This window comes from Crocodylus siamensis, chromosome 1, assembly GCF_052110815.1.
Source record: "Crocodylus siamensis isolate JL-2025a chromosome 1, ASM5211081v1, whole genome shotgun sequence".
Classification (NCBI taxonomy): domain Eukaryota; kingdom Metazoa; phylum Chordata; order Crocodylia; family Crocodylidae; genus Crocodylus; species Crocodylus siamensis.
The window spans coordinates 301,056,541-301,128,629 of record NC_143395.1 but is presented as its reverse complement, the minus strand read 5'-3'; the positions used below and the strand labels follow the sequence as shown (position 1 = coordinate 301,128,629).

The window sequence follows — 72,089 nt, the reverse complement described above, 5'->3', positions numbered from 1 at the left end:
TGAACTAAGCTAATAAATGGTTCAACAATCAATGGGTGGATGCTGCCATGGTAGTAAAATGGAATGTAGTACTGGCTGGAGCTGTTATGCCCTTGATGCCTCCAGCGAGCAACATGAATTCATGTAGACACAAGCCCAATACGTGCTGCTGGTCAAAAGACTAGATGCATGTGTAGGACCCATATGGGCAAATGTATTAAGAATATTCCCCCACTCCACTAATTTATTTAGAAAACTTAATTCTACATGTATTACCTGAACCTCCCACTGAAGTCAACAGGCAATTTCATCATGAGAATGAGTTATTGTACATGTTACATGTACTTTCTTCCTTTTTTTTAAGGAAAGTTGACTGGTCAAGTGGTTTGTTCTGTCACATGGAGATTGGGCTTCAGAGGTTGCCACCTGTAATAATACAAACTGAGAGTGCTTAGTGCTTCTCGTTCTGGCCCATCAACAGATATCTGCCTGGATGTTGTTGGGTGTTTTTCAGGGGGGGGTTTTAAGCCAGGTACTGGGCTCATGCACTCGAATTCCAGGCATGAAGTATTCCAGCTGGGAAGAGAAATGCAATTCCTTCTTGCAGACAATCTCAGTGTTTTGTTTTGTTCTAATCCAGAGTAAAATCACATACTGTGAAGTTACTCATGAAAAGGAATGAGCTACATGGCAGACTTCTCCGAAGCTGGGACCCCCAAACACCTGATCCTGAGGCAGTCCGCTGGACAGGATCTCTGGAACCAGGATTCTGGAAGCCATAGGATCCTCAACTCTGAGGTGGTCCACCTACAATGCTGCTCAGAAGCAGGGGATATACTGAGAGCCTGTTCTCTATAGCAGTTGCAAAGCTGGAAGTCTGGATTCCCCAGTGATGTATAAGGTAAAAGTCTAATGAACTCCACAACACATTTCAATGTGGATGTGCTGGCCAATTCTAGGGAAAAATGTTTAGTCAAAATGTTTCTGACTAGTTCGTGTACTAATGATACATTCCTTCTTAATTTAAATTGATCAAATAATTCCAAAGTGTTGGTACAAATGGGAAGAAGGAGTCAGGATTTGGGACTGATGTAATACAGTTGTGTTTCAGACTTACCACATGGAGTATTTTGTTTTTCAAAAATTTTTCTACTTTTTCCACCCCAATAGCTGAAGTAGTTCAGAGCTGTTGTGATCTGGCTGCTTTTTTGGCATCTCCCCTCTAAATCTATATCCAGGGTTGATGCCTCACTTGTCCAACCCTAGTTATGTTACTGATCTAGATAGATTCTAAATCTAGAGAGGTTAATGTAAGTTAATATGATTAAATTGATCCATTTTTGTTATGTCTATTTGAATTGAATGATCTTGATTTGTTCTTTCCCCTTCCCATATAACATTGAACTAAGAATCTTGGTTCAAGTCAATGGGCCTTTACACATCTGCCTGACATTAAACACGGGCTTGCATACTTTGCTGAACAAGGTTGATTTACTGAATGCCAAAGCATGGTTACCTGCCATTTACACAGGGACAGTGAGATAAGTTCAGAGTCACTTGACTGTAACAGCTGAAGTAAAGAATAGTTCTGGTCCAGGTTCACTGCTGAGCATGCAGGCTCTCCCCTTCTGCGCTTGTGTGGGATGCTCTATCCACCCCAGCATTGCAGCATTCACGAGCTATACCTGGTACCTCGAGGTATGTAGAAAAAGCATATAAAGCTGTGTCTATGGCTGTATCGCTGATTCTCTGAATCTGCATTGAATCTTCAGATTTGGATTCGGCCAAATTGAATCGGGGGCAGTAATTCAAACTGATAAACCGAATCACTGTCCCCAATTTTTTTTTTTTTTTTTGCCGAATCCGAATCAAATACAGCCCGTTTCACACACCCCTGCTAATCAGTGCCAGGTACAGCACTTCAAGGCATTTATATATTATATTTCTATTAATGCATCACAAGATGGCATTTGCCTTTTACTTCCATAACATCACATTTCATGGATTCTTGTTTAGCTGTGAACTCATGCAACTCCCATTCAGCAATACTGTTGCCCAAGCAACTCTCCCCTATTTTGGAATCATAAAAAACATAAGGTTGAAAGATACTTCTGGATGTCATGTAGTCTAACCCCCTGCTCAGCTGGGATCATGCGTGTCTAAACCACCCCAGACCAATATCTGCTTAAACTTCATTTATAACCTTCCAGTGATGGAGATGCCACAACCTCTCTAGGTAATCTGTTCCAGTGCTTAACCACTCTCATCATTAGGAAGTTCCTCTTAAAGTCCAACCTAAATTTCCCTCATTGCAATTTAAAGTTATCGTTTCTCTATCTGTCCCCTGGGGACACAAAGCAATTGATCACCACCTTTACAATAACTCTTTTTGCATTTGAAGACTGTTATCAAATGTCTCCTGAGTCTTGTCTTCTCCAAACTAAATAATGCCACATCTTCCAATCTTTCCTTGTATGTCATGTTTTTAGACCTATATTCTTTTTTTGTTGCTCCCTTCTGGACTCCTCCTAGTTTATCTACATGTGATACTCAAAACTACATGCCATACTCCAGATCAGGCCCTACCAGTGCTGAAGAAAGCAGAAAAATCACTTCTCATGACTTGCATATGATATTCCTGTTACTGCCCAATGTGCTGGTTTTATTTTTGTAAAAAGATTGTTATCCACTATAATATACTGGTCCTCTTCAAGTACTGCAGCCAAATCAGTCATTCCCCTTTCTATATCTGTGTATTTGATTGGTCTCTCTTATAGTACTTCACTTGTTCTTATTGAATTTCATTTGATTAATTTCAGATTTCTTCAGTGTAATTTAGAATCCTAATCCTGTCTCCCAAAGTGTCTGCTACCGCAACTCAAGGTGGTATCATCTGCACATTTGCTAAGTGTACACTGAATTCCATCCTCCAAGTCATAAACAAGGGACAGTCCTGGACCTGGGCGAGCTCCTTGGCAACTTCCTCCCAGTCTGACATTGAGTCATTGATTACTATTTTTGGGCACAATTTTCCAACTAGTTATGAATTTACCTTCGAGTAGTTTCATTTAGACAGCATTTCCTTAGCTTATGAGAGTAGGCATGTAGCAGACAGTGTCAAAAGTCTAACTGAAGTTGAGATGCATCAGACACCCAGGTTTTATGCATGTTTACCTCCATGCATAAAACCTGTCATCTTGTTATAGGAGGAGATCATTTTGGCTAGGCATCTTGCTTTTGATAAATACCCGTTGGCTATTCCTTATCACCTTATTAATCTTTAGATGCTTACAAATAGATTGCTCTGCTATCTTACTGGAAGATAAGTTTAACTGACCAGTTTAACTTCCTGGTTCTTCCTTTTGCGTCTCTGTGTTTTCACATTTTGTTCTTCTTTCATAGGTGAAGTACCTTACATCTTTTTTTGTTAAATAGTATTTATTGTTCATAGGCCAGCACTCCAATTTATTGAGATTACTCTGGATTTCAATTCTACCCAAATGTTTACTATCCCACCTTTTTCTGTCTGCTGCTGCTGCAACGATGACATTGAACAGTCCTGTTTAATGTCAGTCATCTAACTGCTACTCATGGTTAGCAGTCTTTCCACTAATTACATATCTACTGAATGGTAGTTCTTCCAGCTTACTTACGAAAGCATCTTGTGGCACTGTTGAAAGTTGTGCTGAGGTCAAGATGCACGTGTTGCATTCTCATTATCTAGAAATCTAGTTATCCTGTGAATGAAAGAAACCAGGTTGGCTGGTTATGATTTATTTTCAACAAATCAGTGTTGGATATTTGTAATGACCTCTTTGTCCTCTAGGTGCTTGTAAATTTTTTGTTTGTTTTGTTTGCCCCCCACCCCAAAGAATTTTTTAAAATACCTTTCCTGATACTGAAGTCAAGGTGATGTATCTATAATCTTTCAGGTCTTCCCTTACCATTTTTTTTTAAAGATAGGCCTTATATTTGCCTTTTTACACTCTTTTGGGATCTCACCAATCCTGCAAGACTTTCTCAAAGAATTATTAAATGGTTCTGCGACCTCATCTGCTAGTTCCTTCAAAAACCACCTAAGGCCTTTTTAACATGAACATATCCAAAACAGTCGATTATTCTTTGCACTTTCTTTCTAGATTTTGATTTGCACCCCTGTACCTTGTATCAGTGATTCTCAACCAGGGTGCTATGGCCCTGGGGATGTTGCCAGATCTTTTGAAAGGTGCCTTGAGGTGTAAAATGAGATGAGCCCAGGTTTAGGTTTGTCCCTACCTCACCAGTTCCACCCACATCCAATCTCCAGCCCATCCATGAGGAGGTAAGCACTATAATAGGTAAATTCACTTTTGAAATTAAGTGCCATTCAATTCACAGAAATTATAGAAGACTGTCTCAAGCCCAAAGAGGGATGACTTGAGTCTAAAAGGTTAAGACCTGCTGCTTTATGGGCTAACTTCTTATAAGTTACTTTTTGTGGAGATAAACTGCACAATGACTAGTTTGTTTCTGACTTTTTTTTCCTAACTCATCTTCACTGTTAAAACAATGCACCTGTTTTCCCTCATTGTACTTAAATGAACTGTTTTTTGTTGTTACCACTGACAACGGATGTTACAAACAGATGTTGTGCTTTTGCCTTCCTGAATTTTTCCCTACACGCTTATACTGTAGATTTATTATCTATTTTAGTGACAGTTCTAAACTACATTTCTTGCACTTCATAGTATTCATCTGCTCTTCGTGACATTAAAACATCATGTCCTGCTACAACAGTGCTTGCATCTAGATATGCACTTTAATGCACATTAAAGCATAACAAAAAATACTACGCACTTTCACCACTGCACATGAAAATAGACTAATGCACCTCTTTCTAGTACCTCACAATGGAGTTAATAAATTAATGCGCATTACCAAAAGCACACTAATGAATATGTAGACACACCCAGTCTCTTGTAATTTGTCTTGGCTTTCCTATGCATCAGAATGGATTGCAATTGTTTCTAATATTCTGTTCTTTAGGAACAGTCATTCCTCTTTTTCCATTATTTTATCCATCCATGGTATCCATCATACCATTCATCTTAATTTTGACATCTTTATTTTGCTGTTCACCTATCTTTTCTTAGGATCATGAGTGGAAGTGGTCATGAATGAAAGAATTCAAGTTGTCAATATTTTCAAACAATTCTTTTTGCCAAAACCAAATCTAAAAGAGTTACTCCATCTTCTTGACTCTGAAAGTCAGGGACTGCTGGATGTTATGCTTGGCTGTATTGTTCCCTTCTCAACCCCAGCACTTTTCCTGTGTTTTGGATGCTCTTGCTACCTTGCCTAAGGAATGCTTCGTTCATTTCCCTTTCCTGACTTGAGGGAAGGAAGGGGGCCACACCGCACCGCACCACACCACACCGGGACACTCTTTTTTTATTCTATTTATTTTTGCTTCACTACTCTTGACATAATTATAACACCACTCACGTTGGATCAACAAGAAAGTGTTTGTGTTCATGACCTCCAAGGAAATACCACCTTTTGTAAGAAGGCACTCAGGGGCTGAAACCCATTGATGGATGGTTAGCGGTTAATAGTCTGCCTGGCTGAAAGGCTGAGAGACAGCTGCAACTGATGATTAGTAAATAAATGTGGAGCTCCAAAAAAGCCCAGGAGCAGAAAAAGGAGGAGAGGACCCTGTGATGCTAAGGGAGAAGGACAAAGCCTGGGTCACACCCAGATTTGAAAAATGACAGCAGGTTTTGGGTTTGTCTCGTTTGCATTCTTGCTTGTTTTATTTGCTGTGGAGAGAAGGCTGCCCCATGTAAAATGAAAATGGCTGGAAACTGTGAATGCAGAGCTGACTGGCCTTATCAAGATAAGAAAGCTGGGTGAATGACCCACTTACACTTTCCTTCTGGAACAAGCTTTACTCTTCAATAAAGATGTTCTAGTTGTTGGAATTATCTCAGAGGGAATAACTCATTCTAATTTTCAGTTTGCCCTGCTTGCTCCCCTTACTCACTCTGACATGGACACTGATACAAACTAGTACACAGTCAATTCATTTTTTTTGCCATGTATCTTCAACCTGAGTTTCCTCCTCTTTCTCTGGAATTCGTTGCCTTTTTCTGGTTCCCCATTCCATATTCTTTTCCATTAGCCTGCACTCTTTGTTGCCATTCCCTTATGAGATTAATCTATTCCTGTCCAGCATCTTCCATTACGAATGTTTATTTGTTGTTGAATAGGCCAAAGTGGTTTCTTTGATAATATTTTTGTAGCCATGCATCTGAGATGCGAAAATGTTTTCCTTGGCCTTTGTTCACAACGGAGAGGATACCCTCATGACTCCTAACTTTTCTACCGTTGTGCCTTAAGCCTTGTAGTCTCCTCCTTTGGATCTGCACAGGATCATAAAGCTAGCAGTATTACTCATCCCACATGGATAAGCAAAGGGAAGTGATCAGATATTGTGATAAAAGACATAATGGAAAGGTTAAGACTTAATTCAAGCTCTATTAGACGACACACCTAAGACGGCTGGGTCAGGCTGCTTGATGGTTCCCTATTCTACCTCCAAGGGAGTCCCCAAGCACCACTGCTACTACTGTACCAGCCTTCTCTTCTGGGCTGCGGTAGTCAGCCTTCTGCTGCTAGGACTGTGCAACTCTTGTCTTCCAGCTGATGGGGTCTGTTTCTCTGCTGTTCTGCACACCTTGCAGTAGGTGTGCTGAGCACATAAAAATAACTGATCACCTTTATGGGTTGAAGAACTCATGATTCGCTTCTTTCTAATTATCACAATCTTCTTACGGTGTTCATTTTGTTTTTTTCTTTAACATCACTGGGTCCAACTTTGGTTTTTTGCCTTAACAAATTTGGTAAGGATCCATGACTCCTGTCCAGCAAGTCTTTGCTTTCTTGGATACTGTGAAGTGTTGTTCCTTCAGCCTATGGAGCTCTTCTCCACTACAGCTACTATCTTGCACTCGGTACACTGTAAGCCTTGTCTGTCTCCCTGAAGGTTAGAATCAATCCCTTATTGGCCATCCTGCTCTGCAGCACAATTTGAACATGTGATCTGCAATACCTTAAAACTCTGGTTTACCATTTCTGTTAAAAATAAGAGATTGGGGGTGGGGGGGGAGAGCCCTTTGTACCTGCCTCCTCAGACAAACTCCCAGACAACTTTTTCCTTTTGTTAAGCTGTCCTCCATTCAATCCTGTTTTCTAGTGACTGTCTTTTTATATTGATTTTATTCTTTATTGAACTGTAGTTGATTATGAACACAGAAGTGTAAGTTTATAACACCCTATGCTCAGTTAATCCTTAAATACTATTATATAATCTATCTAATTTTTACTCCAGGTCTTATTCTCTTTAAATTCTAATTTGGACAGAATATTTATTATATTTACAATAAAATCTAAATCTTGACTTTTTAGAAATGGAACAGAAACACAAATAAACCCGAGAAACATCTGTGGGTAATGAATGAAGTACAGTGACTCACTTCTGACCTTTTAATCTATATCACTTTCATAGGCTCTTGAAAATGTAGGCTCTAACCCACAGATGCTTCTTTCTCTGTAGTAATCTGATCTTAAGGCTATAGGGGAATAGCAGCTATTACAATGATTTTTAACAGGATGCCACAGCACCCTGAGGTGCCTTGAGATTCTTCCAAGGGTAGTATGGGGTGCCACACAATGTTAGGTGTGCCACAATCGGGTGCCACATCAGTGCTGCGTGATTCACCAGAGATTTTAAAATAAGAAGCTATAGTGTTAAAACCATTCTGCACTGTTGTGGTCTTTCAGAGTTCTTTGTAACAGAGAACGGTTCTATTTATTGCTTCTGTACTTGGAAAAAGGAGTGAAAAGTAAGGGCTGGCATTTTCTGAGTGGGAGGTCTCAAGTCTACGAGGTCTCAATCCTGCAACTGGCTCTAGGACAGATGTGGACTCCCACTGACTTCATATCTCAGTGGGTGTGTCTACACATGAATTTACTGTGCAGTACACAATTTTCAGGGTGGTGTTTTATACCTGCAGCCATTAACACCTTAGTGTGCTGTAACGCTGCTCACTGGGTGACCATGTCAGCCTGCTCTGGTGAACACCCTGGACAGTCCTGGGCCTAACTTCCTCCCCATTTTTTCCTGCCTCCCATCCAAGGAGAGGGGGTCAGAGCCCAGCGCATGTTGCTGTAGATGCTGGAGCTGCAGTTCTGGCAGCAGGGGAAGGGGGCGGCGCAGTGTGGGCAGGGCTGGGGATGCAGCACCCAGCACTGCTTTCCCTGTCCTATGGAGTGAGCTGCTCTGCTCAGCTCAGCCTGGACAGGGTTGGGGCTGTGACTACTCCCAGCTCCTGGTGCTGGTTTCCCTGCAATACCCACCTCTGTCCCAGGCATGCACTAGGCTTCCCTGCTACCAGGACACTGCCTGTGAGAGAAGCTGGGTGCAGCACAAGTCATGGGGCTGAGCTGTGCAGTCTCCCTAGCAGCACACAACGCTTTTCTCACAGGCAGTGTCTTGGTAGCAGGGAAGCTGGCACCTGCCTGGGATGAAGGTAGATGTTGTGGGGAAACCAGCGCTGGGAGCAGAGGCAGCCCAAACCCTGCCCAGATTGAACCAAGCAGAGCAGCTCACTCTGTGGGGCAGGGAAGGCAGTGCCGGGTGCTGCAGACTGATGCAGCCCCTGCCCTGCCTGAGCTGCACTACCCCCTTCCCCTGCATGGAGACACAGAAGGTGGAGGGGGAAGGCCTTTCAGTGTCTGCCACAGCACCTGGCGACAGTGCACCGCCCCATGGGTTCAGCTCCAGCCCACATAGTGCTAAGGTGACTAGCGTGACGTTAATTGTCTTATGCTGCCTTAAGGGTGTAAATATAGACACACCCAGTGTTACTGCACAGTAAGGCATTTACACATGCCTTATAGCACAGTAACTAATTCGGCATAAATTTGATATCTTCATCAAGCAGGTATCAAATTTACACCCAAATCTGCATAAGTCACCATAATTGCTGCGCAGTATGGGCATGCATATGTAGATGTTGCCTGTACTGCATAGTCATTTTTAGGTTACTGAGCAGTAACTGCACATGTAGACATGCCCAGTGGGTCTCAAACTTAAGTCCCTTAATATGAATGGCCTGATCTTTAAAATACCTAAGCATTGGGATCTTGTGGTACTCTGTGGGAACTCCCTGTGGTTTTAAAACTAGGCCCAGCCACAAGCCACTCTCTTGGGCCTGCTCCCCAGTAAAGACACACGTGCCCATGCCCATTCTGCCCCCAAGAGCTGAAGACCCAGACCTCCCAACAAGAGATGGTGGGTGAACACAGGCGCTTGTAGGGGCTGAGGGCGTAGGCATGTGGGGCTGTGGACAGGATGCGCCGGTTGAGTGGAGTTTGGGAGGGAACGCCTCCCCCGGGTCCCTGCTTAGCTAAGCCCCACAGGGAGCCCCATGAACACAGCACACAAACAGGCATGGCAGTGTGTGGGAGTTCATCCGGAGGGGTGCACAGAAGGCACCAAGAGGGCTGGTTTGAGCAAGCAGCCTAGCCCAGAGGCCTAAAGAGCAGGTGCTGTTGAGATCAGGTAAGTATGAGAAGGACCTCGCAGCCATGGCAGTGACTTGCTGTGCCCGTCAGCTTCAACTTCTCTGCACCGAGACCACCACCCAGACACAGCCTGCAACCCTGGAGTACAGGGGGTGCGCATAGCTTGGTGCAGCAGTAGCTGCTGACACCTGAGCACAGGTGGGACGTGCTCCTGGTTGGAGTCCCTGGAGCACCAAGTGTGGGAGCTTGAGGAGGAGGTACCATCAGGGCCCATGAAGACAACATAAACAACTACTGCCAGGCCGTACTCCAGGGAAATGGAGGAGAGAGGAAGCATGTGGAGGAGAAGGGGGAGAACCAGGCCACATAGGAGACTGGCTACAAAGAAACTCCTGGAGCTACCTGGGAAATGGTAGTCTCTGGATCCAGATCACACATAACTAGGGCCACTCCCCCCCCGGCATTGAACAAATTATACTCCCTTTACTACACAGGAGGAGTCTCCAACAGAGACACAGGAAGAGGAGGTAAGTATTCCCACCCCTAGGAGGAGACGTCTGGTGGTAGTGGGGGGGAGGGGAACTCTTTCCTGAGGGGCACAGAGGGACCTATCTGCCATCCAGACTCCTTAGCCCAAGAGGTCTGCTGCCTCCGTGAGGACCGCATCCGAGACATTGTGGAAAGGATCCCCAGGCTTCTCCATCCCTCCAGCTATTACCCCATGCTCCTCATCCATGTGGGCACAAACGACACAGCCAGCGGTAACCAACCCTGATGGAGTCATGAGTTACTACAGTGCTCTGGGGGCTGGGCTCAAGGGACTAGGAGCTCAAGTAGTTTTCCCTTCTGTGCTCCCTGTTGCAGGCCACGGACCCAGGAGGGAAGGCTGTGTGAAAGAGATTAGCAGATACCTCAGACGGTGGTGTTACCATGAGGGTTTGGTTACCTTGACCACAGCATGAACTTCAGAGAGAACTTCTAGGACAAGATGGCATTCACCTCATGTGGAGAGGTAAGGCCCTGTTCTTAGCCAGGATGGCTGATCTACTTGACAGGGCTTTAAACTAACTTTGCTGGGGGATGGGGAAACTCCAAGTGAAGCATGCCCAGGGACTGGCACATAGGAAAGCTCCCTTGTGGAGGACAGCACAACTATTTTTGAAAAATGCTACCCTAACAGTTCTCCCAGTGTCTCGGGGAAACAAGGGTGTCAGCTGAGGGCTTCAGCTGGCTGTACACCAATACCAGGAGTGTGGGGAAGAAGCAGGTGCTAGCTCTCCTGCTCTCTAGTGAGCAATATGACCTGGTAAGGATCACGGAGACCTGGTGGGACTCCTCACATAACTGAAGCACAGCCATAGAGGGCTACACACTACACAGAAGGGACAGAGTAGGGAGAAAAGGTGGAGGATTAGCTTTATACATGAGGGAGCAGTACATCTCTCTGGAGGCACATTGGCTCCAAAGATAAGCAACTTAAAACCCTCTGGGTCAAGCTACAGGGGGGAGGAAAAAGGTAAGAGACCTAAATGTGGGCACTTACTACAGGTCACTGAACCAAGGGGAGGAGCTGGATCTGGAGTTCTTTTGAGAATGGACAGAGGCCACGCGTGCAAGGGACTTGGTAGTCATGGGTGACTTCAATTACCTGTACATAGATGTGGAGGAACACTTGGCTAGGTCAGACAGTTCACGCAGTTTCCTGACTGATCAAGGAGCTATTTCTGACCCAGGAGGTGCAAGGGCCAACTAGAGGTAATGCTCTCCTGGACCTGGTCTTGGCCAAGGAAGATGATCTGCTGTGTGGCTTGAAGATTGAGGGTAACCTGTGTGACGATGACCATGAAATTATCAGGTTCACCGTCCACTGCAAAGTTGACAAATCAACCAGCAGGACTGAAGTCCTGGACTTCAAAAATGCTGACTTCGACTGGCTCAGAGCATTAGTAGGGGAAGCGATGAGGGACCAGGAAGGGAAGACAAATGGGGTACATGAAGAGTGGTCATTGCTCAAGGACACGATCCTCAAAGCACAAAAGAACACCATTCCTGCAAAGAGGAAAGGTAGCAGGAGGCCGGCAAACCCTCCTGGCTTAATAGGGACATTGCAATCCTCTTTTTTTTTTTTTTTTTAAAAGGTATACACATAGTGAAAGCAAGGGATGGTCCTAAAGGAAGACTATACTTTAGTGGCCAGCACTTGAGGGAAACGATCAGGAATGCCAAGGTGGCAGCTGAGTTTAGGTTAGTCATGGGAGTCGAGGACAATAAGTCCTTCCTTCGGTATGTATGCAGTAGAAGGGAAACAAATGGAAGTTTGGGACCCCTGCTTAATACCTTGGGACACCTGGTAACCGATGTACAGGGAGAAAACTGAACTCTTGAATGCCCACTTTGCTTCCCTATTTCACCAGACTATAGGGAATGTCAAGCGAGATGAGGATCATGGGCATGCTGGGACTGACAGCCTACCCCACTGTAGATGCTGAGTGGGTACAATACCAACTAGAAATGCTAGACATTTATAAGTCAGCAGGACCGGATGGAATTCATCTGAGAGTGCTGAAGGAGCTGGCTGAGGCCACTGCAGAACCTCTGGCAAAGCTCTTTCAGAATTTGTGGTGCACAACAGGGGAGATCCCTGAGGATTGGAAGAGGGCCAACATTGTGCCCATCTTTTAAGAAGGGGAAGAGGGAGGACCTGGGCAACTATAGACCAATCAGCCTAACCTCTATCCCAGGGAAAATCTCATTAAAGAATCTGTGTGTGATATGCTTGCAGAAAGTAAGATTCTAAATGACAGCCAGCACAGCTTTGTCATGGGTTGGTCTTGTCTTACCAATCTCATCTCCTTCATGGCCACGTCTCTTGCCACCTGGACAAGGGAGACAAGGTAGATGTTATATACCTAGACTTCCAAAAGGTTTTTGATCTAGTATGCCATGGTATCCTTGTGGGAAAACTGGAAGATTGTGGGCTCAGGTGCTCCACAGTTCAGTGGGTGGGAAGCTGGCTACAGGGTAGGACCCAGACAGTTCTTATGAACAGATATGTCATCTTGGCACGAAGTGGCCAGTGGTGTCCCTTAAGGATCTGTGCTTGGACCGGTGCATTTCAACATCTTTATCAATGATTTGGATAGGGGAGTGAAAAGTTTGCTGGCTAGGTTCACAAATGACACCAAGTTATGGTGTGGTTATTGATTGGTTGCTGATACAAGCGGACCTGGACAAGAAGTTTAACACTTCCAAGTGTAAGGTGCTCCATCTGGGGACAACATACATACAGGTTTGGAGGTGACAGCCTAATCTGCACCATGGCTGAAAGGGACCTAAGGGTAATGACTGAACACCGTCAGTGCGATGCACTGGCGAGACTGCAGTTGGAGTACTGCGTCCAGTTCTGGGTGCCGCACTTCAATAAGGACATGGGAAAACTTGAGAGGGTCCAGAGAAGAGCCATCCATATGATCAGGGACTTGCAAGGCAAGCCATACAAGGAAAGGCTGAGGGACCTGGGCCTCTTTAGCCTAAAGAAGAGAAGGCTGAGAGGGGACATGGTAGCAGCTTACTGCTATATCAGAGGAGTGCATCAGGAGCTCGGTGAACAACTGTTCACTAGGGCACCCCTGGGGAAGACCAGGACCAATGGCTATAAACTCCTGGAAGGCCGCTTCAGGCTTAATACCAGGAAAAACTCCTTCACCGTCGGGTTGTCCGGACTGTGGAATTAAACTCCCTCCAGAGATGGTACAGTCACCTACCCTGGAGGTTTTCAAGAGGAGACTGGACAGTCACCGCAATGGGGTCGCTTGACCCCAGTTGTCTTCCTGTCTAGAGCGGGGTGCGGCTGGACCCGATTATCTGCAATGTCCCTTCCAGCCCCTAACAATCTATGAATCCGGTGGCTCACACTGATGTCAACAAGGACTTATTAAAAGGAGCCTTGATTTTTATGCTGAAATTCCTATTTTAGACCCATATTATGATAAAACACTCAATTTTTAGTTTTTGAAATCTGTTAAGAAACTGGGTAATTTTTTTTAATAAAGAGGAAAAACATGAAATTTAACAATGAAAACAATTTTATTACCATGTATATTTACACAAGTGTAATTGTAAATGAATCACACTGATGGACTTGTTACCGACTGTACCACGTAACTCAGATCTGGTCTGATTTAGCGTTTTTTCCACGTAAACTTCCTTCGAGCTCCCTCTTGACCTGGCTTCTTTCGTTCCTTCAGACGGGGATCACTTGTGAGTAGTCCAGCTACAAAGCAAGATGAAGATGGTCGCTTTAATATATATTAACTTTCACTTAATCTGTGTGCATGTATACAGGAATATGTGCATATGTAGTACATTTCAAACAATAGGTGACTTTGCATACCACATGAAACTATGACATCTAGATCAGAAGAAAGTGCAGCTTGAATTGAACATGTAGTAACAATTTAATCAGACCCTGTAGCATCTTAATGGTGTGACAATACCTGTATTTGTATTTTGTACGTTTTACTTAACTATCATGATTCTTTTTATAAGGTTTGTTATTTTAATTACACCTTGTTTAAATGTATGTAATTTTAATCAATTCAAAATCATGTTCAGCAGAAGCCAAAACTTGAGGAATATTATGCAAAATTTACTTTAGGAAGTGTTTTTCAACACTTTTTCCTAGAGGTAAACAGATACATCGTTCCTATACTGGATTGGCACCTATATAAGGAAAACTGACAGTATTGGTAATCTGCTTTTTTGGGCTGATGTGGTTGATAATGTCACCGATAAATGTGGCATGTGTGCAGCCACAGGGCAGTATGCAGGCAGCAAGAAGCACAACCCGGCAGCATTGGGCTTGTAAGTCTCTTGTAAGGGAAGGGGTGGGGGAAAAAGAAGGGTGGGGGGAAGCAGACTGAGGTCCCTGTGATGATGGAGGGAGTGGGGCTGGGACAGGCACTGCCCAGCTGGGATGCGGCAGGGTGTGGGATGGAGCTGCAAAAGGCTCATCCATGGGGTGTGGGGAGGCGTGGCTCCTGCTGCTGCATGCACCCTGGGAGGGCACTGGGGGTGTACGCCCCAATCTGTGTGTGGGCAAGGAAAGGCTGCTGCTGCAGGCTGGGGCCAGGGCTCTGCTGGGCTCTTCCCAGCAGGGGGGCTGGTCCAGGCTGAACACAGAGCAGGAGCTATGGAGAATTTTGGGGTTGCTGCAGCCCTGGCCCAGCCACCTGCTGGGAAGAGCCCAAACTCAGCCCCAGCCTGCAGCGGCAACCCAACCCCTGCATGCACAGATCAGGGAGCCACCCCTCATGCCCCTCTGGACAAGCCACTTGTGGCTCCACCCCGTGCCGTGCCCCAGCCCCACTCCCTCCCTCACCATGGGGGCCTCAATCTGCGCCCCTCCCCCCAGACTTACCAGCTGGACACTGGCCAGGCTGCATATCGGCAACAGGAGTAGTATTGGCCTATATGGCTCCTTAATAATCAGCCATTGGTATTGGCCCAAAAAATCTCTATTGGTGCACCCCTACTTTTTTCTCACTCTTTCATTTGATACCAGCGAAATGTCAATAGATAGGATGCTTACAATCCATTGTAAGCAATGCTTGTCAATATAGAAAAAATATAATTAGGAATATTTTGAGGGAACATAACCCTACATAAATAGCTTTAACTCCACTGAAATACAGTGGTGTTCAACCTGTAGCCCACAGGTCAAGAACAGTTGCAGGGTCTACTCAAAAAACAAAATCTAGTTATGATATTTGAAATGATAAAAAAAAAAAAGAAAAATTTTAAAACTATATACAACTGAAGCCTGAGTCCTGCATATACCTGTGCATGTGATTTCATGAAAAGCCAGGTATTTCAAACAAGCGAGGCTTGTAATTCCTTTTAATCTTCAACAGTTGAAAACTTTATCAGTAACTATTACACACATACTACTGACAGCACAATGCCTTCCTTCTTACTTAATATCATACCTTGTCTCATACATTCCACTTCATTTTTAGTAGAAAAACTAGTTAAGGCTCTTGCAATAGCTAAACGTATTGCTCCAGCCTGTGAGGACCTCCCTCTACCAGAGACCGTACAGACCATATCAAGTTTTCCAAGTCTATCAAGGAACTGGACTGGGAACATTAATTGCTCTCTGGAACAAACAAACAAACAAACAAAAGTACTACAGTATGTACATTTCCTTTAAAAAATTATAAATTTTAAATATTACAAAATTTGCCTTCCGTGCCCTTTCCCCTAATACCCTAGGCATATATGCCCAGATCCATAAATCTTCCCAGTCATTTCAAAGCTAAATCAGACACAAAAATGGAATTAAGGGCTTAATTATCTTTTGTGTTCTGGACCTTAATGACCAGATATATGTAGCCCAAAGCAATGCAAACCTCCCCACATTCCACTGCCAATACATTAAACCCAATCTGAAATAACTATTAAGCAATTAGCTTCTTGGCCATACAAGGTATTTGTACTATAGAGCAAGCAAAAGAAATAAACTAAATGCATGTTCGCTTGATTTAAGAAACAGTTATCTTCAGAAATCCTGAGAATTATTTGAAATGGTATAATACAGTGTATAGCCTGAAATTTCAGATAAAGCATTTTGCATTGTTGATGCTATACTCAAGTATAGTGGAGTAAGAGTGCATAACCACTATCACTACACCTCATAAAGCAGGTGTATTTCACTGAGACCCTAGTAAATGCAAATGCTTCTCTGTGATGGGAAGATCCCCCAACTATGCTACCCTAACAGTCTGTCATTTTGTACTTCGCATCTCTCCTAGAAAGATAAAAACAAACGACAAACAAGGAGATAAGCTTTGCTGTCACAGTTCTTAATCTCTAGTTTTCATGGTTGTGTGGAAAAAAGCAAAAAAGGCAAGTCTTCAAAAACCAGATAACTATGGAAACAAAAGACATTAATAGCTAAGGATCCATGCCAACATGCAAGAAAGAAGTTAATTTAAAAAAGAATGTATTCTTTGTATACTGGAAATGTTCTACTGAAGACAGAGTCCCTTCCAATTTCTGTTTATGATGTTAACAATAAGCAGAGACCACATAGTGTCCTCACCTGTCCTGCAGAATAGGAAAGTAATGTATATAATGTACCCCATTCACTGTAATCTTTCCACTCCCATTGTCATAAACTATTACAGTTGCTCTTGCAGTCTTCCTTTTACCTTAGAACAAAGAAAAACACATTATAAAGGTTTCATTACTTTTGCATTTGACATACTGAAAAACAAAGGCAAGACCTTAGGTTTTCAGACAGCACACCCTACTTTCTTTGTGAAGGTAAAAAGGGGGGTAAACATGAATAAGGCCAGGATATTTATGGGTGATATATTTTACTGGACCATCTGTAAAATTGGTAGACAAGATTTTGGGGACCATATACCCTTCCTCAGGAAAATAAAAGCAATAGACCACATGCTACTTACTACATTGAACACAACATATGAACACAACGTTTCCACTGGCAACAAAATGGATATAAGGAAAGAAGATTAAATTACCAATATAACTGATCAGTTTTACTTTTGAAGATGAGTAACAACTTGGGGAATTAAAGAACAACCAAGACACCTTTAGTTTCTCATGTTATTTCATTAAATCTTCTGATGCATTTAAAGCCATCCCACAAACTGGATGGTAAGAAAAGCATTTTGTAACAAATTATGAAAACACATTGTTAAATATGTAAATAGTGAGACAGGTTAATAAAGAGTACTCGTATAGCTGGGTGACAATTTGAATTATACTTATAGGAACAATACAATGCCACTACAGTTTTTTTCTCTTCATTTGGCAAGGTTTCATCAGAAACTTATCTACAGTTTTATATCTCTGTAAAAGCACTGTTTGCAAGCTAAAATATGACATTCTTATCCCAAAAGAAAGTGCCATTTACGATTCTGAGCTCCTGTAATATGAAAAAAGTTTGTTTAATGACTGAACTTTGAAAACAAAATTCACGAAATGAGTTTGTGCTTTTATTTACTTAAAAGGCAGGGGGAAAGACGTAATTATTGAACTTATGACAACTAACTATATAACGCCTTTTCTCAAGTACTGCAGAATGACTATCTACTGATTCCAACAACTGATGATTTACTGATTTATTCTGAAGGCACTGTTGTAGCCCATTATGGATTAAATCTTGGCCTGTCGTGTTGACATCTCTTTGTGGCTGACTACTTGTCCCCACCAGCCAAACATGGCTAAGAAAGAGCTCTAAATCTTAACCCTCAGTTCTTCTATGCCACCCCCACTTTTTGACGATTAGGGACAGCCTTCCCATCACTCAAAGACTGTACCCTATGCACTCTGACTGGTACCTCTCTCTAGGTTCTTACCACCTGACTAATTCTGAGCCCTTCTACCTATCTAGACAACTACAGCTGTGTTCCAGGCTCTCAACATATTCCATCTTTAATACCGTAACACATTTTTCTCTGCCTCTGGGAAATAAAAATAACCAATAACAACCATCCAGAATTGCTGCAACAAAGACTGCTTTTCCTAGCCCATCAGTATGGAGAAACTGACTCCTACTTTCATGTGACCCATGATGTCAGATTACTCTTCCCACTTACATTTACAAACTAGCATCTTTGTGCTTTCCCCCACCCTGTTCTAAATATTCAAGAGGCTCTCATTATCCTCCTTATCCCTCCCTAGGACTCCTTTTGATGCCTGCCTGTTAGGCAGCAGTCTGAGCATACTAGTGCCTGATCTTGCAAATACATCTCCATGCTTCCTTGCGAACCCCAATCCGTATCCAGCAGTCTTATATTTCTCAGCTTGTATTTAGATTGTAAGCTCTCGAGGGACAAAGAAAGTTTTCTTGTTCTGTTTCTACAATACCTATCACAAGGGTGGGCAAAAAAATATGGCCCATGGGTCAGATTTGGCCTTCCAACTGATTGGATCTGGCCTGTGGGGGGGTGCCCACCAACTGACTTGGATCCAGCCCGTGGCTGCCCCCGCAGCACTCTGTATGGGGCCAAGCCCCACCTGTTCCTGCCCAGAAATGGGCAGCCAAATGGACAGAATGCAGCCAAGAGCTGGAGACAGCCCCATGTGCTTGGGCAGAAGCCACTTAGCTGAAGCTTCTTCCCTGCCTGGAGTGGCACAGCAGGAGCAGGAGGAGGAGCTGTTGCTGGAGGTAAGGGGAGCTGAGCAGCACCCAGGAGGTTGCAGCCACATCAGGTGCAGCCCTGCCGGTAAGTTGTGCATGCTGGCTGGAGCCAGACACAGGCTGAAGCACGGTGTGGGCTACCTTGGGTGTGAGGAGGCAGGGCTTGGCCCCATGAGGAACACCACAGGGGCAGCCTTGAATCGCACTGCCTGGGTGAGCTCTGCTGCATGTGCCTTCTACCGCTTGCCTCACCCCTAGGCCAGTTCCCAGGACCTAGCACCCAGGCAGCTCCCACACATACCGTTGTACACATGCTCCATCACCCCACAGTGCAGGGGCATGCAGGGAGCAGATCATGGCTGTGCCCCAGGCTCTGACCCCATGTTGCCACACACTGCAAAGCTGCCTTGTGATCCTGGCCTCGCTGGCCTGTCCTGCTCTCAAACACTGCTACCCGCCTGCCCTTGGCAACTCATCAAAACTTCCTATATAGTCCTGGACCCAAATAATTGCTCACCCATGACCTAACATAACAGGATCCTTCCTCCTTGATTGAAGCTCCTAGGTACTATGGCAATACAAATAAATAAATGCATTATATAATGTATGGATAGACATAAGTTTCCATTTCATTACCACATCAACCAAAAATGACCCCTGGCTGTTCAATATAAGTATATAAAAACAAACAAGGAATGCAGTGACATTGCTAAAAATTGGCATTACTAAAGAAAATAATTGCAACTTCTTAGGTGTTGATGGGAGGAATTCTCCACTCCAACCATCCAAACTATTACCTTCTCCAGTGCTGAAAGCCACTCCTTGTTCATCATACTGCAGGGGCTCATTCATGAATCTTTGTACCTGTATAACATAGCCTCTGCGAAACTTCGCCATATACTCTTCTTCAATGCCACTACATGGCGATGCCACTAATCTTTCTAATAGCCGAATACACAGTGAATACTGCAGACAATAAAAATTCATTAAGAGATGTGAGTGTAATTGCATTTGCTAAAACCTTCTATTTTTATATACTTGATCTTTCCTACTTTGCTTTTATTGATGATTTTTGACAAGATGACATTTTTGCATCTACATGCTGCTTTAAAAACAGCATGCAGATGCATCATTTTCTGTGTGACTAAAGATATCAAATCCTTTCTTCAGGCAACAATGATTCTTTAACCAACCTCTCTGTAACAAAGAATTAATGTATTAGAATGTTCATCTTAGTTTTAAAAGAAAACATTTAGGGGCAAATACTTAGGGGCCCTTAAATCCAGATACAATTGATTTATTAGAATGGGAAGGAAAGAATTCCACCTTGTTCCAAATAAGTCAATATGTATATTGAAATGGAAATAATTTTATTTTCCTAAACTGCACCTCTTAAATTATTACATTTCATAATACATACAGGAAATACATATATCTTTGGCTGTTCAAGCTGAGTTACTTTAATGTTTACGATTTCCTTTAAAACCGAACAATCAAGCTATTTAAAAATTCAAGAGATACTTGACTTAAAGGGCAACCTCTTGAAATAAATTATCCTTTGCTACTGTGTGCTTTTTTTCCTAGTTCTTGAACATGTGATTAGAAAGTAAACACCTCAGCATTAACCCCTTTGTGCTGAAAGCTGTGATGTCCTGCTACAAACTACTATTTGAAGGAGTTCTGGACTGGACTGCTGGTAAAAGAACAGAAAGGAACAGTTTATGTATAATGGATACTTCCTCCTTTCTCACCCTGCAATACCTTATTTTATTTCCTTATGAAGTCTTTATTAAAGTGCTTTTCAGAATTTTTTACCCACTTCACATTTCTTGCATAAGAATATATATATTTTTTTCTGCTATATATTCCTATGCAGTGGCCTGCTCCTGTACAAGAGAATTAGCAGTAGCTCTACATATTTTGATATCACTCAAACTTGGCATCGCAGTTCTCTCTCAGCCTAATATTTCTGTGGCAAAGCTTTTTGGAAGAGAAACTAAATTAACATGACATACATGACCAACTTCCTTTTAAGGGGGGAGGACAAAAAACCCTTCAAAATGGAGAAGGCTGTAAATAAGGAAAGTTCCAAGATGTGCTTCAGAAGGAAATGCTTCAATGCCTCCAGTTTGAGAGCTTCAGCCATTTCTAAGGCAATTCACCAGCAATGAGTCCGTACACTTGCTGCTCAGAATGTCTCAAATGTTACATTTGTCCAAGACCTTTTATAATGCAACTTTTATAATGCAACTTCTACCATCTGATCGTTTTTGTTCAGCTTTACCTGTAACCATGGGAGCCCTGAAGAGGAACCATTCAATGCCACTGGGAATTTAAGCGCTGTGTTGATTAGACCTGATCCATGCAGAGTTAGATAGCGTAGAAATGACTTCTACATTAGGGCTTTCCTCTTCACTACATGACTGTCATAGCTAGGATTGCAGTGCTCCCTGGTATAGACACAGCTTTGCCATGCCATCAGTTACACAAGCTCCCCCAAATGACAGCAATGCCCAAGAAGGTTTCTGACAGCCCAGCTGTGCCCACACTGTTTTGCTGGCATAGCTATATGGACTAAAAGCCAGGTATCTTCACACTCCCCTGCCAACACAGCTATGGAAAGAGAACTCTGCATTTTAAGCAAGCCTAGGTGTCTTCATCTTGCTACTGAACCACATTAATGATTATAGGAAACTTTTGTCATACTTGCTGTGTGTTTAAAAGGCTACATGAGACCACTTGGACCACTGTTAAGAACAGAGGTAACATATAGTGATGGATGCTTCCTTTGTGTGTGTATACCTGAACTGAGGGGAATGGAGGAATAAGGGGCCTTGAGAGAGGAAGAAAAGAAAAAAAAAACCGAAAAGAAAAATAATTTTAGAAGCACCTCTAAGGAGTTTTTTTCCAGGATCCTAAATACAGTCAGAGTCTGTATTCTTAAGATACAGGTCCCCTTAAATTAAAAAGATTAATTACTCACATCTTGATCTGACAGTTTGTCTAATAACATTTCTTCCAATTCCTCCTTAATCAGCCATCTGCTGCCAATCAGTTTTCTGTTTAAAATATCACATATATTCTCTTTTTAATTAACCATGCAATTAGAATTATATCACAAAGGACCACACATAACCATCAGGCTTGGTTCTAAAATATATTTTCCACTACCAAACAAAATACACTATATTCACATAGTAAATATCACAAGGTTTAACTCAGCTTTAAAGAAGATCTTTGTTCTGAATAGAACAGTAACTCCACCTCTTGAATTCATTCTATCAAAAGTTAATTACCAATTTTACTAAAGTGTCACTCATTACTTTAATGATTCTTAACTTTCTAAGAGTCAGTGCACTCCTCCTCAGCCTTTTGAGTTTGGCAGCACTCCCAGTTGAGAACCACCATTATGCAGCCTCAGTTTACGTCAGTGATTCTCAACTAGGTACTGCTGCCATGTAAAAGTGCTCCACATGCGTTGCGCCGCCAGGCAGGGCAGGCTCCAGCACATACATGGTCTCCTGCCTTGTTAGGGTTCTCTGATAAGACTACAGTAGGCTGGAGAGCTTCACAGTCCAACCCTGCCTGACACCTCCCAGAAAGAGAAGCGTGTGGGGCAGCTGGAACTTGCCCTACATATGTCTGCAAGGGAGCATGGGGAAACTGAACCAGGAAATCAGGACAGGTTGTGAACCAGGCACAAGCTGGCTCTCCTGACTGCTGTAGCCCTTCCCTGTCTGGCTGCGCACCAGATGTGCAGGGCACTTTTACCTGGCCATGGCAGCAGTAGCACCGGCACGGTACACCCCAGTTGAGAATCACTGCATTATTGTTATTAAAGATCACTCAGCAGTTCCAAGATGAGCTAATTTTCCACAGGTGTATAACCCAGTCATAAAAACTTCCTGTTGGCTGAAACTCGGCACATAGGATTTTAGCAAATCAAAACAAAATTGAAAGGGAAAAAGTGTATTTAAACAGTTCAAACACAAATATAGATTTGTTTTCACTAGATTTTTTCCTGTCTATGCCTGCTTTCACTCATGCAACTCTACCCGTGGTAGTTATGATTGGACAGGGAACACAGGAGTAGAGGTAGCTGTTGGCACTTTACACCTGCTCTGAGCAAAGTTAGACAACGTGCTGGGGCCAGACTCAACCAGCTCTCTCATGGTTGCTGCCAGTGGAGGAGATGCACCAGTGGCAGCAGTGAGCATTTTAAAGAAAACAGTCCAGTGTGGAAATGACCTCAGGGCCTAAATTTCTAGTATAAGGAAATTCAAAAGTGCTGTCCCAAAGAAATGCTACTGCATCAGAATAAAAATATTGACTGCTATATTACATACATAGCAATAAGATTACAAGTGAGCTAAGGAGACAACTCTATTCTCTTACTTATATAGGTTTGTTAGAAACAATTAAGGTTAATGAATATTTTTAGTGGCATAATTAAGGCCACAAATCAGAGAAGCATCCCTATACTTAAGACTACTTAAGCAAGTACCTTAAGTACTGTGGTTAAAGTGCTTTCATGAATTAGGGGTTAAATGACCTCTTCCTTGCAAGAATGCCATTTTCAGGAGAAGCTAAGGGCACGACCTTTTTCCTGACAGACGCATATCTATTTAAATTTACAACGGAGTCACTGGGATTTTTCATTTGTGAAAATCTTTGTATTTACTTAAATCATTGCAGGTTCAGAGCCTAACCCTGCAGTAACATTTGCCTAAATATTTGAATAATAGTTCTTATTTTCTACGCACTCATAGGACTTTTTCCTATAAATTTTTTCACAGTTCAACTATCCATGCTTATGCCAGTGGGGCAGGTATATGTGCTTTTGGAACATGTGAGAATAATTTCTTCAACCTTTTTGGAATTTTAAGTGCGTGAAAAAGATGCAGTATCTTCAATTCTGACCACCAGTTATTTGTTTTCACGAGTAAATCAATTGGCTGAGCTTGGGAAGGAGTCATGTCATATGAGATTATTTTTCAGCAGCATCCACTATGAACTCCAGCTCAATTCTCCCCTTGTCTGTTCAAACTAAAGGGTATCTCCTAGAAAACTATGATGAATAACTCCACACTCCATAGGGAACTAACTTGAATCATAAAGGACCATGAACATCAATCAACTAGGAGAAAACAAAAGAAAAACTGGGCACCACTGCTTAAGACAATATCTTGCTTTAGTATATGTCCCCACTACTAAGCAAGAAACAAGGCAATAGGCACTGGATAAGAAATAACACCCTCCCCCAAAGTATAGGAAGCTACACAAACCTTCACTGAAACTACCCCCACCCTCCAAAAGCTAATGGCTGTAATAGAAAAACAGCAGATCTTACTGGGAACGAGGAGTGAAAAATGATGAAGTTCAGCAGGATCCAAAGAAAAGAGCTGGACCTCTGAAAATGAAGACTTTTAACTGGAAGGACAGGAATTTGGGACAGAATATCTCCTTGAACCAATGTAAATGTCTCAATCCTTTGACTTTCTTTAACTACCCACTCTCTTCAGGAATTTCTATCTATAAGCCTGGACAAATGGCACATTTACACTGAAGTAACCAACATTACAGCAGAGTAAAAAAATTTAAAATGCAGCACCAGCAGCAGCAGCAGCAGCCAGACAGACAACACAAGCCACGAAACTGGGCTAAATCTGCTCATTGTGGTTCAAAATTAACTCAAAGAATTAGGAGTAAAATTCCACTGGTGTACATTACACTGCTTTAGATATCCTTAGTTCACTTTCCTCCCAGGTGCCTACAGTTTGCTAAAAGGCAAACTGGCTATTATCTGCTTCCCTGCCACCTAGTCGTATGTAGAATAGCATCCTACTGCTCTGTTCTGTCCTTCGCTCTCTGCCCTTGATTCTAGTGTAATGTACATGAGTACACAAAGATGGGAATTTCATTGGGTTAATGAGCATCCTGTGATAAAATTCCTAAAAAGAACTCTCAAAGCAACCAGTCTGCTATATACTAACTCCATTCCCCAAAGGAAGAAACTGTGTCCAGTCCTTATAATATGGATTTGTTTAAAAGGCTAACACAATCCTGCCTGCAACCATTGAAGGGGCTCTTTAAGACACATCACAACTGTTGTCTTCCAGGAATTCTCGTTTGACCTTCAACAGAAATGAGAGATCAATACTGCAGTTAGTAAAACCTTCAAGGAAAAAGGCATCCACTAGACAGCCCTGTATGCTGGAGTCTGTGAAAAGGAAGCTAATGTATTCACATCACAAGACTTAAGTTTCACTAACACTGCATCCTCTTCCAATCTCACTAATATTTAAATACTTAATAAAGGTAAGAAGCTGAAAAAGAAGAAGAGCAGGGCATTTATCTTTCCGAAGGAAGAAAAAGAAGGGTAATAAGGATTAAAACTATTTAAATAAGATGGCAGTCAGGAGGTGTGTGAAGGAACTATACAAATGGAATGGAAAATAAGGAACATTTAGATCTTACCAACACACTTACAGGGTGTGGGATGACCTTCTCAGCAGCAGAAAGGATCTTGGAGTCATAGTTGACTCCAAGATGAACATGAGTCGTCAATGTGACGAAGTGATCAACAAGGCTAACCGCACTTTATCATGCATTAGTAGATGAATAACAAACAGGTCCAGGGAGGTGATGCTTCCCCTCTATGTGACACTGGGCAGGCCATAGTTGGCCACTTCAAGAGGGATGCAGAGAATCTTGAGAGGGTTCAGAGGAGGGACACTCGTATGGTTAGAAGCCTGTAGGCAAGGCCCTACATGGAGAGACTGAGGGACCTAGATCTCTTCAGCCTTCTCAAGAAGACGCTGAGAGGTGATCTTGTGGCTGCCTATAAATTCATCAGGGGAGGGCAGCAGGAAATAGGAGATGCTCTATTTACTAAGGCATCCCTTGGAGCAACTAGGAACAATGGCCACAAATTGACAGAGAGCAGATTTAGGTTGGACATTAGAAAAAACTTCTTCACAGTAAGGGTTGCCAGAATCTGGAATGGCTTTCCAAGAGAGGTGGTGCTCTCCCCTACTCCAGGGGTCTTCAAGAGGAGACTGGACAAGCAGCTAGCTGGGGTCATCTGACCTCAGCACTCTTTTCTGCTCAGGGCAGGGGGTCAGACTCAATGAGGTCCCTTCCGACCCTAACATCTTTGAATCTCTGATAATTGTTACTTAGCCATAAATAGGAAATTTATCAGAAATTACAGGCAGATTAACTATTTACTCTAAGGTAAAAAGGGATGTGGAATTGTCCCACTTCAGCTGCTTCATGAGAACTACTTATATGGATATTCTCACCCTGTGGTAAACGAAAACTAAACTGAAGTAGCTGCTCTCTTTTACTTCAATTGATTTTTCTTTTATTTTTGTACCTGCACTATATGGAAGTTTATCTCTTGCTCTTTTTATAATGTTTGCTGTCTTTTTCCTTTGGTCTCTGTTGTCTTCTCTAGCGAAACCTAATGCTTCTCTGGTCTTCAGCACATGGCTCTTCAGTTATGTGATGCTCCACTCTTTTCCTTATGTTGGCAAGGCCTCTTTTTTGTATTTTTTCTCTACTTTTTGTATTTTGTTATTTTAAATACATACCTGTAGTGAAAATGTACTGTGCCATGCAGTGGTACATTCAAGCACACTGCACTGCAAGAGGCACATTCAAGCACACTGCACTGCAAGTGGCACCACCTCATGAGATGGAAGCTTTATCGGATACTGTACTAACTAGCCTATGGGTAGTGTTATGTGGCTATACTGATTCCAGCTTGTACAGTACTGCATGTCTAGAGCAGTCTGGCCTTTTTTAGTACAGGTTGAATAAATCTGTGGGGTGAGCAGGCTCTTATTTTTGATCATTGCTCTGGCTTCTTCCTGTTCTCCAGATTTCAGATAGAACCCATTTGGCAAAAGAGCCATGCTAGCTATAAGACACATTAAATACCTTCACTGTCTCAGGGAGTTCCATCAGGGATCTCAGGGAGATCCAGGAACAGATCCTTTAACCAGACTACTTCCCTATTAAGGTGACCATGTTCCTCATCTGGGTCTGAGAAGTCCTCTGGAGTACAGACCCATGGTTGGTTCCAGATGGAGACCCCTGTTTCAGAGATCTTCCTGCCATCTCCTTATTCCTCCCATTCATGGATCCTGATGAAACTTAACAACATCTTGGCATCAAAGTCCTGGTTCTGACTCCTGGATCCCCAGAGCCTGCTGCATTGATGCTTGGAAAGCATGAAGTCAAGTACTCAAGACACTCTGTAGTGGGCCCTATGATCCTCCAAATTTCTGCATCTCACAGGAGACAGTGCAGACTTCAACCAGCTTGCAGAACTCCATCACATCCAATGGTACTAGTGCTCCTGTGGTTCCAGACAACTTCAGAGCTGCAAACAACTTGATGGTTCAGTCACAATCCGAAATTTCTTCCGCTCTCTCTGGCTTTACCAGTACTCACTGCAAATCCATTGAGCCACACAGCATTATTCCTACTCCGGGACCTGCTCCCATCATCTCAGCTGACAGAGGTCTCTCACACTCTATTTCTGATTCTGATACCCATAGTTCCACATATACTTAACTTTTTTCAGGACCTACCAGTCATGAAACTCTTCTAACAGAGAATCACCAGACTGCATCCACAACTCCCCTAATCTTCAGCCTGACAGTATCAAGCCCCCTGGCCTTCCCAATGTGGCCATTTTTTGGCCCCAGGTTTCTCATCAAGGGGGATGCTCTAGGGACAGATCATACAGAACATATCTAGTCCTGCTCTTATGCTTCAACTTTCAGACCCTTAGCACAGGCCTAGCTTCCCTAGATGTACCGTCCAAGAAAAATGGAAAAAATGCCTGACACTAATTTGCTGAGCAGTAACGAGAGAGCAATGGCTCTGGGATAAGTTCAGGTGTGGGACTGCCTTGAAAAGGCTCTGCTGTGTGCTAGTGACTTGGGGTGGCCGACTGGTGCTAGAGTGCTTGCCTAGTATTTGATGTGTACGCCTGGGGTTTGCCTTTTTTATGTGACTGCTTTTTTTTCTTTCTTTCTTTCTCCTCCTCTCTTTTTGTTGTTCTTTTTTCTTCTTCCCCATTCTAGAACAACTGCGTGACAGGGCTTGCTCCGGGGTGGGGCTCGTTCAGGTAATTGAGAGGTGGAACTAGGATAGGCAGTCTTATAAAATGACAGCATCTAGCAAACTGTGGGAGCAGCAAACAGAGGGAGCTTGCCTAGGGAGTTCACTCTAGGAGGGATCCAGGGAGCAAAAAACGCTGTGCCTGTGCATGTGTTGGTGGGCAAGGGCCCTGGTGCAAGAGTTTGGTGTGCAGGGTCCTGTGGTGTCTCTTTTTCCCCCTTCTCCCCTACCTCCCTCTCCCCACCCTTACAGGATAGGTGTTCTTCAGGAAGCAAAGGAGGCAAAAACAGAGTCTGCATCAGCTGTTGTGATCTGTGTGGGATGGACCATGTCCATGGTCCTCTCAGAGGATCAGGAGCACTTCATCTGCACCAAGTGTAAGCTGATGTCTGCACTGAAGAAGATTCACAGATTAGAAGTACAGGTATCCATGTTGCGTTGTATCTGGGACCAAGAAGATTACTTGTGTAACTGTCTTATAGTTTTTAGCAAAGACTTTATATTATTTTCTCTGTTTTTTGTGTAACTGCCGCGCGGCACTCTCACATTTATGTAACCTTGAAGTAGACTGTTAATCAAAATGAACGCTTTGTACTTCTCTCCACTGACATTAAGCTACACATGCGCATTCTGTAAATTTCATTTCTTATCTAAAAGTGTCATTTTTGCAGAAATGAAACTTATGTAGAAAATCTGCCTAGCAATAATTATGTAAAAGAAAATTATCCTATCTGTATACTATAGTTAGTGTCATAGAGGCAGTCCAACAAACATTTATAAAAGAGGCAAAAAGCAGGAAGCAGCAGAGACGACAACTGGAAAACTCTGTGGGTCTGATCACCCCGCAGACCGGTTCTCAGCCTCCCCGCCTGGGCGTATCCCAGCGAAGATAAAGGCCTCAGAAATCCGACAACTGACAACGATTCACTGTGTTACAGTATTGCTTTGTGTTTCCCAATTATGAGCCGTTGACCAGTTCTGGGACTTAAGGAGTCGGCAGCCGCACCTAGCTTTGGACTTGTTCCACTGTTGGAACGCAAGGGCTGGCTCTGGAACCTCGTGAACCAACGGACACCCTATAGAATATCCCATTCATGAGCTGTTGACCAGTTCTGGGACTACGGAGCCGGCAGCTGCTGGCTCTGGAACCCCGTGAACCAACAGACCCCTTTAGTATCCAGCATACTGTAACTGAAGAAACATCGGAGACTCCGCTTCTCGACTGCCTCTCATCGTAGCTTAGACAGCATATCTACGCTCGCTATACTTGTATTTACTGCAACTTCGTTCCAACCGGCCTCCCCTCTTACTTGTAAGAGGGTGAGGCCAGGTGAGTGAATAAATCTTTTTATTTTACTCTATATCTGCTCCGTAATAACTTTTATGACTAACATTCCATATCAATGAGCCGTTGACCAGTTCTGGGACTTAAGGAGTCGGCAGCCGCACCTAGCTTTGGACTAGCTCCACTGTTGGAACGCAAGGGCTGGCTCTGGAACCTCGTGAACCAACGGACACCCTATAGATTAAGAGACACTAACTACTTACTCTAAGTCGTCTACTTGTGCCAACTCGGCGAACCTCGAGGGCGGCTAAGAGCTACCTCAATTCCGCCCCACAAGCCGCGCGCTCGCACAACTCCGCAAAGCCCGCGGCTCCCCTAAGCGGTGCCGGAGCCGCTAGCCCGGCATTTCGCCACAACTTGGACAAGAGTTACAAGAGGCTGGTACTGCAGAGGCCAAAGGGCAATGAGGAGAAGTGGCAGCATGTGACTACACAAAGGAGAGCCTCAAAATTGAAGAGAAGCAGATTAAAGTCAGCAACCACTTTCAAGCACTCTGTGGTAGAACTGCTAAGGAACAGGCAGAGGAGAAGACATCTGCAGGTATGAGGCAGAGAAGGCAGCGTAGAGAGCAGGAAGTGCAAGACCCCAAGGACAGGGCTCCAGGACCACTGCATCATGAAGGAAGAGAAGAATAATGGTGGTGTCAACATAAAGGCTTTGGCTTCTTTGCCAATGGGTGGATGCTCTTGGGGGGAGAACTGCTATCAAGAGATGGGATCCATCTGATGAGAATGGGGAAAAGCATCTTTGGGCATTGTATGGCCAACCTGGAAAGGAGGGCTTTAAACTGGGCTCCACAGGGGATGGTGATCAAAACCTCCCAGTGACCAAGCACAGAGTCTAGAATGGAAAGGACTCAAAGAAGCAACTCAACTCTGGGAAAGGGCCAGAGAACTACAGAACTGCAACAAGTAGTGCAAAAGGGAAGCAAGGAGATCAAAATGCAAAATACATCCATTACATGTATATAAATGTGAGCGGAATGGGGAATAAACAAGATGAGCTGGAAGCCTTCGATCTGACTGGCATCACCGAGACCTGGTAGGACAACTCTTATGACTGGAATGTCAACATGGATGGTTACACTTTGTTTTGGAAGAACAGAGTTGGGTGGTGATGCTCCCCTGTATGTCAGAAATGAAAACGTGTTCCCTGGTTCAAGAGGAAGACGGCAAATCAGAATGCATTTATTGGAGTGAAGATGAAAGATGAAAGACGCAGTACCTAATGGTGGGGATTTATTATAGGCCACCAAATCAGGAAGAGGGGGTGGATGAGACAGTACCTTCCCATAAACAAATTGGAGAAATGTGATCTAGATAAAACTATTATAAAGTGGATAGATAACTGGCTCAACAGCCACAAGCAATGGGTCCATGTCAGAATGGCAAGAGGTTTCAAGTGAAGTCCCACATGGGTCTGTCCTGGGCCCAGTGCTGTTCAATATGTTTATTAATGATTTGGATGCTGACATAGGAAGCTTCTTGGGGAGCGGGTGCTGTGCAAACGGGGACAGGAGGTGGGCTCTGCCACATGGCCCCAGAACCCCTACAACCGCTTTTACTGCCAGTGAGTACAGGGTGGGTTTTTTTGATTCCCTGACTGCTGACGCTGGGCACAGGAGCCATCAGGGGCGAGGCGATCGGGGAGAGGGGACTGCACAGGGGGCTCTGTCAGGAGGCCCCAGAGCCCCCACAGTAGCTGCTACAGTCAGTGAGTGTGGGGCTTTTTTAATTTAATTTTTTTTAAAGTGCCAAGAGGCTAGAGTCAGGTGGGGGATGGGGCCGAGCAGGGCAGCCATGGGGGCTTCTCCCACAGCTCATCTGCATTGCCAAATCAGCGCTGAATCAGCACTGAATCTCTGATTCTGGTTTGGCTAAATTGAATGGGGACAGTGATTCGAATCATGGAATCGAACCACTGTCCTCTGCATCGGCCAAATCTGAATCGAATAGTTCCCTATTCGCACAGGCCTAATGCCTATGTTCTATGCTATAGGTATTTCCCATGCTTCTGGGTTTTGCCAGTTAACATCCTCCTCCTCTCTTTTCTGCTGTGTCAGGGTGTTTTTAAGCCTTCCCAGAGGCACTGGGTGTTGGCTACAGCCAAGACTGGGAACTTCAACTATGGTGTGCTCACGTTGGGACTAAAGCTGGAGGTCTCTGGCTCGAGGGTCTTGCACCTCTACCCAGGGTCAGACTGATTGCCATATTTGGGATCAGGAAGGAATTTTACCTCAGGGTCAGACTGGTATGGACTATGGGGGTTTTGCCTTCCTCTGCAGAGGGGGTCGTAGCCCTCTATCTGGGACCTCTTGAGCGTATACTGACAACGTTTTATAGAAGCAGGAAATTGCTTGTCGTGGTTCCCCTGCTTTACCTGTGGCAGTTTAGGGTGTTAGGTCTGTGTGATCTCAGGGTTGACAGTAGCCCTCTGTAGAGTTTAAATGATGGTTTGTATTGGATAGTTTGGATAGGGCTGATGCTACCTTAGGCAGGGGGTTAGACAAGACCTCCTGAGGTTCCTGCCAACCTTAATTTTCTATGATTCTATGAACTCTGGAGGTCCCTTCCAGTCTTACTTCTCTATGACTTCCTCTATGAACAAGGTTCTTGTTTCCCCCCTTTAGCACCTCAGTTGGATGACTGCAAAAGTTTGAAACATCATGATGTGGCCCATATACTACAAACTTTTCTGGAGGAGGCTGAGAAGCCCATGCAGACATTTGGACATATGGCATGCCTGCTTCCAGTTAGGTGATCCTCTACATGAACAAGGCCATTACAGACCCAGCAAAGCTGGTTTGAGATATCTGCTACCTCTGCCCTAACCATAGAAAAGGTGGACAAACACTATCAGGTTCCTACTAGGGGCAATGGATTCTTATACCCCCACTTTACTTTTCCTTTGTGGTCACTGCACGTAAATGGGAAGGCAGAGTACCTCCACAGCACACCTACAGAGAGGAGCCAAAAAGATGGGATTTTGGGGGAAAGAAGTTATAATCCTCTACTAGCTTACAGTTTTGAGAAGCCAACTACAAACTGTAAGATCCTGAGCCACAGATCCTACTACCCAAGAGACTGGCCCAATGGTATCAGACTATGTTAACATCTGCTATGAGACTGCTAAATTGGACCTCCCAATGATTCCACTTCCACCAGAAATTAGGTGACTGCTGGCTTTCCTGAAGAATGTCTTCATATCTGAATTTTCAAGGAAGCCACATATACTCCTTTAAGCATTGAACCACTACAGAAACTTCAAGAGCAGATAACCTACTACTGCTGTTTGCTTAAGTATCTAAGACTTGTTTCCATGCGACTTGGGCACAGCTTTGAGTCATCTACAGCGGGAATGTGCATGTGGACTTAATGGGAAGATAAGTTACTCACCAGTAACTGCACGTTTTCAAGACGCTGCCCACAATGCACATTGCATAGCCCATACAGACTTCTTTGGCTGTCTGTAATCCAGTAGTTTAGAGGAGACTGAGAAACAGAAAATTGTGCTTTTCCTATATCCTTCATGTGAAGGAGACCAGGATGCATACATATGGTAATGTTGCTGCAAAGGCAAAAGTCTCAGACCTCACGTGTTTGAAATGTAACAGATATAGAATTTTGCATATATGAAACCTATATCAAAAGATCTCCAATCACTGGCTCATAACTTCTCTTTTCTTGCTTTCTATCCCACGCCCCTTCAGCTGATGTGGGCTTTATTCTCTACCCAGACCCATTGACTATTCTTTCCAGGGCAGTGGATGCAAAGCAGTTGGGTTCTAGGCAGCAAAATCCTGGGACAGAATGGTGGATAACTAAAATCATTACATGTGGCTACTGTGGACAATTATTTATGACTTTTTAAAGTAGGGTTTTTAAAGCTAATTTAATGTATTTGATCATATATAGTTGATCAAAATTATACTAAGCAAACAGAATGGTTTAAAATTGATGTTCTCTAACTGTAAGAAAATCTATCATTTATAAATACTAAAACATCAGAATTACTGCACTAGGTTAAAAAGGCATTGCCTGAATTGGGGTTTTTCCAGCAGTTAACAAGATGGTTAAAGATCTTTGAGGCTCTCATAAATCTTGATTAAAAATAATTGGAAACTTATTAAGTAGGGAAAGAACTTAATGTTTCTTGGGTGTTCATTTTCCAGCTCCACTTAATCCTTGATTAGGAGAATATGGGGTGAAGAAACGAGGAGGCAAGGGTAACAGAGGTGAAAGGGTAAGTGGCATGTATGTTTTGGAATGCATGAAAGACTGGCCTTTCAACATGAAATAGCATACACACACTGACAGAGATGAAGTAAAACAAACAGACCAGGATCTTATATATTTGCTTAAGATCACTATTTTGCAGCCAACATCTCAAGTGCAGCAATACCAGAATAATTTCTCCCCAAACCACCAAGCCAAGAATATTTGCTTCTAAAATTGTAAGAAGTGGTAAAACATTGAAGCATTTTATGAAAACAGGTACCGATATTAGTTTACAAACAAAACTTACAACTCATTTCCCGTCCCAGGAAATGAGCCTTGGGCTCTCATTTCATCCTCATATTTCTGAATCCTCAGTAGTTTCGCATATATTTCCTAAAAGATGTGGAAAAAATACTTAAATAAATTACTTTTTATATGTTTTTAAATAAGAAAATACTTACTTCTTATACAGATACAGAAAGATGTAGAAATTATACTAAAACTGGTCAAAGTATTTTAATAAATGTAAATACACTACGTTGCAGGGTCATGCTGCACTTGGGACCCTGATCCTACAATTATTTCAATGGAACTTCCTATAGCAATACAATTAAACAGTAAAATTAGTTTGTAGGACTACGGTCTAGAGTTATTTGCAACACTGAAAAGAATTTGGGCAAAACATAACACAGGCCAATGGCTTAATTTTGAAATACATGAGGGGTACAGGTTGTAGCCATGTTGGTTTAAGGACACAGTGGAGTTTACTGCCATTTGAACATGTGCCGGAGGAATACAGCACGTTAAGACGGGTTGGAGCATCCCCAGCTGGCAGCCCAGGGCTGCTCCCTGCAGCTCAATGTGCTGTGGAGGAGCTGGCTGGGGCACAAGGGTGTTTCAACATGGGACTGGCTGACAGGCAGTCCCCATGCTGAAGCACTCTTGTGCCCCAGCCAGCCAGGGCAGCATCTCCATGTGCACTGCTGCAGAGTTTAACTTGGCAGCAGGACAGTACTTGTCTTTACAAGTACTATCCTGCTGCAGAGTAATTAATTTATTCCAACTTAATAGGGGCACATGTGTAGATGTCATGCCATTTACCACGCAGGTAATTAGTCTACTGCACAGTAAACATCTCATGTAGACACGCCCAGTAAGTCATATATAGAGTAGAACAAGTAAACGCGTGTAACGGGTATGTTTGCAGATATACTATATACTTATTGTATATTACTCAGATTGCTTTTCAACATATACGATTTCTTATCAGGCATTAAAAGATGTCAACCTATTCTAATTTAATGTACATTAGGTACCTGGAACTTGTTCCTATATTCCTACATTGCCAGTCCTCCAATTGGCAAGGAGTGACAGAGCACAAATCTATTTTTTTAAACATTTTTCTTTATATTTTTGTAAAATAATAAATAATTTAACAGTAAAACAGGAAAGCCATTACATTTTTAATAGGAGCCGATGTACAAAGTGCTAGGCTCCTCACATGTATAATACTATAAGTTAAGTGGGCAAAGGTACTTATGCAACACTTTAAAACACATCTTAACACTTGAAAAATGTGTAAAAACACCCACTAGTCATGATTTAAAAATAGATATCTTCTCCCCAAATACACCCAAACACAGAGTATATTTGTATTAAAAGTAAATTTGTACTTAAAAGCATGAGAATAAGTCCACAGCAGATTTATTTCCAAAGTAGATGCATTCCAAGCGCTTAAATGGTCGTGGAGTCAATTTTACAGAAATCTTTGACGGAGGCTAGTGCTAAGGTTTATAATAGCATAGAGGAGCAACATAAATATTTTTTGAACAACTCAATTGTGTAAACCCCCTGGAGTCAAGAAACAAGTGAATAGCTTTATAAACAACATAAAAAAAGAAACTGCAGCACTAAGCCTTCCAGAAATCTTTTGGTTTTGAGTAGGGGCAACAGAAATCAGCTAAGAACTAAAATAGTTTTGCACAGATTATCAGTCTGCAGCCTCTTGCATGATCTAGTTGGGGATGATCCTGCTTTGAGCAGGGGCTTAGACTAGATGACCTCCTGAGGTCCCTTCCAACCCTCATTTTCTATGATTCATGATTCTATTATTCTATGTTATTTAAAATGTATTTATCTTTATTTTTATATTTTAATAACTTATCTCCTAAAACAAGGCAAATACCATTTAAAATATCTGTAAGATTGCAGTAAATTGCCACTACATCCCAGTTGGGTTTAGTTATCTGGGTAGGTTTCCCACTTTGTAGTCAAACACGGTATAGAAGTCCTAGTCAGGGAAGCAGCATCTCTCACAGCTTTCAAAACCTTCATATTCCAGTTTGGGAAAGGGCTAATATGGATACAAAAATTTCATTAGGCAAACCCCCACCCTTGCTTGTTAGAGCAAGTTGGCATAAGGCTTTCCTAACACAAGATGAAAAATTCTTTGCATCTGCAGGATGTCGGGCAGAATAGCAAACCCAGACTTCACCGGAGAGGGGCAAGTGTTTTTGAGTGTAGGCTGGGTGGGCTATCACTTGAAAGGCTTGCCTCATTGCTGAAAAAGAATAGAGGACCTAAGGAAGCAAGTCCCTATGAATATAATGAGACTTGAAGGACACAGAAAAAGTTAACCTGGTAAAAATAAGAGGGTTTTGCCTACTGAGAGGGCTTGGCAATTAGGTGTGGGACCAGACTGGCTGCCCTGGCTTTATCCTTATCTTTCCAGCTTCTCCTATTCTCTTGTGTAGGCCCATGTTTGAGGCCTCCCTATCTCGGAGAGAAAGTTGCAGCTGTAACACTTACCCGCCACTTCCCTACTGAGCCAAACGTAAACTGGAATATGAAGCTGTTAGATCCTGAAGTGAAATTAATAGACCACCAGCAGGATTTGGCATGCCTTACCCTCTGCACCCTAGTGTGCACCCTAATTTATTGAGCAGGTCAGCAGATTGCATGTGGCATAGGATCCTAGTACAAAGACCAAAATTGCTGTAAGGAAGGGAAGGGAAGGGAGAAGTTACAGCTGCATCTTTATGCAGATTGGCCATCATCTGAATTGTTTTTAAACTGTAATTAAAGTGCTTCAGTAACATGCAACAAGTACATAAGACACTTTCAGGGTTTAGTCATTGGGCTCAGAGACTCTGTTGATATGAATGGGGAAGTTCCACAACCCCTGCTTGCACAGTTGGAGTTTATCATTGCAACTAAATTTTTAAAGAACTTAATTATATTTAAAAATAAATGCTATTTATATAATTAAATTATGTCTCAGGGTAGGAAATGTTGTCTGTTAAATATAGGTGCCAATGTCTTTAGGTCCCAATTTTCATTGCTCTCATGGGATGAAATTCAGGTCCTAACATTTTAAAAGTTTATGCATGTGCTTAATTTTATGTGGGAATAGTTCATTGACTTAGTAGAACTACTCATGCAAATAAATTTATACAAGTCTTTGAAAGATCAGAGATCATATGTTATGACCAACAATTAATTTGACAAATCTTCAATTTCCAAGATTACAGCAAGCTACTGAAGACATTCTCTTATTCAAATCCGACAGGTGAAGATTTTACTCATCACTCCAGGATGCAATAGTCACACTCAAGAATGTACACAACTGTATCCCTTGTGAACTCAGTTTGTAAATTATGCAACCAAAATAAATGGTTTTATAAGACACAAATCAGCCATATATTTTTCCACTTCTACTTAATCTTCCAAATCTTTAATTAGTACAAAGATGCTCACTTTTAAATAAAAACATATTTTTTATTTTACATTACACAAATTGAAGGCAGGAAACAGGGAAATGAAAGAATATGTTAGAAGAACAGAACAATTTAGGAAAAATCTTTCCACATATTTCAGATACAAGGGTTTGTGGAGATTTTGTTTTGCTTTTCTGCAAAAAGCCTGTAGAACAACAATCTTTGGAGATTAAGTTCTGTATTTCACTTGGCTATATGGAAAGGAGCACCTTGGTAAAATATTTGTAGACTTCCAACACTGTATATAATTGAAATGCTTTAGGATGTAAATTATTTTCTTAGAAAACATTTCGATAAGGGTAACAAAAGGCCACAATGATGTATGAATTCAGTGAGATTTCTGGAATAATCAGTAGAATTGCTAAGTTACATTTTGCTGGACAAATTTTATATCAAACAGCTTACTTTGTCTTCTTTACCAGATTTTATAACGTGTGACCATATTCCTTGCTAACAATAACATTTTCCATGTAATATTTAAATGAATTCATAGTATACTATGCTCAGATTTTCTCAATGGGCAGCAGTTACCCACTATGTACCAAAATGAAAATATTTTGACTGTCCTAGGACCAACCTATATTCAACAAACAGAACAAAGAAAATGTACATATAAAAAATGTTTTTATAAAATTTTTCCTAAATATTCCAATAATAAATTTAGATATAAATTGGATCCTAGAGGACATATGGTCAATGCATATACTTACTTTTTTAATAGATAAGTAACATCTTAATTAGTTACCTAAACAAAGTGCACTGCTGTAACTCATTGTCTTAGTTGTCACTAATAAAATCTGAAATCCTCATCAGTAAAGGCAGTAGTGTTTAACATACACATTTGGGCCAAATTATATCCTTATCTTATTCCACTTTCTCTGTATATTTTGTTTGTATGTTTATAAAATATATTGATCGTTCATTAAAAACTACAGTAACATGCAATCCATTTTTCTATAGCAAAATGAATTACAGTTTGGGGAGTTTAAAAGAAATAAATCTGCAACTCTTAGATGCATGTTAGCTCAATACAAGATTAAAACAATGTTAAGTCTTTTATACTAATTTCACTTCTCTTATGACTACCCAACTACACGATTCTTAAATCCTGTTTACTGAATTCTTATTCCTCTAGTTCTCTTTAATGAAGACACTTAGAAATGTCTTAAGTACTAAACAATATCCTATAGCAATGAACTTGGTGTCTGTCAAACAGATTTAATGTGAAGAAGGTTTAGTCATGTAGTATAGCAACAGGATGTACAATATTTTTTTGAAAGACTGTTTCTTAGGCAAATCTTACATACCCTTTTTAAAGGCTAGGAAGAGCTAAAAATAAACTTGTGCTCCTTGTAAAATTTGTAATTTCTTCATTATGATGGAATGTAACAAAACATCTTGCCCTTGGGTTGCTCTGTTTCAGCCAAAACAAATGCAAATGGCTTGTCAGATGACAGCTGTTTGATAAGGCTCCTCTACAAGACCTGCATGCTTTACTTTTTTCCGTGAAACTTGGGATGAAAGGCAGAAGGCAGGAAGAGAATTAATGTAGCATACAGTCTAAAGGCAATGCTACAACCGTGATTAAGTAGAAAAGTTAAAAGGCACAGATTTTCCACAGCCTCGCTGCGTGCAACCCATCCGTGTAACAAGTTGACAGGCCTAGCGCGTCAGCTCCATCATCCTCTCCGACAGCTAAAACGCAGCATTGCATCCCTTTTCAGAGAAAATTTGCGTCTGCACCATGAAGCGTTGTACATTATTTCTTAGCACTGCAGGGGGCTCAAGTCCATATGGAACCTTCACAAATATTACCACAGATCAAACCAGCGGCGTTTCGAGGCAGATTTGACATACCTATTTAAATGAACAGCAGGGGTCCTCGGGCTGCCTCAGGCTGTGCAGGAGAAAACCTCTGTGGAAAGCCTATGCTGCAGCTCCATTACTCAGCAAAGACACACTCTACATTTATCATTCATTTCATTTCTGCCAGGGCAAGAAGCTCATTTGCCCAAGGTCAACAAAAAACGAAAAAAGGTTTTTCCAAGAAATAAATGTACCTGACAAGTGGGGATTTTGTCCTTTGGGTACAGAGAGCAAAAATAAACACCAGATAATTCTACAAAACACAGCAAAGCTGCACGTAGATTTCGAAAGCCTAAAATCTGTTTTTGGGGAGAAGTCCCGTAATGCTACTCTACTTTTGCAACAGGACATGAGGAAAATATAATCTGACCAGATCCTCCAATTGAAATGACCTGACGGCAAAAGCAAATACTTCATTCTCTTCTAAAATCGGGTATTAAAAGTACTGCACATCTCTTTACCAAGTCTTCTAGGGAACCAAGAAAGTACATTCTATCAATAGGCAGCTATTAGAAAGGCCTGAATCTACATTAAAGAAGTCAGCAACCACTCATGTTTTATCGGATGCAGATTTTATCAAAGAACAGAGACTCCCTAGTCTTGCAACCATGCTTAACAGAGTAGACATCACATATATACAAATAAGTTAATCTGAATAATAAAAAAAAAAGTTTAAAATCTATTTAGCCTATTTAAATACAGATGTGCCTCACATTAAATACCAGCATACATAATATTTCCTACAGCATTTCCTTTAGGAAAAGTATGTATTTTAAATTTGACAGTGAATAATCCTAAATCTCATCATCTTGGCTGGACATCCGTTCTCCCTTAATAACTATGAGTGATGCTAATTCGGACTAGAATATAAATTGAGGCATGTTCAGAGTATTCAAACCAAACTCTTAACCAAGAATTTAACATAAACCAAAAAGACTAAAGAAGCAAAAGTTTCACTTTTAAATCAGATAAAACATCGCCACATAAATGAAAGAATAAATATTATGACTTAGCAAAATACATTATGTTTTACCTCAGGTGGTGTTATTATGGACCATTATGAAATCGCTAGGTAAATTCAGAAACTTCTGAAATGCACCGCTGGTATAATGCAATACTTGGCTGAGAGCTAACATCTATCTTAGGTTATAACACACTTACGTGCAGCAATGAATAATATGACTGACTGCCGGTATAAAAGAGAAAGTGAAACGGACGGCCATCTTCTCCCCATTGGCATACTAATGAAAAGCAAGATCAGACAAAAAAGCAATAATATATGCTTATTAAGTATCTGTATTTAATTGCTGGTATAAGCCTCTTTTATATACTGATTACTTTTTAAAATATCACAGAGCAAAGAAATTCCATGGGTGTTCAACCTGTCTAGAAAGCCAATATTTTAAAATACTTTGTTAAAAACAATCTACATCTGCTGCTATAGAAAGACATTTTTAATGCAAGATTTCTAAATATCACATGACATGACGGAAATCCAGCCGTACAGCTTAAATAAACTGAGAGAATTTATGTAGTGATAATGCAGGTAAAGGTGCCAAGTTTAGACTAGAATGAAGGGCACACTCACAGTTGACTAAAATACAAGAATGACTGAGAAAGGTGCCAGAGGGACAGAAAACAAAGTCTTCTGAAAACAGAAAAAAAAGTTTTATGTGTATCAGCAGAATAATCTTTACAGTTGGTCTGAACTGTGTTATGGACGGACTATAAGGGTTTAGGATTCAGGTGTTTTGGGGAAATGTTTAAAACAATTTAATCTGTTTAGTCACAGGTGCCAAGATATGCTTTTGCAAAAGCCTCACCTATAACGAACAAGTTTAATATCTGTCCTATAAAATATTTAAGGATAATTTCACGTAGCAAAAATATCCCTCGTTTGGAAACTCAACTTATTTTACCTGTTACCTTGTTATTTTATAGTCAGATTTCTTACTTGGGTATTACTGTCCAACTCCTGCCAGCTTCAAATGGGAAGCAATATCAGACTCAATGTTACTTTCACAACAAGCTTTGACACCACTGATTCAGCAATGACTGTACTGTCTTAATTGCAGGTCTTTTTAAGCAAAGCACAATACACTGTGCTAACTTTAAAAGAAGATTACTGTACAAATGTCAGACACACAACTGTAAACAGCTTTTATTTTAAATTTCAGTTTAACAAACTACTTGTATTAAAGCATGCTTCTTCTGAATAATAGAAATTCAAATTTATGAGGCCTATAGGGCAAAATTCAAGCTCTACTGACATGAACAGCAAATCACTCATGGATTTCAGTGAAGCTGAGACTTTATTACATCAATTTCAAGCACTGACAACACTTAGCAGTAATTTTTTGTCAAATTTTAAAACCAGGAATAAACATCTCAAAGTGATGCATTTGAAGTTTTTAAAGCTGGAGACCTGTGTTAAAGCTTGATGTAGGTAACGTGTTAAATCAAATGCAGCTTTACCAAGTAGATTATTTTGGACTGTTGTATGTCTTACAAAACTTCTAAGTACCATGTCATATACAGCCTTACATTCAAAAGAGGCCAAGCTGAGAAGATGCAACTAAAATCTGAGGTGAGCAAAAGTTTGCTCAACAGTGGCCCACACCAATAAGTCCTATTCTATCCATGGAAAAACCTGTTTCCTTTGAACCAGAGGAAAATAAAATAAACTATGATTCAGTAAAAAAAAAAAAAAAGCAGCTTCAAAGTTAATACTTTGGAATACCTTGATTTATGTGAATTCGCTCTTATCCAATGACCCTTTTTATATCTGAAATTTGTTATATGCGAGGTAAATTCACTGTTATGCGATCAGCATAGGCGCACTCCCCCTTCCCCCAAGCAGATAAGTTTGTGAGTTTGTAATGGGAGGGGAAAGGGCCGTGAGTGGAGGGGAAAGGTATGGGAAGGGAAAAGGGATGTGGGGCTGGGGCCCCAGGCCCCACACACCACAGCCACTGCTGCAGCTGCTCTGGGAGTGGCCGATGCCAGCGGCTTGCAGCCACTAGGCTGCGCTGTCCCCCGAACCCATTGGGCTCTGCTTCCCCCGGGGCACTGTGCCCCAAACCCTCTGGCATGGTGTAGCCCAGTGGCTGCAAGCAGGTGGTGTCCGCCACTAACAGGGCTGCAGCAGGGGCAGGCAGCTGCCTGTAGTGGGACAAGAGCAGACTGGGGCCGGCAGCGGCACCAGGCTCTTCCTGGCACTCAGGGTAGGCTGGGGTGATGGGATGGGAGCTGCTGCCACCCCAAAATTCACCACATAGCCCCCTGCAACCTGCCCTCTCAGCAGGGGCCAGCAGTGGCACCGAGCACTGGGAAGAGCCTGGTGCCACTGCTGGCCCCTGCCTGCAGCAGCCACCGGCCCCAGCCTGCTCTCATCCTGCTGCAGGCTGCTGCCCGCCCCTGCTGCAGCCGTGGGAGTGGCGGACACTGTTTGCTTGCAGCCGCTGGGCTGTACCGCACTATGGGGTTCGGGGCACGGTGTAGCCCAGTGGCTGCTGGCAGCTGGCATTGGCTGCTCCTGGGGCTGCTGCAGCAGGGGCTGCAGTGAGTGGGAAGAAGCAGGGCAGTGGGGTGAGTGGGGAGAAATGGGGTCAGTGGGGCTGCCACCCACCCCGAGTGCCACAAAAAGCCCGGTGCCTCCCCGCTGCAGTCCTGGAAGAGGCACACACCACTTGCTTGCAGCCACTGGGCTGCGCTGCACCCCTCTCCCCACCTCTTCCCTAGCTCCAGCCTCACTCCCTCCCTCACTGGCTGTGGGAACACATTCCTATCTGTTTCATTGTAAACTGGGTTTGCTTTATACAAATTCGATTTATGCGCCGTTCACTGGGAACGCATCTACCGCATAGATCAAGGGAAACCTGTAAATCTAAATAGTCCAGTGGTGCTTAGCCCTTTAGACCCACAGGCCAGATGAGTGGGACAGTAATGGTCCACAGGCCAAATCGAGTCCCTAGGGCCCAGCACTGCCCCTTTCCTATCCTGATTGCTGGGGCCCAACACCACCCCTCACAACCTCTCATACCATGAGTGGTAGGTAGGGGACCTGGCTTCACCCCTTCCTACCCCAGTATACCAGGATTGGCTCCTGGGGGGGCAAAGCACTGCCCCCTCACTCCAAGGCTGGGTTCCCTGAGGCCTGGTGCTGCCCATTCCCTTTATGACTGGTTCCTAGGAACCTGAGGCCATGGCCTCTCAGACCCCCACACTGGAATTAAGCCCTGGTGGTCAGCGCTGCTTCCTCCCATACCCTATGTGTTGGGATTAGAACCAATGGCCCAGAGTTGTGCCTGTGTGCTGGGAGCAGGTGCCTGATACAGTGTGCAGGGCCTGGAGCTCCCTGTGACTCCAGAACATTTCTGGATACGGTGGGAACACTGCAGGTCAGGTGATATGAGGCTGTGGGCCAGATCTGGTCTGGGAGCTGGGGGCTTAGCACCTCTGAAAAAGTCTGCAGAAAGTACAGCTGAACACAATAGGCAGGGGTAAACAACTTCTGAGAGATCAGGTAAGTGCAATCTGTATTGCACAGAACATTAAGGTAGGAAAATGGGAAAAGGGGAAGGGGAAAAAGCAGACAGACACAAAAGAAACATGGGTGAAAACTGACTGGATCAATTTTTACTAAAAGATGAAGTTACTAACAGAATTTGACAAGTTATAAAAACTGAATATATATTTTTAAATATATGGAAAATATATATTTTTATTGCTACCTAATTGTATAGTTAAGTTGTTAACGGTAAACTTTTCAGCAATCACTGTTCAAGGACTGCTTGAAGTGCAGATTTATATTTTTGCACTTCAAAGTTCTTAAAGATGTAATTTGTAGAGAGCTGAATGAGATTTCCTTGACAAATGGTGATGCATTTTTTTGAAAAGGCTATTTTTAGTTTTATATAAAAGGATCGACTTCTCTCTCCTTACAATTGCTAGGACGAGCCTTATGCCTGAAAAGTCACTGTTTCTGAAAGCAAGCATGCTACTAAATCTTATGGTCACAAAATGAGCTATCCCTTTGACTTTAAAGGGATAATCACATAATTATGATTACCATCTTTCTCTCTCCCTTCTGCTTCTTCTTCAGTTCCAGCATGCTTTTAGTTGACACTTCACTGTACACTGAAGTTAGAACATAGTGTTTCATGCTATGTGAAAGCTGGTGTTCTCATAATTTCAGATGATATAAACAACTCAAATGGTCTGAAATATCAGTAGCAAATACTGGCTGAGAATTAAAAAAAAAAAAAAAGGAGTGAAGGATAAAGGAGATGGGTTTCAGGATCAAATATAGTGTCCCTTGTGGGACTTTGATGGCTCTGCAAATTCAGAGCTTCTCAGTCACATATTACTATTTCAATTCATGTAAAAAAGTCATAGTTACTGAAAGTTTTTACAATTAAGTTTGTTTAGCGTTTCGTGCAAAATGTGATAGTTTAAATAAGGGATGGCCAACCTGCAGCAAAAGTGCCACAAGTGGCACAGCAGATCAGGAAAGGGAACAGGCAGCACAGCAGCAGACAGGACAGGAAGCAGAAAGAGGGAGGGAGCACATGGCAGAAAGCAAAGCAAAGAGGTTAGGCAGGGAGCGTAGAATTGGGAGCAGAAGCTGAAGATTGGGCAGAGAAAGGGAATCAAAGTGGCACACAGAAAGGGTGCACAACTAATTTGTGGCATGGCGGCCAAAAAGGTTGGCCCCCCACTGGTTTAAATCATGGAGGTTTCCACTAAGTAAGTGGATAATATACCCATAAACCATTACTATAAAGCAGGGGTGGGCAATTATTAGGCTTGGGGGACTCTTTCAGGAATTTGGGTATGCTGTTGCGGACCAAGTGGGGACAAGGAGAGGGGGCAACACAAGCTATCTGGCTTGGGCCCATCTGCTCTGCTGCTGGGGCACTGAATGGAACAGAGTCTTTATGGAGACCAAATGCGACTCCTGCAGGCAGGGTGTGCTCTGCTAGGCAAATGGCATGGGGCTGTGGGTGGGCAGGGAGCGGCATATGGAAGTAGAATGGGCTGGTGGGGACTGGGGACAGGACCATGGGGTGGCAACACCACGGGGCTAGGGGCAGAGCCATGATCCACCCATAATCCCAGCCCTGGCCCGTGCCCACCTATCCCACTCCTGGAGACCACTCCCTCCCTGCCTGCGGCCCCATCCCACCTGCCAGGCTGAGCACACTCTGCTAAGGGGGTCCCAGCTGGTCTCCATGGAGACCCCACCCACCTGCTCCATCCGGCACCCCTTGCAGTGGGTGTGGGGAGGATGGGCTGTGGTGCCTGGACAGCGGGGCCAGGTCCAGAGGCAGTGGAGACACTACCAGAAGCACTCAGGAGCCACTGCCAGGGCTACAGGGATGCTGAGTTCGGCTGCTGCACTGCCCTGCACTCGGGGGTGGTGGGAGTGGCTGCACACACCATGGCCCAGGCTTTTCTCAACACCCGGGCCAGATGTGACCAAGGAACATGCCGCAGATCAGAGGAAAAACCCTTGGCAGGCCTCCAGCCTGTATTTTACTCACCCTTGCTATAAAGGATTGTCTAAGGGAATCCTCAAGAGAGAGATCAAGCTAAGGTGCACTGGGGATATAACAAGGGAAATTTTTACGGCCAGTCACATATTGTCCCTCACTCTTTTTACAGAATTTAATTTTCCAAAACTGCCAATCTGAGACCTTTTGTGAGCACTGAATTGTGTGCAGCAGTAATGCCCAACCTTGTTGCCCCGCAGGCTATATGAGTGGGGTGGGGTCAGTCCATGGGCCAGATCTGGTTTGTGGGCCTGAACCAGTGTGCGTGGGACCCTGGCCCCATACACATTACATCAGGTCTGCCGCCACTGTCCTGGCCCCACATGTGCAGGCTTAGTTCTGCTGTTCCAGCCCTGGCTCCGTGTGTTCTAGTGGGATCCTGCATCTAGTCCACATGGCTTGAAAATCTGGCAGTGGGGGAGCAGTGGCACTGTTAATTGTCACCAACCCCCTGCTGCCAAATTTCCAGACCCTTAGGGAGTCCTACAGCTGGATCGCATGACTTCTTGGGTTGGATATCTGGCCTGCATGCCAAGAGCCATCCTGGCTTCAAGAAATGTATGGTTTTATGTAAAAAATGAAAAGGAACACTTCCTGGGGCTGTAACAAAGCCACTGGATTCAATGAAGGATTTCCACTGACTTCAGTAGACACTGGATGAGACCCCACATATTAAAAAAAATTGCTATTGTAGAAAACATATTTCTCATCAAGATGGTTCAAAAGATATCTGATGTCAAAAAGATCACAGGTCTCCCACAGCTAGTATGTCCCGTCACTCAGATCACTAGAATTTCACAGTACATTTGAAAGCCTTTAGCTTTTCAACAAATGTCTTACTAGCAGCTATTAAAATAATTAATAAAGGAGATAAAAATAAGTGGCAGGAAGGAATTGTAAAAAAATATAGGTGCACAACAGAATCTTAGATATCGCTTAGAATTATTCACGCTTACCTGATTTGCTTGGAAAGAGTTCTTTGGGATCCTGTGAAAACCAAGAAAAAAAGTCAGGTAATGTACTCTGCCATAAGATGTTCATAAAAGCACATTAAACAATATTCTTACCTTCATTAAAGGTCTGGCCTTTTTCTCAAATAAGCCAGAGGGAAAGAGGTAGGCAATTGCTTTCTGCAGAGAAACACAAAGATCAGATGTATTTTTTTCTGTAAATAAAACATTCCTTATAGGTGCTCTCACTATGAGTATGGTATGAAAACTTAAAAGAGTAAAAAACAAAAACAAATCAACAATAAATATAGTATATACACATTATAATAGGTCCCTTCCAACCCTAGAAATATATGAAATCTATTATGCTGTGCTTAGACCAAAAGCAACTGTTATTTTCAGAAAAAAGTATTTCTTTCTGAAGTTTAAAACTTAGCATATCTAGAATGAGTGAACTGGAATGAGTCCTATTTACTTTAAAATTTAACCCTGGAAGTCCATACAATTTATTACAAGGCACAAGCACCACAAAGGAGAACGATTTCATTTTTTTCATATTTAAAAAAAAATATTCACTGCTTTCTTCTCCCCCTCAAAACGATTTTTACTCAACTTTAGATTTATCAAATTTCTTATATCTTTATTTAAGAATCAGTTCTTATTCATTCAAATACAAACTAAATAGAAATAAGTCATACTTGCTTTTCTATCCTGTAGTCTTCAAATAGGAAGACTAATGAATTTCCATTTCACCAGAACATTGGTTTCTTCAAGGCTATCAAGAGGGACGTCTGTTGTGATAGCAGTTTATTTGAAATGATTCAGATCACCCAAAACCATTTTACATAGTTTTCTAAACAACTTTCATCTGGGAGCAGGTGTTAGTCATTATTCATTACAACCTCAGCTACATTTGAACCAGCAACCTGGAGGTGAAAGTCTATGCAATTACTAAAGCTGTAATCATCAAGTCTCTCTTTAAAGATATTTAAGGGACTTTTAAGAAGATACAAGATGAAACAATAACAACATGCACTTCTGCAAACCATTTGTATTTTATTGTTAATATTATTGCTTGCTAAATGCAGTAAAAGATAGCTGGCAGTCAGCCACTCAATATTTTAATGTTGTTTGTGTGCCTGGTTAAAAAAGTAATTTCATTTACTTTAGCAAGTAGCACAGTCAAGATTCCAAACCATTTCTGGCACAATTATAAGACAAGGTATTTTGTCTTATAAAAAAATCACACCTGGTATATTTTTATTCAGCAGTACAACATTATGGAAACTTTTCTTTTCAAAACATTTACAAAAAAAAATCTATTGATTAATAAAGTGAAAAGAATACATTAGAGACTTATTTTTCCCAAATTAACAAAAACAATGTTTTGGCAAATGTGGCTCCAAATGTGGACAAATTTAGTCAAAATATAAAATTAATCACAGCATGAACCACAGAGCTAAAATCTTGTTTTAACTGCAATTACATATGGTATAACACTACCAAATTACTAACTGGATAAAATGCTGCAGTTGCTTCACTTGCATTTTTTAGTGAACAAGTCTGGAAAAATAAAATTATGACAAGTCTGCAGTTAAAATCTTCTCTCAAGAATTATGCCTCTTTGCTGGTTAGGTTACCTTAAGGCTATTACTCGCTGATAATTTTTTTCCATGGACATGGATTGGTTTGTCAGTGCTTCAACCTACTTAATATGCATGGAGTGTTAAAAAGATCTAACCTATTACTTTCATTAATCCCCTACTGGCATTCTGAACAGAAATTTTGAGAATTCTGATGCAAACAAAAGGCTTAACTTGATTTTATGAAATGGTAATTTTGTTTCTCTTAGTGACTGCTGAATTCCCATTTGTTAGTCGATGGCCATTTTGCACACATGCACACAGTAGGTGAACACCTATTTATGAACAAATGGGGATTAATTATGAGGACAACAGAGAAATCTGCTGTGAGCCAGCTGATATTAAACAAACACCTTATTTAACAACACGTTATAGAAATATATTATGAGATACTGAGACTGGCTTTATATGTACTTAAGAGGTATTCTTTATGCCAGTATTTAAAGGACCCAGTTCAAACACTTACAATAACTGACACCAAAAAGTCATCATCAGCACAGTATATCAACATGCTAGAGCCACAGTACAGAGAATGACTGATATACGAGATGGAAGTTTAAGCTTATAAAAATTACTGGGGGTTACATGCTCACAGTCACCTTTGGTGCTAAAAGTTCCTGACCCACAACCTCACATTAGGAAAGCTTAGGATTTGCTTCTCACTCTCAACACAGCTAGCTGTAAAACAACAATTTCATTTCATGGCTTTTGAATAGCTTTCTGTTCCAATATGGAACAAAAACAAAATCTGTGCAAAATCTTTGCAAAAATGATTTGCAAAGTCAGTGCTTAGGATGCTGCCTAGAACAGCTGTATCTCCAGCATCCTAGGCCTTTTCTCTTATCTCCCAATCTATTGAGCACCTAGGTTCCAAAGTTTCAGGAGAACCGGTATAGCTACACAGAATATTCCAGCTTTGATGCAAATTTTAATATTTCAGCTTTGATGCAGCACATTTCAATAAAACTGCTCTGAAAAGCTCTAGCTCCCTGCTTCTGGGTCTAATACAAACAGAAATAAAAAGAGAACCAGCCTCTAGTCTCCCATGAAGAACTAATCTCTGAGTAACTTGAACTGGAGCACACAGGTATTAGTCTAACCTTCTCCTGAATCACTCTCACGTAATAGGGATCGTCTTCACATCTGCAACACTGGTTTCCAATATAAGAATACCTTCATGAATCAGACCAAAATGTAGTAGTCAACTACAGTCTCAATATGTAATGTAGGAGCAAGCTAGTGTACTTTAAAATTATACATAACTAAGATTGAAGCAGCTGTGACAGGCCACAGACTCTGAGGGTTCCCCACAGACCTTTCCAGACCACACTATAGGCTTTTATTGTAGGACAGTGGCTCTCATCCTGAGGGTTATGAGTAGATGTCTGGGAGTCTGGATGAGAGGACACATACAGTTCAAGAATACATGACCACTGGATTCTTTCCATATAGCTTATTCAGGGGAGTGGGGGCAGCTCTGATTTTGGTAATGCCCCTCCAGATAAGGTTGAGAACAAATTACTTGGGATAGTATCAGAGAACAATGAGAAATGTTAAAATGCCTGATGCATACATACACTCCCCTTCCATATGTAGATAGCAGGTTATTATTTTACAACTCTAGTTAACGAAGCCGTATCATTCTTTTTGGGATTGGAACACAACGCTCTAATGTGGTAGACATAAGTTTCATCCCACTTTGCCACACTGCCTTCTAGAATAAGTTGCCTCAAGAACCCAGGCACTGAATACTGCAGTGCTTTTTTCACAAAGAGTTGTCATCTATCTTTTAGTACAGCGTTTTTCAAAACACCCTAAAGTCACAGAACCCTTTCATATCACTTCTTTTGCTGGGGAATCTCTAACCACATCCATGGAGCCAGGCAACCCAGGCTAGCAACAGTGACCTACCATGTCAGCCATCACACCCAATCTCCCTGCAGAACCCCTGATGACCCATCACAGAACCCCTACAGGGTTCCACGGAATAGCTCGAAAACGACTGTTCTAGTGGATCCTCCACCTGGGAGAAAATACCTTACTTCTGCTATGAATTATTCATTTAACTGAAGTTGCAGAGGTAATTCTTTTCAATCTGAAAGTCCTGGGAAATCATTATGCGTACATGCAAAAGAGCAAATTAAAACTATATATAATTCTGTCATTTTAAAACCAAGTGCTTGAGCCTGAGTTACTACCAGGTGGGCTACAGTTTCTTTCACCAGTAGGTTATCAGTCTGAATCCAAACCAGCTAAATGGGGATTAAAGTTTATTCCTTTCTATCCAAAAAATGACCTATGAATAAATGGCCTGCAAACATGCAATAGTTCATTGAATAATTTCCATCAAATGTCACATATACAGAAAAGTAGACAGTTATACTCAAACCTCATTTAGAGTATTTCCCCTCTTACATCAGCTTGAACCTACATGACATTTTCTTCCCTGGTTTACAAGCTGATGGATCTTGTTCCTTCATTCCTCCAAAGCCCAAAGCTAGCACCAAATTAACCTGGCTTAATTTGCCCATTTCATTATCTGTATCTGATATATATTTAACTTTATCTTTAGGTATTTAGAAGTGTGCGCCTTAATTCAAACTGGATTGATAAACAATATTCGGTCTGACTCATCATAAATCACACAAGAAAAAAGGAAAGATATACCATGCTTGCTACACTCAGGATCTTTGAGTCAGCATACCAAACAGGCTAGGGTCCTGTAAAGTTGTTCCATAGTGGCCCTGTAGCAAGAATGGTTGTGAGGGCACAGGTCCACCCTAGCCTCCGGACTGCATCCAGCCTATCTGTGGTACATCCCCACCATAACATGTAATGGTTTGGACAATTTATAGCGATTGTGTTGAATTAGCAAGGAACCTTCAGCAACAGGGGTATTCTGCAGGGAAGCCTGACATCTTTCCCAGCTTGTCTCAGCCTAATTGGTGAAAAGAAAGGGCCCAAGAGCATTGAAAAAAAATAAGACCTAATACTTTTTTTTTTAAATTGAGCCTTAAGTGCTGAAGTATTTAACCAGTTCAGCTCTGACATCATACTTAAGGGCACAACATTTGAAACATTTCAGATCCCTAGGTCGCTGATTTCTCTGCATCAGGTTGCCTCTGCTCTTCAGTTTCATCAGCCTAACTCCCATTCCACTTACCATCTTTGTCCTTGAGAAAACCTCCAGTTCTGAACAAGATTATCACCCCTCACAGCTCAAAAGGAATGCTCTCAACATGAACACAGCACTGAGAGTTTAACAGGGAAGTAATCCCACTGACCATGCCCATCACTAAGACTGCAAATAAATAGCCATGTTTCCAATATCTTTCTTAAAAGTCTTTGTAGGATTTTTAAAATGTGTATCAAGTCAAAAGTGTTTAATAAAAGCTATTTTAAAATTATTAACCTCTTAAAACCACACATACACACAAAACAAAAACCTCACAGTAGTTTTATCGGGTTATGTAACTTCCAAAAAACCCTGCTAAAAATCAATGATAATTACACATCTTTGAGGCCAAAAAATCCTGTTTTATTCAAAGCAAAAGGGTCTGTGAAAAAAAAAAATCAAACTTACAATAAAAGTATGATTATAACATCAACTCTGATACTATTATTGGGTTTTATGCAGATAAAACTGTTTCTTAAAACAAATAATTCTACTGATAGGTGGTTCAATCACCTTTAAAACACCAAAATCTTGTTCACAGAATTGTTACCATGAAAAGGTTACACATAGTATAGTACACGAAACAGCAATTATTTCCACTTTAACAAATGATCTTTCTATATAAAAAACAGAAAGAAAAAAAAACAAAACAAGAAAGGCATCAGTCCACATGGACTTTTCTTAAAAATAATAAGGATTTTTCTTAATTAAGGCATAAAGAAATTGACTTCTTTAAAAAAATAAATCAATCACAGGAAGAAATATTTTGGCTTCAAGCAACTTATTTCAAAATGAACTACAACAACTTGCCATTACAAACAAATGTTAGATACCATATTCTGCTTCTAGACAACAGAAAAAGTTGTAGTTTATGAACCACTGTTTTAATGTAGAATTATATTTCTGAAAGGTACTGGCATTTCATACAGATTAGGAATCACAAGTGTGTAAGGGTTTATTTTGCTAAAATCTGAATATCCTTTAGCAGTCAAATGTGCTAGGCTTTTTAATATAAAATTCTTAACATTTATCCATTAGAGAATGTACTTAATAAACAAACAACATTTTCTTGGGGGCTTCTTATATGCTTCAGGTCACAATATCCTTTGTGACAATCAAGTCTTGCAATATTCTTGCACAAAGACATTTGCAAGTGAAACTAGTTGCTTTAAAACATTTGCTTTACATTTAAACATTAATCTTTCTGCATGCCAAATATCAGTTAAGACTTATAACCTATTTTGCAAGAGATTTTCAGCAGGTACCTACTGATTAAATAAGCAGCTCTAATTTTTTAACTAACTTTTTTTTAAAAAAAAGATGCTTCATACGGAGTTCAGGTATCTGGAATGAATAATAAAAAAACCCAGCATATAAATAGGTCATGGGGCTTAACATGCTTTTCTTGTATTAATCTTACTTAAATTGTTTTGCTTTAAAGTGGAGTATCAGTGATCTGACAGTTTGAAATGAAGGGAGACTGTTTACTATGTCCATAAGTTAAAGTTAAATCACAAATAAAAGGATTACAGACTCAACCAGGGAAAAGCACTGGGTCAGGACTGCAATCTCTATTAATTAGGTATCCCAGCTGGGCAGTGGGTATGCAGCTGTTAACTTGATCAATGACTTACCTAAATGTCATCTCTACTGATTCGCTTATAAATTACCAGCAAGTGAGACTAATGTACAGGTGCTAATTTATTTAAACTGTTCTCTGCAGTTCTACATAGCTTTATAAACTGCATCTGGCACCTAATGTTAGCTGTCAGTTGTACTTAGACATGCCTGTCCTAACGACTCTGTTCATTAGAAATGAGCACAAATTATGAAATATTGTGAAAAATGATACATCAAATGGAATGGGCAAAGCAAATCAATTAGAGAAACTTCATACCACATATTCACACATAGGAGAATAAAATATCCTTGTTTCAGAGCAAGGTCTATAATACCAATTAAAAAGCAATTGGGAGACTTCTGCAGAGTTATATATCAATTTACTGGATCCCCCCCACAAGAAATTCAGTTGTAATGTACCGCTTAACTTTCTATTCCTAAATAAAAGCACCAGCAAAAGCCAATTCTTCATTTGAAACATCCAGTAGGAGTATTAATGCACAGTTAACTTATTTTCCTATAGCACCTGTTTTAAATTCACAAGGTTTAAACATTATTAAAACACAGATAAAATGCAAGTGAAGGACAGAATCCCATGATGTCTACTTTTGAAATGCACTGAACAGATTGATTAACAGTAGAAGAGAGAGAGGTACATAAGTACTCATCAGAAGGAATTATTACTCTCCGAAGTGTAAAGCTTGATAATTCTGCTGCAAGTGCTAAGCAGCTTTTATATTTTTATAACAGAAATTTAATTATGCATAGCAGGCACTATTATGCACTCTTAAGTTTTTTCAACACCTGATGGGATGTGAGCAAATTAAATGTGCACTGTAGATACTTGATATCTCTAAAATAAAATGCTACTCTTTTGTTTTTTCCATCTTTTCAAAAATAAAATTTGTGAAGTGGCTCTGTATTTGTCATCCATGCTGCATATGGAGAAGCTCACTTCCAGAATGGAGGGAGCTCAGTCTTTTCATCCAAATGATTGTAACATCCCATTGGTATCTGTGTGCAGAAGGATCTTCCTCCTTCCAAGTACATGTACATAAAGGGGCTCCAATCCCAGAACATGGTCATACTACCCATTTCATGACATCCTATACAAGCCGGTTCTCTGGGTCCTTGATCCATGCATAGGAAGCTGTATTCACCCTCCCAGTGTTGACCCTGCAGGCAATCAGCTCTATGCCCACAAAACCTCCAACTCTGGGAGTTACACTAACATTGTTTTTACTTGTTATGCAAACAAGACAAGTTCTGTTAAGACTAAGTAGAATTGGTCACCAAATGGAAAATCAAATGTTTAGTAAAAGGAAGTTGCATAGCTTAAAAGCACAAAATAATAAGGCCAATGCAAGCAAATAAATCAACTGTTTTCATGATGGACTTAATTGTACAAAGAGGTGCATCAGTGCCTTTAAAACAACAATCATACTGAAGTTAAACAGACCCCAGAGGTGAGAGCATCTGCAATTGTACTTCCACCTAGAGGAACAAGAATAATATCAGATTTGTTTCTATTGTTCTAAATGTAAATTGATTATCAAAATTATTTACAAAAGTTTAACCTTCTCTTTCCTTAATATAAACTTTAGTATACATATGACATACTTCAAAAATCAAAGGACTAAGAACCATGGTAAATATGGCTCCTCAGAGTTGAAGACTGTTCATGTTAATGGCAAGAAGTCAGTCCCATTTGTTTGTTCAAGCCTTTGCCTGAGATGAGTTGGATGGCAAGTGTGTGTTCTAAGTGATTAGCTGGGAAACATGGTTTTAGAGTTTGTGATCTCTATAACATAAGGGAGAAAACTATGTATTTCTGTTTGTTGACAGAGGCAACTGTTAGCAGCATGTTCATTTTTATACACGTGTTTTCTGATGCCGATTTATCCAAAGTATCAAATAATGGGTGTATAACTTGAGTATACAAAAGCATGCTGTTTTGTAAGTAGGTGATTATATCAGGATTTTATCACTGATCAGTGACCAGTATATGTGGCTGAACAAGTCTAGTTTAAACCACGTGGGAATAGAATTTGTATTGCTAGATGTCCTGATTTAACATCCTTTTGAAAATTATGTTTTGAAACTGCTGGATGAGGAAGTCTTGACTATACCCTGTTAGTTACAGCGATCTGCTTGCTACCTGTATGTCTGAACATATTTAAAAAAAATACAGCAATGACTTCCTGTTATAATTAAGACATGTATAACTTCATTTCCAATATTTACAGTACATTTACCCCTATAGCCAACTAAACCATTTATATTAGCAGAGTTGTGGTAGAAGAGTATCCCCAAAATATTCAAACCAGTGTTTATTAGTGTTGAAGAGGAGGATGGGAAAAGCTCTGCTTAACTCCAGCTCTGCTTAAATCACAGCTGCAATCTGCTACAGACAAAGCAGAATTATTTATTGCTTGTACTATTCTGGTGCTTTTAAAACTTAGTCATGGACCAGGAACCCAGTGTGCTAGTTGACAGTTTCTCAAAAGCCACCTTATCTCCCTGTTCTCACAGTAGCCCATGAAGCAACCAGCTCAGCCTTCTTTTTTCTGCTCCCAATGCATACCACTTCACCCTACAAAGTCACCAAAATGAAAGCTCTCCCTATCACCAGCCTTCTGGTATGTGGTAAAATAGGACGGATGAGCCACAAAAGGGAGGCACTTCAGAGGGAGCATAAAAAGAAAGTGAAATACAACAGGACAAAGGGCGGGGGGAGAGAGAGAGAGCAAGAGAAAGGCAGTGTGAATGCATGGGATAACAGGAATTTAGAAAAAAAGGAAAGCACCCATCTGCCAATAACCAGCTACCAGAAGGATACCAATAAAATAATATATGTTAGGAACTACTGGTATAAACTTAAATTTAGGTCTATATTAAAATCACTAAGTGAAATGAATCAAGTGTTGGTTGGAAAATAACCTGTAAAATTTAATTTGCATCACCAGCTGCTACGATATCATGCAAGAAAGCCTGACCTAAAGATACACAGCAGGTCAAATTATGAGTAAACATTTCCAAGTACTACAAAAACCTTCACAGTGGTTCTTATGACCTTAGATCAAGTGGATTGTCCATTAGCAGTCTTAAAAATAACCTACTGTGCTTTACCAAGATATAGTATACAGCCCTATACTGTAATGCTGACCTCTCAGTGTAGCAGGGGTAGAATCTCTATTCACAACCACAGTTGCAATGTTTGCAATATACAGTAGTATTCCTTCTTATTCTGACAGTTTGATTAAAATTCACAGAGAGCTGAGGGGCTCATGCTGAAGTAGAGTGCTTTCAATATCTGAAACTCTACAGTAAATTACTTCTCCAACAGAGCAACTGTACTTACATCAATATCCTCTTGGGTAAAAGTTTCTGGATCTTCTCCCATCATGTTGGCTAAATGTCTCTTTCCTAGGTTGAACTCTTCAGTCTGTTCTTTAATAAAATCCTGTGTGTACACTGGAGGTCCTGGAATATGACTTCTGTTCTGCACTGCTGTACTGGTACAGATTAGTCTTAATGTCTAAGGAAAAAACCAGAGGCTTAATTTTTGTTGTTCCCACAGTGAACTCTTAACAAAATGCATGACATAAAAAGAGAAACATGCCTAGAATAGGATTCTATACCACAGAAATTAAGGAATAGTAGGTATATCCCAGAAGTTGTTTTCTTTTAATTGCAGAAAACATGTCTACAGATGTGTTGTTCAAACAGTTTAGCACTTATACCTGACATATTAATTCCAAGCTGTGTTCTGATTGAACGACTACATTTTTGCTTAATAATGTTACGTAAATTTCAATAAGCTCCTGGTTTTGGGGGACAAAAGGTGAGATTTCACTAACAGAAGGACGCATAGTATTTCATATTGGGAGTGTCTAGAAAAAGCAAAACAGATATGCATGGTAAAAAAAAAAGAAAGAGGATCCTCTTTCTATCTGGAAATAAATTGACTGTATTTTTCTCTTATTGTGTGCATACCATGCACATGTGCTGGTTGCATGCGTTTACAGAGAGAACTTCACAATAAGTGCAAATTAAACAACAAATGCAAAGTGTGGTGAAAGTACGAAGATACGTTCTTAATGTTGCCCTACCAGAAAAAGGAAGGAGAAAGAAATTGTACACAATAAACCTTTGAGACAATGCCAGTTTTCTAGTATTTTTCTCCTGGAACAATGAAATAGCTTAGGAACCATTCTTGCACTGAAAATCATGCAGTGGTGCTACGCAGTCTGAACAGCGCTTTGGACCCTAGTGTTTCTCAGCACAGGTCAGGGTGGAAACAGACTTTCATTCAACTGCAGAGAACCTAGCAAAAATGGACCCCAGGCCTGAGAGGGGCTTTGGCACATTACAATAACACACATAATAATATTATTACAATACACATAATAATATTATTACAATATATCAAAACACAATTGATCTTCCTATTTTACAAATGAATCCAAATAGAAAAGGTAGATGAACCAGCTTCCAATACAAAAAGAACCATTTGGGGCGACCAGCTTTATACTGGAAAGCAAAAAGATACTAAAAATATCTTCTTTTTTTTTTTTTATAGATAAATAAACAATTTAAGAATGTCAAGAAAAAAATCATTAACTGATACCACTAGGTATAAATTTGCTACTTTGAAAACACTCAGTCTCTTGGTTACTTTCGTTCTACATTTTCTCTCAAATATATGAAATGATGGCATGACAAGACTGCTACCTCTGTCTCACTCTTCATATCTTTGAGCTCCTGGTCCACAGTTTAAAAAAGACTCTGCAAAGTGTCATGACACAATAGTGTAGGCAGGGAGCTAAATCAACACTCTGGCATACAGTATACAACCGCGCAAGACACAAACTCCACTGAAAACATTAAAACACATTTTGGCACAGTTTGTCAGCCATTGTTCTAGAGGTGGAAAGCTACTCAAAATTCATTCACTTAAAAGTTTTCTGAATTGCTATTTTGATTAAAATAAAATGATGAATATTCAGAGTCAGCAAAGGATACTGCTTCCTTAATTTGTAAGCTATTATTTTCACTAAGACATTTCATTAGGATTTCTTGAATATTTAGGTTACTGACAATTCTTTGGCTGAACAATTTATTCCCTTGACTCTTAAAACCCCTCCAGGGCAATTCCTATCAACAAATACTAGTGAACTTAGTTCCAGCTCACAAGTCATAACCCAAGGGACACTTATCTTTTGGCTTCTGTGAAAGACAGTAGGATATGGCTAGACAGATTTGTTTTTCTTTTACCAAGATAATCAGTGGGTAAGACAACTGTAATTTCAATCAAGCACTCTGCCAGAGAAACAGAAGCATCACTGACAGAGTTATAATGTCCCAATTTTGGCCTAATGCCAATTTTATGCACTATTTTATCCATCCAATGCTAGAATTAACAAAGCCCTTCTGCTGTCTAGTTATGCCATAAACTGGAGAGAGAACTGATGATTGGAATTGATGCTTCTTCCTTCCCACAGAGAAAAAAGGGAGCGGGGAGAGAAACTAAGGACAGAGAGGAACACTACAGAAGGGTGAAAATATCAGATCTATTCAACATTATTCATCGTGCCATGGTCAACAGTGCCATGATATTAAATTCAGTGGTGAATCTTATGGTCTTCTGCGTAAGCTTGTAGTCTCAGTTTACATCTTAGGGTACATGTTCCAGTGCCAACATAAAAAAACCCCACAAACAACAAAGCAAAACAAAACCAAGCTAGTTAGCAGACTTATTGCTAGCAACCTTATTGCAGCTGAAATGATTTCATAGAATCATAGAAGTAGGGTCAGAAAGGACCTTGTAGATCTTCAAGTCTGACCCCCGGCCTGAGCAGGAGAAAAACTGGGCTCAAATGACTCCAGTCAGGTAGGCATCAAGACTCTTCTTAAAGACCCCCAGGGTAGGAGCCAGCACCACTACTCTTGGAAGTTGGTTCCAGATCTTAGCTGCCCTGTAAAGTAGTTCTTACGGATGTCTAATCTAAACCTACTGTCTAACAACTTGTGGCCGTTATTCCTTGTTATGCCAGGGGGCGCTAGGGGAAACAAGGTCTCTCCCAAACCCTTCTGGTCCCCCCTAGTGAGTTTATAGATGGTCACCAGGCCCCCCCTCAGCCTTCTCTTGTGAAGCCTGAACAGGTTCAAGTCCCACAGTCTCTCCTCGTAGGGTCTGCCCTGTAGTCCCCAGATCATGCGGGTGGCCCTCCTGGACCCTCTCAATGTTGTCTACATCCCTCCTGAAGTGGGCTGCACAGAACTGGGCACAGTACTCCAGCTGTGGCCTGACCAATGTCGCACAGAGGGGGAGGATTACCTCCTTGGCCCCGCTTGAGATGCATCTGTGGATGCACAACAAGGTCCGGTTAGCCCTGCCAACCATGACCTCGCATTGACAGCACCCTGCACTTGTCAATATTGAAACGCATCCTGTTTTTGTTAGCCCACTCCTGTAACCTATCCAGGTCTTGCTGCAGTCTTCCCCTCCCTACTAGCATGCTCACCTCACCCCAAATGTTGGTATCATCAGCAAATTTAAACAGGGTGCTTTTCACCCCGTAGTCCAAATAGCTGATAAAGAAATTGAACAGCGTGGGCCCAAGGACCAGCGTGGGACTCTGCTGCCCACTTCCCCCCATGTCGAATATGACCCATCCACCTCCACCCTCTGTGTAGGACCCTTCAGCCAATCTGCAATCCATCTGGCTGTGTAGATGAATCAATGCCACAATCGCCTAGTTTTTTAATGAGGAAGGGGTGGGAGATGGTGTCAAAGGCCTCGCTGAAGTCCAGAAAGACTATGTCCATGGCATCACCTGCATCCAACGCTTTTGTGACCTGATCATGAAAGGCAATCAGGTTGGTTTGACATGACTTGCCCCTAATGAAACCATGCTGGTTGCCCTTGAGCATCATCCCTGAAGCCGGCCCATCGCAGATGTGCTCCTTGATGATCTTCTCAAAGAATTTCCCTAGGATTGAGGTAAGACTGATGGGCCTATAGTTGCCCGGGTCCTCCCTTTTTTAAAGATGGGGACCACATTGGCTATATTCCAATCATCTGGCACCTGGCCCAAGCACCACAAGCGCTCGTAAAGCCGTGCCAAGGGTCCTGCAATAACTCCTGCTAGCTCTCTCAACACCCTGGGGTAGAGAGCATCTGGACCTGCTGATTTGAACATGTCCAGCCCCTCCAGAAGCTCTCTAACCCAGTCCTCCCTCCCCAACCTGAGGTCTGGAGACATTCCCCTCGAGTCCCTCTTGCATCACGGTGGAGAAGTCCCGGTCCCTGCACAAGAAAACGGAGGTGAAGAATTGGTTAAAGGTCTGCTTTCTCCTCTGGCTCACTATCACCCAGGTGGTCAAGGACATGAAGGCCCCTTATCAGGTCGTGGCCTGTGGCCAGGACCAGGTCCAACAAGGCATTTCCTCTGGTGGGACTGTGCACCTCCTGAATTAAGTGGAGGTCCTGTATCTTGGCCAGGAACCTCCTGGAATGGTCCGACCTGGCTGACTGTTCCTCCCAGCAGATGTCTGGATAATTTAAATCACCCATGACAACTATATCCCTTGCCTTAAGTGCCTCTGCAAACTGGCCCAAAAATTCCTGGTCCAGCTCCTCCCCTTGGTTGGGGGGTCTGTAGTAGACTGCCACCATTAAATCCCTCTTCCCTTGGCCCCCTTGTATCTTGACCCAGGGCACTTCAGCTTGCCCCTCCTCTGACCCCATTCTGCTGGCAGAGGATGTGTATTGCTCCTTGACATAGGACATTAACTGTCCTCTTATGCCTAGCCATCTTTGTTTGTAAGTCAGGATCTAAACAAGTGTATGCCAATTAAAATTTTCAGCTAAACTAATACATGTTGTAGAACAGGGATGCCAAACTCATATCATTCCCTCGTCTGGATTGAGACCGTAGGGGTTCCTCACGGGCCAGATGTGAATGTGGTCATGGCAAGGTGACTGATGCCAGTGGCCACAGGGGTAAACACAATTGTCACTTGCCTACCACTGTTGATACATGACCCCAATTCTGTGCCCTAGATTTCAGTGATGGGCCCTGCTCTTGAATTCCTAACCCCTTTATGACCACAGCAGGCCATACTTTTGACATTGCTCTAATAAATGTACAATATACCTAAAGTGTTTTAAGCCATAACTGATGCAGCTACACAGTAGAACCCCAGTCTTACATACATATATACAAGTGAAATCCCACCAAAGTTATAGAGAAATTATATACCAGAGTAAGGAGCTCAGATTCTACCTCTTGGTTAAAGGCAATAAGAGGCTAAAATACAAAAGGTTGCTGTCATGCTATAAGAATACTGTAGCCATGTTCTCTTCCCATGGCCACATACATCTCTGGTGTGTTGGCTGTAGGAGGTATGACTGGCACAGAAGCATCTCTGTCACCTTTCATTAGGGTAATCCTCACACGATTATATGGTTTTGAAAGCAAGGGGCAAAAACATCTGTATTAAATGGATGAATTTAATACCTTCTGCTGTATTTTTGTACTGTTAACCCAAATCTTATCTGGGATAATTACGACGTCTACCCAAATTCTACTTGCAGTTCCAACTGAATACAGTATGCTTTATCTCTTGTCCTAAACTTCTGTATAGTTTTGGTGTATATTGCAAAACAAGTACTGCAATTCAGTCCAGTGCATGATCAATCTTTGTGTGCCAGCTGTAAAGCTGAATGAGGTGGAAAAGTAGAGGCATGTGAACATGGTTCTTACAGAAAATACAGGCAAGAGCAAATCAATTCCTCAAGCCTAATATAACAGCACTTGAAACAGGCACTGAACTTTGTTGCTGAGGTTCTTTTTATCTGGCTTTCATTTTAAGTTTCAGGTAATATCTCCAACATGTATTTATTATCATATCATATGAAAAAAACATTGATCCATAGTGTTACACCAGTTTCCTACAACAACTCATTTTCATACGGATTACAAAAAAATATCAATATATAAATACATGTAGCCTTCAAGAAGAAAACTCTTGTAAGTATTTGGGAGGGTAAAACACTGAGATAGTAAGCGACGTTTAGAGCTATCACCTACTTTCTTTCTTCAGGAAACAACTGAATTTATTTGGTGTCTTATTTTTCTTGTTAGTAGCTAATTATTTGTAATTCTTTTTAGTGAACAAGTGATTTCTTATAGTAAGCCTCACAGAATCTTGGCCCACAATTGCTTTTTCTCTGCCATATTTTAAACAAGATACTTTAAAAAGATTACATCTATCCTATTCTTGTAAATTTCTATTGTAATTTTACCATTTTTTCCTTCTTCCCTTAAGCTATTCATATGCTTCCCTTGTTTCAGTTTGTCACTAATCAAGAGTCCCTGGACACATAAACTGCTTATAATTAGAAAAAGAGCCTCTTATGCAAATTAACACCTATTGTATAAGGTATCTCTTTTGGGATAAGAGTACTATTTCATGGGTGGTGCGAATAAGAACTGAAAAGCAAAGCTGAATGTTTCTGGCATTTAAGTCAGACCATGTGATAGAACGATGCATTTAATTAGGAATAACACATTTATATTAATTTATCATACATTTCATACAGTGTTATTACAGATAGTATTTTTACTATTTCTAAAAAAAACATAATGGATATTAACAGCAGTCCTGAACTAATAGAACGTTAGTCCAGGAAAAAAACAACTTGCTTCTATCCTCTCAATTTCTTAACACATGGGGAAAGAATGTAAAGAGCATAAAAGCATCTCTGAATATCCTGGCAAGTCCTTTTCTAGAGAGCGCAATATCTGCAGAAAAATAAAGTCTGTTTAAAGAGAAACAAAGCACTTTTAAATGGTACTCTCTCAGAAAGAAATTCAAAGGGATTTAAGTATTAGGCGCAATATCTATTTAGTTACTGTTTCATCAGTTTTTGCCCATTAGCTTCACTGGAATCAATGGAGGTACATTGGTGTAAAACTAGTGTTTAATACCTAGGCTTGGCAGAATTCAATTTTTATTTTTCTGTCATTTTGACAGCTAAAATCAACACTTATTTCTGAGCAATTCTTTCAATTTTTATTGGTTTAAATTTTCTGGATGCATAAAATTAGCGGTGTGGGGGGGCAGACAATTTAATAATGACAATATACTGTTAAAAGCTTTATAAAAATCACTTTAAAATATGTAAAAGTAAATATCCATAAATCAATAAAGCATATCTGCTTTAAATCATTTGGTGCATTCATCAGGAAAGAGCTGGGCGGGCAGGGACCAGAAGAAGAGTGCAGAGGCACTTCAGAACTCTAGGAACATGGGGAGAGGCAGCAGCCACCCACCCCAGGGTGGCAAGCAGCTCCCAGCAGCCCCTTAGAAGGTGAGTCCCACCTGGCAGGTACCAGCAGAGAGGTACTTCTCCCCTGGTGCCTGCCAGGCAGGGCTCACCCCCTAAAGGGTCACTGAGGGATGTGTTCCCAGATCTCCTGTTTGGCCTGGTCCCTGCATAATTAGGGTGGAGGCCAAACTCTTAGAAAGACCTGATCATGCAAGGGCTAGCCCAGGCTTGCTGGGAGTTTGGTGCCCCATCCCTGGCTGAGACCTGGGCAGAGTGAGTGGCTGGTAGCACAGGGCTCCCTGGCTGCCAACAGTCCTCCAACCCCTGTCCCAGCACAGCCCCCAGCTTCTGCAGTGGCTGGCTGAACCACTGTCAAGAGGAGCAGTGATTAGGCAGCACAGCCAGAGATCCCCTCACTCCAGACAGACAGAGAGAGAGAGAGAGAGAGAGAGAGTGTGTGTGCCCGCGCATAGGTGCCCCCTGCCCCACATTTCCTTACCCCGTCCCTGATTTTTTCTTTTACATCACCTTTCTATACATTTGGATGATTACTGATGGAAATATTTTTTTGTCAAGCTGAAAACAATGTTTATTAATAAATATCAAATCCTGCCAAGTCTATTAATACTATAATGGAGAATCTGTTTAATACTGATACAGGCCCCCTTAACTCACTTGGATAGAAGATAATTGGGGACCTACTTAATTCACAGTTTTGTGGAAACTACAAAATCTGCAACTGTCCATGTAATCAACTTAATAAAAATTAAATGCTGGTTCCCCAGTGGGAGCCAGTGGTCCTAGCTGCCTTGCGGCCTCCTGGGAGAGGAAGGCACCAGCTAGCAGGCTGGCACAAAGGACAACCAGCAGCCAAGATGGCAGTTGTCCCCTCATTCCTCCTCCCCACTAGGGCCTTTCCACCAATCAGTGGCAACGGGTGGTTCTACCACAAAATGCCTTCAAAGTTAGCTCTTCTTGCTGCGACCAAGCCCTGAAAATTGCTTTGTCTGGCTATGAATTTAAGTAGGTCCCTAAAGATAATTTGACTACAAAAGTCAATTTGGGACATTTTACACCATTTTACTGCTGAAGCTAGGAATGAACATTCAGGTAAGCTCCAGCTTATTATGGACACCCACAGACCAGTATCAAAGCAAGGAGTTTATATGTTGAAATGTTTTAAAAGAATCACAGTCTTGATGACATAAAACAGTCCATTTGTTAAATGCATGATGAAAGATTATTTTAAATACACTGAATTCTACACCGTGAAATATAATTAACTATAATGAAGCACATTTCTAGTACAAAGCTTAGAAATAAACTGATTTGAAACTGGAAGTTTAAATTTGAAAAATTCCAGTTGGTTCTAAAAGTCAACTTTTCCATAGCGAGAGTAATCTACCACTACCCACTTCATCATTTCAAGTGCTTAAATCAAGACTGGCTGCATTTCTGAAAGACAGTTCTCAACCTTTTTTCAAAGTACCCCACTGAAACTGCCAGCATTTAGTTTTCACTGCATTCTGGCTACAGAAAAAGTATAAAGGAAATGCTTCCTTGCAAAAACTCAGAAAAACCACAAGTCTGAATGTGTCTAACACTGGATTCCTATTGGGTTTATCCTGTGAATCATGTGTGCACAACCTAACAATGCTAACACTGCATGGCACCTCAAACCACCCTGGAAAGGATTTCAATGCAACCTAAGCACCCTAGTTGGAAATCACTGCTCCAGATCAACTAGAGTTACTGGGCTTGATAGTCTTTCCTGCTATGTAAATAAAGGATAATTACCTCTCTGCTGGAAGGGCCACTACGGAGGTTCTTCAGTCTATGCCAAGCTGGAGATGATCCCATCAGCCTTGCTGGTTACTAGTGCTATGGGCCAAATCCTATTTCTCCAATTAGGTGCTTAAATGTGATCCTAGTCCACCCGTTAGTTCTTGAAGACCATAGAACTAAATGTGCTAATAGATTTGCCTTCATCTTCAGGCTAGGTTGCAAAAGGCAAAGAGAAAGAGGATGTCTTCAAGTGTTGCCCTGTCTTTCCTCCAGGGAACTGCATGGAGTAGAACAGGATTGTACTCGTACCACTCGGGCTCTTAAGTGCTGAAGTACAGTCTGGTTTTGAGATTGTATTTATATACCTTCAAGCACCTTAAAAAATGCCTCGCTGCAAGGGTTTAGTTAAAGGGGGAGAAGGGAGGATGCATTTCATAGCCATTAAAGGAGTGGCTCTAAACCAGGGTGCCACAGTCAATTCACAAGATTAACGTCAGGAGGAATCCAGTGTCAAAACCACTCTGCCCTGTCCTGGTTTTTCCAAGTTCTTTACCACAGAAGAATTGCTCTAGCTCAGGGACTGTCAGCCCCTTGTCCCCGGTCATCTAGCCTGGGAGCTTCCCCAGGTCTGTAGAAAGCCCTGTGGACCAGGGCCCTGCACACTAGACATGGGCGCAGGGCGGGTTGGGGCCCGATTCCAGGTGAGGCCCTGGAACCCAATCCCCATTCGTGGGGCTAGGTGGAGGTAGCACAGAGCCCTCGTGTGTGTGTGGGGCCGGATGGAGGCGTTGCAGGGCCCCGATCCTGGGGTGTGCCATACTCATAGAGAAATTGGGATGGAAGGGACCTCCAGACATCATCTTGCCCAACCCCTGCCTTAGGCAGGATCAGTTCTGTCCGAACTACCCCACACAACCCTCTTCTACACCACTGCTTCCCAAACACTGCCTGAGCATGACCCCATTTATGGCTCCATGTCCTCAATGTGGCCCCTCACTCCCAACCCACAGCCCTCCCCCTGCCACCACCCCATCTATGCTCTCCGCAACCGGCGACACCACATGAACCTAACAACCGAGATGTGGCACAGCCCAGTCTGCAGGGCCCATGCATGGGGCTGAGCAGAGATGACCAAGGCCCTAATGCTGGTGTGCAGCATGCACCCCTATACATGAGGCCAAGCGTGAGGGCCCAGAGCCCAATCCCCTTGCAGGGGGCGTGAGGCCCTGACCCTGCTGCAAGCCATGAACCCCATGCATGGGGCCGGGTAGAGGCTGCACGAAGCCCCTAGCCCCGTGTGCAATGCAATGCAATGCAGGAGCTGCCACCAGCAGTCTCGAACCCGCGGCCTCACGGGAGAAGCAGAGCGAGCGGGGCCAGCAGCCCGCCGCGTTCGGGGGGGGCAGGAGGACGGAGCTCCGCCTCCTTCCGCGCACGGGCCTCACTCTCACCTGCGCGCCCGGCCTTACTCTCGCCGCGCTACAAGCGCCGCTGAGCCAGAGCACGCGCCGAACGGCCGCCGCCATGTCCGCGCCCTGGGCCCGCAGGTCAAGGGGGTGGAACCAAGCGAGAAGGAAGGAAGGAGGAAGCCTGCCGTGGGCGCAAGCGTACTCGGCTGGTGAGGTCGGAAGCGGGCCGCCCGCGCCGCGCTGATTGGCTGAAAGAAGGACGAGCAAGCTTCGGGCGTGTCACGTGATCCCCCTTCCACCTACGCAGGCGCAAGAGCCTGGAGCGCGGCGGTTGGTTAGTTTCGCTCTGAAGCAACGTGGTTGCGCGCGCAGTCAGCCGGGCTCCGCTCCGCCCCTCGGGCTAGTTAGCTGCAGTGTCCCGGGGCTGCGCCTCAGGGTTGGGGTTGGGGCCTTCTCCCTCTCTCCCGGGCTACTGTGGGGGGGCGGGTGATATTTGTCTGCAAATAATAAAACCAATAAAGCAACAATAATAATATACTAGCAATAATTATAATAATACTAGTAACCGTTATAATAAGGGTGCCAGTCAGATGATACCAGCAATGCTTGTAATAATTATAATAACACTAGTAAGAGTCAACAACGACAATACTAGTAAAACACTTGTTATAAACAACAGTGGTAATTATAACAGCAATGCTAGTTGTATAATACTACTAGCAATAGTTATAACCAACAATACTAATAACAGTAATAACATACTCATAACAATGATAACAATACTAGTCATATACAACTATTAATCCTATTGTAATAATTACAACAGGAGTCATAATCGTAGCAGTAATGCTAGTAATAATTATAGCAATACTAGTCATATAGTGCTGAGTACAAAAGTACCATAATAATGACAATACGTATAATACAACTGTAATTATAAACAGCAATACTAATTAGAATACTAGGCATATAACAATGGTACTAGTAATAGTAACAATACTAGTCATGTAATAATAGGAATTATAAGCAACAGTAAAACTAGTAATAATTATAACCACAAAAAGACTAGTCATGTAGTAATAATTATAAACAACAATAATGCTAATAATAATCATATGGACTGTAGGAATATAATAATGATACTAGTAATAATAACAGCAACAATATGAACGATACAATAACAGTAACAATAATTATAAATGACAATGGTATTAGTAATTGTAACGATAACAATGCTTGTCATATATTAGTAATAAGTATAACAAATACTAGTCATAGTAACAATAGTAATCACAAGCAGCTTTAGTAACAATTATAATAATGATGGCAATACTAGTCATAGTAGTAATTATAATAATACTTGTGCTAATTTTAACTACAATATTAATGGTAACACTAGTAATAATTATAATGAACAGGAACAACAATAATAAAAGTTTCTTTAACTGCATGAAAAGTATTCTGGGTGAAGCTGAACCTGCAAAAGCAGAATGGTAAACAAGGGCATGGCTAGGCTATCTGTCAGTGGTTCTCAACCTTGTTAGCCTCAGGGCCTGCCCCACAACAATTTTTTAGCATTAAAGTAGGGGTGGGCAAAGTCTGACCTCTGGGCTGGATCAGGCTGACAGCAGACTCCATTTCCCAGCAGCCACTGCCTGTGTCACTGTGGCCAGTTTCCATGGAGACCACAGCAGCCGCAGAAGCATGACAGCAAAAGGCCAGGGTTTCCATGGAGACTGGCCCTAACAGGGCATGCATCAGAGCAGGGAGCTGCTCTGGGGCCAGGAACTTGTGGTGGTGACAGCATGGTCTGGAACTGGGGCAGAGCTGCAATCCATTGCCCACATGGCAAGGGTATGTCTCCCAAGTCTGACGGGGCACCACATTGCTGACCAGGGATAGCGGGGTGTCCGCCAGCGGCCAATTGCCAAGCCAGCACCAAAACCAAAAGTACACTTCCCGCTGGCATTTCTGGTTTCTCAGCTGGCACTTCCAGGGGGTGCATGGCTGATCTCAGCGGGTGCACGTGCACTCGCCTGCACCTCCTATGCGATGCCAATGTGAGCAGTGGATTGCAGCTTTGCCCTGGCTCCAGACTCCAGACCACACTGTCATTAATGCAGGATCCCAGTCCCAGGCCTGGAGCAGCTCCTCATCCTGCTGCATGCCCTGCCAGCAATGCTGGGGCTCATCTCTGTGGAAACCCTGGCCCCATGCTGTCACGGCAGGGCTGCTTCTGGGGTCTCCATGGAAAGCAGCTGCAGCAACATGGGCAGGGTTTGCTGGGAAATGGAATATCTGCCATTTTGCCCACCTCTGATTTAGAGGCACCTAGCTAAGCACCCCTGCCAGGTAGGGATGTGGAGCCAGGACCTCACCCCACTGTCCCACTTTTTTTTTCCCATCATCTGCCTCCTTCTAGCCCTGGTCTAGGCCTGCTCCTCCAGGGAATCCAGTGCTATTGTATGCCCATTGTTACACCTGCCAACCCAAGGAGGGGGCAAAGAGGGACTGGAGACAATCCAGGCTGAAAGTGCAGCCATGGCTCCATGTTCCCCTGGACACCCACCTGTTTGCTCGTGTGCAAAGCAGAGCCTGCTGCTGGGGGAGGGGGGCACGAGCTGGCACAGGTGCTGTCAGAGGACAGGGAGCAGCTGTGAGTGTCTGTGGGATGCTGAAATGAGAGGAAAAACTCTCAGTTTACCTCCTGGCAGAGGAGCTGGGCACCACAGCTCTCTTGGAAGAATCTTGCAGCATTCCAGGGTACCATGACATCATGTTTGAGAATCACTGCTCTATGTCATCTCATGGCAGTCATGTTTTGCTCATCATCTCTCACGTTTGCTCACAATATTACACTTCTCTAACATGCACGCGCTAAGATATTGATATTCAGCCTATGTCTGAAAAACCAAGGCCACATTTCTGCAATCAGGATTCTGATGAACTTCTTTAAAATTCATGTTGTTTATTGTTTGCATTGCATTGCATTAGCACTAAAAAGTCTGATTAAGGAACAGGTTAGGGTACGCACACATATCATAAAGATGGGCCCTTCCCCAACAGTATATATGGATATAAATGACATTTTGATATAATATTCCTTTCAAAATGAATTTTAGTATAGTAATGTATGCGTAATGCAAAAATCTTAATTTCAGTAGGAATGTTGAGAACATAGCTGAAAGCATATTTTGGTCTAGTGCATTTAAAACTAGCTAGATTCTTACTGTATTTTCTGACATACACAAATCCTACTGTGTATGCACAGGTTGTCACAGCCACCTTCTAAGCAGGGTTTCATGGTCAATATTATCACCACTTTCTATCTAGATGGTAATTCTTGACAACTGGAGATGAAGCATTAATTCTACCAGGGACATATATATGGAGTTTGAGCTGATCGTACAACTTTGACAGTAATATTCTGCCAAAAAAATTAAAATTCCAGCATTTCTTTTAAAAAAATAGTTTCCATTTTCAAGTAGTCTTCAAACATATTGCTCAGTGATTCAGTTTTAGGAGCACTTCCTGTTTAGGAGGAAATATTGAAAGTGCATTTTAACTCTTCCCCATCTTCTGTACATTCAGTGATGGTTAATGCTTCCTCACTTCCAGTATTTGGCACACACATTGCAGTCTTCTTCACAGGACTTAAATATATATGCCTTTCCAAAGGGCTCTTTTATTACTGTGGTTTTGGTGATTGGTGATGTAAAAAACGGTACACACTATTTTAACTGAAATGAAGTTACAGGTACATTAAGCTGAATTAATAGAATGTATACACTTACGACAAGGAGGAAAGGGGAAGAAATTCAACATATCTCTCCCTCTTTCACAGCCAACCAAGGACTTAGCATTGGGTTAGCCCTTGTATTCATTATGGTAGGACTGAATGTCACTGGCAACTGCTTATACAAAGGGGAATCTGCTGACTTACCTCCTGTGATAGCCAGATAAGCTGACTGGATCTAGAAAAGGATAGACTTCAAAGCTAGTTGTATATTCCATCTGCCACCTGTTGCATAATTACTTGGTTTTATTAGGTCACTGAAAAATTCTTCAGTCTTTACTATCCATAATTGTCACTTTCCACTACTGTCAGACTTTCAAGAAACAACTTATCAATAGAGTCAATAGGATTTGTTTTCTTCATGTAGAACAGTTTAAATTCCAGTTGCAGGACTCTGTTTTTTACTTGTGTTGTAGAACAACTAGATATAAATACCACTCTATTCCCCAAGAGTTTATAAGGTGTTATACATACTGGGAAATGGCTCAAGACTGAGGGAGAGATTTAATAGCAGCCTTCAACTGCCTGAAGCGGGGTTCAAAAGAGGATGGGGCTAGACTGTTTTCAGTGGTGGCAGATGACAGAACAAGGAGCAACCGTCTCAAGTTACAGCAAGGGAAGTTTAGATTAGCTATTAGGAAGAATTTTCTCAGTAGGAGGGTAGTAAAACACTGAAACAGTTTACCCAGAGAGGTGATAGAAGCTCCATCCTTGAAGGTTTTCAAAACCCGACTAGACAAAGCTTTGACTGGGATGATCTAGTTGGAGATGATTCTGCTTTAAGCAGGGGGGTGGACTAGATGACCTCCTGAGGTCCCTTCCAACCCTAATGTTCTATGATTCTATGATCTACATCCCACATAATATGGGATGGTTCCTTAAAGGCAAGGAATGTTTGAGGATTTGGGAAATCTATGTACAACCTATGGATTCTGGTTGGTGTTATGAAGCTACTGAAATGTTTTAGTTGCAGGAACAATCAGTGAATGGGAACCCATGATTTACTGACTGAGACTGTGTCAAGTCATCCAGGCAAGATACAATGTGCATCATTAGAACTTGAAGGTCACCTATTTAGATGATAGCACTGGGACAACAGATTAACTAAAATCTGAAATAGCCAGTGTTTCTGCAGGTAGAGGAGTAAAAAAATCCTGAGCAAAGAACACCAGGGGTAGATACTTATATTTAGACAAAAAAATGATCGTAGTAGCTGGGTAGATCTGGAGAAGGCTCAAAGAGGCATTGCAAGAGTATGGACAAGAAGAAGAGGCAACCTTGCATAGCATGGGTGACTGGTGCCTTCTGAGACGGGGTGGGGCTCAGTTTGTGGGCAGCAGCATTGATGGCATTGGCAACTGCTTGCAAAAGCCAGTGGCAGCGGTTGGATGGGGTGGGGGGAGGGCAATCAGTGAACACCCACAGGACCTGGCGGCAGTGGCGGCAGCGGGGTGGCGAGCTGCGACCATGCACAGAAGCTGGCATTGGCAGTGGCCAATCTCATTTCCCCCTGCCCCATGCCCCCCCTACCAGTCACCTATGTTCCATAGTGTGTTGAGAAGGGAGAGGAAAGATTGCCTAAATGAAGATCGGCCAAAGTGAAGGGAAGAAGATTGGCTTGTAGTGGGGAGACAACAAGCTTGGAGTTGCAGGAGGATCATGGATACCCCAGAAGACCTTGACCTAAATACAAGGAACTCTGAAGAGCTGTGAAGATATTAAGTGGAGAAATACATGTAGAATTGTTATCTTTTCTGGATT

General features: G+C 42.1%; 1 protein-coding gene across 1 annotated transcript; it reads right to left on the bottom strand.

The window, feature by feature from the left end:
* Positions 1-13,613: 13,613 nt before the first annotated feature.
* Positions 13,614-66,747, bottom strand: MRPS9 (mitochondrial ribosomal protein S9). Its single transcript, XM_090020938.1, has 11 exons — positions 66,575-66,747; positions 56,361-56,537; positions 46,679-46,741; positions 46,568-46,598; positions 40,219-40,298; positions 33,723-33,808; positions 21,702-21,777; positions 19,516-19,684; positions 16,649-16,757; positions 15,534-15,703; positions 13,614-13,819 (listed from the first exon to the last, which is right to left on the bottom strand). Exons 1-11 carry the CDS (start codon positions 66,647-66,649, stop codon positions 13,728-13,730), a joined length of 1,128 nt encoding a protein of 375 aa, XP_089877064.1. The 5' UTR covers positions 66,650-66,747; the 3' UTR covers positions 13,614-13,727.
* Positions 66,748-72,089: the final 5,342 nt, after the last annotated feature.

Coding starts and splice junctions, on each gene's coding strand:
- MRPS9 (XM_090020938.1), bottom strand. CDS start 66,649: ATGGCGGCGGCCGTTCGGCGCGTGCTCTGGCTCAGCGGCGCTTGTAGC. Junction 33,809..40,218: donor CATATTATTCATTGCTGCAC/GTAAGTGTGTTA, acceptor CACATCTTTTAG/GAAATATATGCGAAACTACT. Junction 13,820..15,533: donor AGTGGAATGTATGAGACAAG/GTATGATATTAA, acceptor CTTGCTTTGTAG/CTGGACTACTCACAAGTGAT.